This window comes from Coffea arabica, chromosome 8c (genome assembly GCF_036785885.1).
Source record: "Coffea arabica cultivar ET-39 chromosome 8c, Coffea Arabica ET-39 HiFi, whole genome shotgun sequence".
Lineage (NCBI taxonomy): Eukaryota > Viridiplantae > Streptophyta > Magnoliopsida > Gentianales > Rubiaceae > Coffea > Coffea arabica.
The window spans coordinates 9454698-9518907 of record NC_092325.1 but is presented as its reverse complement, the minus strand read 5'-3'; the positions used below and the strand labels follow the sequence as shown (position 1 = coordinate 9518907).

The 64210-nt window shown below is 34.7% G+C and overlaps 3 protein-coding genes across 5 annotated transcripts; 1 reads left to right on the top strand and 2 right to left on the bottom strand.

Annotated features, from left to right (window-relative positions):
- Positions 1–13687: 13687 nt before the first annotated feature.
- LOC113705769 (protein CNGC15b) lies at positions 13688–18368 on the top strand. Its single transcript, XM_072063705.1, has 8 exons — positions 13688–13784; positions 14005–14072; positions 14183–14723; positions 14896–15108; positions 15220–15512; positions 15638–15749; positions 16010–16246; positions 17433–18368. The coding sequence occupies exons 2-8, from the start codon at positions 14044–14046 to the stop codon at positions 18150–18152; spliced, it is 2145 nt and encodes a 714-aa protein (XP_071919806.1). The 5' UTR covers positions 13688–13784; positions 14005–14043; the 3' UTR covers positions 18153–18368.
- A 2670-nt stretch (positions 18369–21038) lies between these two features.
- Positions 21039–29752, bottom strand: LOC113705332 (uncharacterized). Of its 3 annotated transcripts, none has more exons than XM_027227142.2 (4): positions 29602–29752; positions 27339–27486; positions 23485–23664; positions 21039–21891 (listed from the first exon to the last, which is right to left on the bottom strand). In XM_027227142.2, exons 1-4 carry the CDS (start codon positions 29673–29675, stop codon positions 21235–21237), a joined length of 1059 nt encoding a protein of 352 aa, XP_027082943.1. In that variant the 5' UTR covers positions 29676–29752; the 3' UTR covers positions 21039–21234. The 3 variants fall into 3 exon arrangements, with proteins under 3 accessions (XP_027082943.1, XP_027082941.1, XP_027082942.1); XM_027227140.2 differs by having other exon boundaries at positions 27339–27637; positions 29602–29742; XM_027227141.2 differs by having other exon boundaries at positions 23485–23646; positions 27339–27637; positions 29602–29742.
- A 5875-nt stretch (positions 29753–35627) lies between these two features.
- LOC113707425 (NDR1/HIN1-like protein 12) lies at positions 35628–36755 on the bottom strand. Its single transcript, XM_027229755.2, has one exon. The coding sequence runs from the start codon at positions 36587–36589 to the stop codon at positions 35996–35998; it is 594 nt and encodes a 197-aa protein (XP_027085556.1). The 5' UTR covers positions 36590–36755; the 3' UTR covers positions 35628–35995.
- Positions 36756–64210: the final 27455 nt, after the last annotated feature.

Below are 64210 nucleotides of genomic sequence, written 5' to 3'. Positions count from 1 at the left end.
ACTTGCCATATGTTAGTTAACTAGCCTTCTTATATTACATGAACATTTTGTTAATTCTATCTTTATTCTTTTTTCATTTCTCTAAAATAAATTTATTTGGAATGTTTTAATAAAACTTATGACCCCCCAAAATTCTATAAGTTATACAATGGATTTAACAAATAACACATTACATAATTTATTTTTAAAAAAATTATTTTTAATAATTTTTTGCACTTAAAATTCGTAAATAATCTACATAATTACACTAAACATAGATAAAATTTTACACTTGAAGTTTGGTGGATTACTAATTAAATTTATGTTTTGCTGATTCTTATATGAATCGATTATTCTATAACGAGTTAAATTAAATGATCATTTGCTATGACATTGTTTATTACAGTTTATATCATATATCCTATATAAAAAATTATGATACATAATATTTAAATATATTTAGTATGACTCACTGGTTCAACCACTAACTCACTGGTTGAACTAGTGACCCATTGACTCACATCTTTCAGCGGGTTCCTTTTTGAGTTAGGTTTAATAACTATGAAGGATACCACCTGAACAATAAAGAATTTTAAAACTAAAAACAACAAGATTAATGTTGTTGTTTAGAGATCAACCGCCTCAATTCGCATTTCAAAAAAAAAATCCTGCAACTTAAATCTATTTCTATATGTATTAAAGGGCAGGTTTTTGATGAGAAACTTCCACAAGTATTAGAAATCTAAATCCCCTTCTACTACAATTTTATATTTATTTTATTTCAGTACATTCTTATCATTTCTCCTTATCTCTTCACACTTTTCAATTTACGTGATCCGCTAACCTATAAAAACAAATTTTCAAAATTTTAACTAACGAATAATAACCGCTCCTACAAAATCACAGCTACAAATCCCAAATTTACTACTGGCACTTACCAACGACTGATAGTAATAACTGACTAATAATTTAAGAAATTCACAACTACGAAAATCACATAGCCAAAATTTAGGAGCCCGTTTGAATTACAATTCCCACAATTTTATGTATCTTATTGTCATAACGTATTTTACTCTCATAATCATTCACAAAATTGACGATCACTAATCCATTTTCATTTGTCATCCACACAAATCAAATACAGTGAGGGAAAAAAAAAAAGACCATGTATCATACTTACCACGGACGAATGTTACCCACAAGCATTTCAATTAGTGACGGACTCAGAATTTTTTTCCTGAGGTGCACCAAATTTTTCCTAATAAAATTATCTTAACATGTTATGTTCAAAAATAATTTCTGAAAATTTAAATATATAACAACTAAAAACATAAAATATTAACTTTAATTATACAGGTATAAAAAAATAAATAACTTTTTTTGAAGAAAAAATTAATTAAGGGTGGTTAATTCATATATATATATATGTATATATATAAACTCTCATATAAACTAAAATTGTAAAAAATTAGGGTGGCCAACTTTGTTTTATACATATATTTACACATTATGAATTAAAATTTTCAAAACTTAGGGGAGGCCATGGCCCCCATCAGCCCCTCTTGACTTCGTCATTGATTTCAATGGCGTTTCAATTCCAAACTTGCAAGATTACAAAGAAGAAAACAGCTGATCACAAAATGAAACTTATACCACAGTGATCTCATTGAAATACTTCAAAACGTTTAGCAAGTTCACATCCAAGAAAGATAAGTCTCACTGAAAATTCTTTTGTAGTACGAACTCCACAAAATTCAATAGTGTTAATTAAACCACCACTATTGGTTTTCGTACTTAAGGTTGATTGGTGTAAAAATTGTTCACACATTTGTACAAGATTATCAAATCGAATGCATAATGTTTAAGTATGTTATTTTGAAATCAAATAAAATATGCAATTAATTTATTTTTATCCATATATCATTCATTTTCTAATATAAAATTCTATTATTATTTCAAGATCCATCTTCCGTGAAAACGTAGTTCTTGAATGATGTACATTTTATTATACTTTAAACTATTGCTGACAAATCTTAGTTTTTAATTACGTTAGTACAATTTTTTTACATTTTTTAATTTACTCTCTCTTTTAATTTCTTTTAATAATATCAATACCGTACGTAGGACGGGTTTTCACACTAGTTCTAATGTATCAGTCATATTCTTATCCATTATAGGCGTCCAAAACCGCGGGCTTCTTTGCCGTGGGCTTCTTTGCTGTGGGCTAAAGGGCAATCCTGGGATCGCTTACGTTGCAAACTGTCCCACGGTGATGGTAACTTTGATGAATATGCATAGAGATATTTTGAAAGCCATAATCTAGAATTTTTAGCATAGGCAGAAGCACATGTATCTAAGTGGGGTCAATTGCTCTCACTTAAATTTGAAAAAAAAAAAAATCAATTTTTAGGTTTAGAAAATTTAAAAATTCTAGAAATTACTTTTTATTTGCCTCCACTAAAATCTTATGCATTCCTTTTTCTATCTATATTGACCCCTAGAGAATTAACAATTCATCATTATTATCATTACAAGAATTTTGAATCTCCTTAAAATTAATTATGGAAGTTATTTTAAGAATAAATTCTTTCAAAGCTTTTAAATTCAAATGGAGAGAATGATTTTCGCTTCTAAACTTAAAAACAATATGAATTTCAATGCCTATTAAACTTAAAAAAGAGATTATACGTTTAACAAAAATATCCATCGATTTTAACTATACTGTAACTTCATTTCATGTAATATAAAAAAATTGACGCCTTTCACCTTAGGATCTTGACTTCGCCGTTGAGCTTTAGTATTTTACTTTGATGAATATGCATAGAGATATTGACGTAGTTGTGGCTAGAGATCATGGGGGCAGTTTAGGCACGAGACGCAGAAGAAATGGGATCTAGGTAACACCCGATGATGATTGTCCATTTGGTAAATGAATTGGTTTATCACCCCACAGGAAACCAGATAAGAGTTAAAAGTCTCCAAACTTCGCTTTCCATCTGACTTTAGCCACATTAAGTTGGGAAAAAATGCACCTATCATGCCACTTGTTTGGGGTCCAATTGGACCAATTTGTTCCCCATTGTTGTTTTAGTAGAAACTTATCTCGTCCCTTAATTTTTGATTTTTATCCAATTAAGGGCAATTGACATTTAATCACTTAATTTGAATGGACTGAAATGCGTGAAGGGCACGCATCATTACAAAAAAGACCCAACGGAAACAAAATTTGTTAGACTTTGAAAATTCATCAGACAAAAGTCATCAAAATTTGAGATTAGTGTTGATAAATGTAATCAATAATTGTGTTTAAAGAATCATAGAAAAAGCTGAAATAGGTCATGCCTTATGCATTTTTACTCCCCCAGGTCATTAAAGAATGATATTTGTCCCTCAATCATTTTTATTCTATCCAAATTAAGTGATTAAACCTCAATTTTAGTCCAAATTGAGTGATTATATGTCAGCTGTCCCTAATTGGTGGAAATTTGAAATGTAAGGAATGAAATGTGTTGCTGTTGAAATGCTAGGGACTAAATTAGTCCCACCCCCAAACAATAGGGATAGAAATAGCAATTTTCTCTAAGAAGTTGGTTTGTGCAATTTAATTGGTAACGTATCAAATCTTCCTAATCGGCTACTTTGACTACATGGTACTATCAATTGGGCCTTCTGGTTGGCACTGTTGAGGTTAAACCTCAGTTAAAACAAAACCACGCCTATGGCTCAGGCCTGATCAATTTAGGCTTAATATCATGGCCCATACTCGAGATTTTCATTCTTTGCCAATTTTAAAAGATTCCAATGCTATTTTCACACTCGATTTGTATGTATAATATTTATGATAAATAAATTTTTTATTATTAATGCAAACATTAATCTCTTAAATTTGTTTCATGAAATAATTGTTATAGTGATAGTTATAATGCTTAGGTTTAATTATGTTGAAAAATAAATAGTTAAAGCAAAACATCTTTTCCAGATAATTAACCATAAAATGACAAATAATATTTATCTAAATTCCATTCCTTGCCCTTTATATATTGTATAAATACATTACAGAAAGAATATAAGATTGTAATAAAGCAGTTAAGGTTTTTGATAACCCTAATTGTTTTTTAATGTGGGAAGTATTAAATTCGGAACCTTCTATTTATAATTCCTTCCACCTTACTACTCAACCTAACCCTTCCCCAATAACACTAATAAGTGTCGAAAACTCCATAAGTTACACTATTAATTATCTTTGTTAAATAATTTAAATTAGATAAAAAAAACCATCAAAACTTTATTTTTTTCTTAGTGAGCCCTAATTTGGCTTAGCTTATATTGACCTATTGAAAATTGGCTTAATATTCAACCCCATGCCAACCTTGTGATGTTGAGTTTTCTATTTGGCAATTTGAATGGTTCGAATTTAGGTTAACCCTATTACCTGTCCTAAATGAATGCAATTCCTATGAATTATTTGTAGTGTTTTGGCAATCATACTGGATTGGATCTGCCGCTTCGGCTGGTCAAATCTTGAACTTGCCATGGTACAAGTATGATTCACTAGTAAACTATCATGAATTAATGTTGAAATTGTAAAGAAATGAAAATGAAGTAACATAGATGGATTGAAAGAGAGAAAGAAAAGGAAATGTGAAGAAGACTAGATTCAGGAGACGAATTGGGAGAGAGAGTTGTTATTACCACTCAAGAGAAAGAGAGAGATCAATGAATTCCATTGCAACTTTTTTTATCCTTCCTTCCACTAACATGGTATTTAAGGACCAATACAACTATTACAAGTGGCAAATCTATAACTAACCATTCCATAGCTGCCATTAAGTAAAATGCACTCTCTTATCCTCAAAACGACATCATTACATCTTTAGTTCTTGACAATTTCCCTCCCCTTAAAGCTGAACCTTGTCCTCAAGGTTTGAACGCAAGAAATTGACTGGTAATAAATGACAAATCTTCTTAAGAAGCTTCCTCATAGCTCGATCGCTTCCATTTGATCAAAAGTTGGTTCACAAGTTGGGAATTTTGCAAAATATCTCTTAAGTACCAATTCAAGCTCCAGAACACAATGATCATTCACATCAAATTCTGGTACAGTAGACTGCACTTGTATGGCCCTTCCTACCCTTTTCTTTAACAATGAGACATGGGATACTAGGTGCAACCTAACTCCAGGTAGAAGTTTTAGCTTATAAGCTACTTATCCTATCTTTTCAATCGCCTTAAAAAGTCCATAAAACTTGGTAGCCAATTTCAAGGATTTTCTAATGACAACTGACTGCTGCTTGTAAGGCTCTAATTTCAAATAGACCGTATCCCCCTACCTAAAATTCTCTTTCTATATGATGAAGGTTAGCAAATAACTTCATCCTATTTTGAGCTTTTGTCAAATTATCTCTAATAGTTTGGATGATTGAAATCCTGTCTTAAACCCAATAGTTGGTTGGAAGGATCACTAAGTCATGAAAAGGACCTAATTGTTAGTGTAGAGGCTCATATTCATACAAGGCTTGGAAAGGGGTCATTTTCAAATTGCTCTGATAGTTTGTGTCATATCACCATTCAGCTAATGCAATCCATCTGCTCCAATTATGTGGTCTTTCTCTTGGCATGTATCTTAAGTACATCTCGAGGCACTAATTGAGCCTTTCACTCTAATCATCACACTGTGGGTAGAAGGCTGTACTGTAGTGCAATTGAGTGCCAAGTAGTTTAAAGAGTGTAGACAATGAAATTTTAATTTATTCTTAAAATTATCATTGGTCTATAAATTATTTCTATGATTTATTTTTAACCAGTTGAATATTGCCACATGTCATGCACACTTGGAATTTGTGCTATTCGGCAGCCATTCATGTTTCTCCACATGTCAAGATGAGGAGTCATGGCTAATTAAAATTGCCAGGATATATTATGCCATGTCACATGTCTATATGATTTGGCAAAAGTATAGATAAATATCTAAATGATTATTTCTTTACAAAAGAAATAATATTTAGAGTTATTTAATCCATGTAGATGTCTTGTATACTACAATAGCTTGTCCAATCAAATGGCACCATGTCATATGTCCTTATAAGTCTGGCCAATCACGTGAAAATTCCTTAGTATTATCTCTTTATTAATAAATACAAAATGAAAAGATAATATTTAAGTTGGCATAGTCCTAATATGACTGCATGTCTTGCAAGATAAGTAGAGTAGCATACATGTCTTCAACCTCTACCTCATACTGTAGCTATAATAGGGGTCTCTCTACCAAATTAAGGGGACATCAAGAAGCATCTCATACGCTCAAGTATTGAAGCTCCAAGCTACAAAAGGTCTGGATCTTCAAGCTCTCCAACTCTCCCATATATCAAGACTTGAGTCTTCAAATATTTTCTAAGTTCTCCAAATCTTCTATATCAAGATTGGAAGGAATTATTGGTTGATCCAAGAACAAGCTACCAAGTCCTTGGATTAGTGCTTGAAGAGAAGAATCGAAGGAAACTCTCTACAAACTCGAGAAAATCCCGCAGACTGTACTCATATATTTTCTTAAATTTACATATTGCATATTTGTCGTGTATTTTTTTGTCATTTTGCAGACTTGAAATTTTATCGCGTACAAAGAGTTTCTTCCAGAATATGTTGGTGAAGATTACGGGTGTACACAATCCAAGTAGCTTTTGAGCTACTTAATGATTGGCTTGACTTGAGCTCGAGCAACTTGAATGGTACAATGAGTCGAGTTTGAACTTGATAATGTTAAGCTCGTGAGCTCGACAAGCTTATTTAGGTATTTAATATTCTATTTAATTTACATATTATATATTATGAATTTACTATTTTAGGTTTATAAGTTATACAAATTACAACATCAATCTATTTCTTACAACATTATTCTAGGGTGATTTAAATATTTGATAATTTTAAAAAAAAATTCTAACATATGTTAAAACCTAAAATGAATTTCAGAAACATTCTTTACAATTCACAAATCACATTGAGGTTTCCACCCCTATTCCATTTTGATCTTTAGACCAGCTTTCGAAAATCGAAAGTTTTCATCATCTTCTTCAGACCAAATAGACTTCAATATCACTTGCCACTGCCGTTGCTAACCTGAGCTTGATTTATAGTTATAGTTATGACCAAATAGACTGCTAACTTGTGTTGCGACACCATTGCTAACTTGAGCTCAACTTGTAGCTTATCCAAGAGTGGATCAAAAGCTGGAATTTGATCAAACATTGAGATTTAGGTACTTACACCACTTGGGTTCAATAAATAATGATATGAATTGACTCAACATAGCTTATTTGACTTGATTGTGATTGTCTGGTGTTATTGGCTATAGAGGCCAAAACTCATTGTGAACTCCTCCTGTTTCTTCATTATTATGAGATAACCAACTTAAGAGTCCATTTTTTCAACATTACAGTGTTAGTATTCTGCAATATGGTCAAATTTGGATCTTAATAATCTTTTGGAGTTCAAAGTTATTTTATCTTTCATCTAAATTGGTTTTAATTGTTAGTGTGTTCTGGAGATGGAGATAGAAAGCTATAGAAAATTAAATAGGTTGTCATTTATGGAGCCAGAAAACTTGAGTTTGAACTTCTAAGCTCAAGCTTGATATCAAGTACTCGAACTCATTAGGCTCAGACAGGACTTCAAGTTGAGCTTGAACTTAGCCACCTTTCTCTTGAGTCAAGCTCGAGCTTCATCTTGAATGCTTGTTCGGGCTCAAGTATTCCAAGAAAACATTGAGTTCGAGTTTTAGTATACCAATACTCAAGTTCGACTCGACACGAATGCACCCCTAGCAAAGATCTTATCCCTGTCTATTACTATGGATTCTAGTAGTCTATGCAGTTTGTAGGCTTGTTCTAAGAAATTTTGTGCTACATGTTTAGCAAAAAAAGAACGTGTCAGAGGAATAGAGTGACCAAATTTAGTTAGTCAATTAATGACAATTAGAATAGTGTCAAATCCACTAGACAAGGGAAGTTTCTTAATGAAATCCATGGCAATATATGACCATGCCTTTGTAGGAGCAGGCAATGGTTGCAGCTACCCTAGATAAGGAACATTTTTAGTTTTGTTGCATTGGCACATATCACATTGCCTAACAAAAGCCACCACATCCTGTTTTAATCCTGGCCAGTAAATTAAGGATTTAACTTTCTTTAAGCACCCCGACTGACCATATTGTCCTCCTAATAATGAGGCATGCAGCTACTGAATTGATTAGCAGAGTTGCCCACAAAAATTTTGCCATGAAATTTGAGGATGCCATCTTTGTAAGAATAATGTGTCAGAGTGGTAAGAGCAACCACAACTAAGCTATCAATTCCTTAGCTCGTTTATACTCTAAATAGCTATCCATAATCTCTCTCATCCAATTTGGCTGAACAGATGATATAACCATGAGTCTTTTATTCTGATCCTCATTTCCTTGCCGGTCAACCACTTTTCTAGGCAATGCATCTGCTACCTTATTTTGAACCTCTTTCTTAAATTAGATTTCATAATCCAACCCCAACAATTTAGTTAGACACTTGTGTTATAATATAGAGCTCAACTTCTGCTCAAGAAGGTATTTAAGTTATTGATGATCAGTTTTAATCACAAAATGATACCCTACTAAGTAGTGCTTCCACTTAGTCACTGCCAACAATAAAACCATCAGTTCCTTCTCATATATCGATAGCATTAGATTCCTTGTACTCAGTGATTTGCTTTAGAAGGCAATTGGTTGTCCTTCTTGCATAAGCACTGCTCCTAGGCCGACCCTACTAGCATCTATCTAAATAACAAAGGTTTTAGAGAAATCTGGAAGTCTTAAAATAGAAGTTGAAGTCATTACTTTTTTGAGCTATGTAAAGTTGATTTAGCTTTCTTTGTCCACTGAAATCCTTCCTTCTTTAATAATTTAGTAAGAGGCTTGCAAATGAACCCATAGTTTTTGATAAATCTTCTATAATAACCTATGAGACCTAAGAATCCTCTTAAAGCTTTTGCATTTATTCGTATAAGCCAACTCAAAATACATTCAATCTTTTTGTTATCCATCTTTACCCCCTTTATTGTAATAATATGTCCTAAGTATTCAACTATTTTCTAGGCAATAAGCACTTAGACCTCATGAAATATAACTGATTCTCTTGGAGATCTTTCAGAATCATGCTTAAATTTTGCACATGAAGCTCCAAGATGGGGCTATGGAAGAGCATATCATAAAAAAAGCACAAACTTCCTTAGAGTTGGTTTGAATATTTGGTTTATCAGTGACTGGAATGTAGCTAGGGCATTTGTGAGTCCAAAAGGCATCACAAGGAACTCATAATTGCCCTTATGTGTTTGAAAAGCAGTCTTGGGAACATCTTATGGCTTAGCTCTAATATGATGATACCCTGAAGTAAGGCCCAGTTTACTCTGACATTTTGCTCTATACAATTCATTCAACAACTCATCAATGTTAGGTATAGAATAGATATCCTTGATTGTCAATTTGTCGAGAAATCTATAGTCTAGATAGAATCTCCAAGTATAATCCTTCTTCCTAACTAGCAAAACAGGAAATGCATAGGAGCTATTATTGTGTTTGATAATCTTGTTTTGTAGCATCTTGGTAACTTGAGACTATCTCAAATTTCTGGGAATGTGGATATCTATATGGTTTCAACTTAAAGGATTCTACTCCAAGTTTCAAGTTTATCTAGTGATCAATAGTCCTTTTTGGTGGTAATCCTTTTGGTTCATCAAACATAGAGTTGTATTGATCTAATACTTGTTAAGTCACTGGTGGTATATCCTAATTGGTTATACTCTTTCCCTTTTCTTCAAAAAATAGCACAACACCCCTGCCTGAATCTAATATAGTCTCTTAGATCTTTCCTTTTTATCAACCCTACAAAAGAGTTATTAGTACAATCATACAAAGTAATCAACTCCCCTTCTTGCAACATGTGAATATTCAAGTGATGGAAATCAAAAGTAATGGGACTATGTAAGAACATCCAATCAACTCTCAAAATTACATCTCAACCCCCTAAATCCATTATTTTCAAGTCATAATAGAAGCTATATTCTTGACTATTCCATCTGACATTCGGACAAATAGCACTACCAATGATACTACTGCTATCAGTCACAGTGACAATAGAAGGATCTATGAAGATATAATCCAATTGTAATGCTTGAACCAGCTTGAAATTTACATAGCTATTAGTATTACTAGTGTCAATCAAAATATGTATCCTAGTTTCTTTCAACATGCTTTCAATGGTAATTGTTTTCCTCTTAAGTGAAATTGATAAAGCATGCAATGAAACATCAATTGCCTCTCTAGAATTTCCAGTTTTCTCGTCTTGCTCAGTAATGGCATCCAAAAATTCTAGCTCTTCTTCTTCATCTACCACTATGAAATTTAGATGCTTCATTTTGTATTGATGACCAAATCTATACTTTTCTCTATATTTGAAGCACCCATTATTCCTTCTATGCTGTATTTTCTTAGCAGATAGTTTCTACACCTCATTTGGATAGTAGGCAGCTTTTCTTGGGGTCAGGAATGGTAGGAATCCTATATTGGTTAGAGGATCTAATACCACCAACGCCATTTCTGACCAAACCAAATTACCATTCCTCATGGTTCTTTACTAGAATTTTTTGTCTCTTCTGCCCTACTTCTAGAAGTTGCTCTTGCAGGCAAGCTACTTCAATTGTCTTCCTCAAGGTTTATCTCTTTATCATTTTAACCATGGCTTGATCTCCTTTATTAAACCACTTACAAAACTAGAGATGAAATATTGTTTAGATAATCTTGGATCCCTTTTCAACATTAATGTTTTCAGTTCTTCAAATCTCTCCTAAGCTCCTCTACTATTCCTTGTTGTTGTAATTCATTGAATTCGTCCACTTCATCATGGAGGCCCTTATCCCCAAACCTTCTAATCAGTAAGTCACAAAAATCTTGCCCACCTAACCTTTAATCTTGAAGACCCTTGAAACTAGACTTCTACCTTGCCTTCAAGGAACGCTTTCATGGAATCTTTTCTCATCAACTTAGGAATTTGATAAATTGTAATTATTTATTGTTTTTCTCAACCATTCCTTTAGATTATTTCCAGAAAAATACCTCAGTTCAACCCTGGGTTGATAGGGAATATTGATTCTTCCAAACTTCTCTTTATTAATTCCCCCTATCACTAACTCCTTCTTGCATGTTATCTGGTAATGAAAGTTAGGAGTTGGTAACAAGGGCACTTTGTTTATTATCATCTAATCTTCTTGAGCCTCATTCTTAGTCAACATCTTTAGTAGAGTTTTCATACCAGTCATAAGAGAGTCTATATTGGAATCAAATTTATATTCCAGTTCTTCCAATTTCCCTACCATTGACTCCAGTCTGGAATCCATCTTCTTGTTTTGCTCCAGCAATTTAGCTTCCATTTGAAGTTGAAATTGACTCTATTACTGCTATAGATTTTCCAAGGATTCTTGAAATTTTCTATCCCATTTCTTGATTTGTTCCTCTAACTGTTTAAACCTTATTCCATCTGCCATTGTAGAGTTTTTATCAAGAATTTCTAGATCCTAGAATTAGCTTGACCTGATTACCAAAATGTCCTGAATTAATGTTAAAATTGTAAAGAAATGAAAATGGAGGAAAATAGAAGGATTGAGAGAGCAAAAGAACATGAAATGTGAAGAAGACAAGATTCTGAAGATGAATTGGGAGAGAGAGCTTTTATTGCCATTTAGGAGAAAGAGAGAGATTAATGAATTCTGTTACAACTTTCCTGACCCTTTCCTTCACTAACATGGTATCTAAGGACTAATACAACTATTACAAGTGGCAAATTTGTAACTAAGTGTTCCATAATTGCCATTAACTAATCCTCAAATCATTACATCTTTAGTTCATGACATAAACCTCAACAATCAATTGAATGAGTCAAATCAATCAAGAACCAGTCGAACCGGTCAAAATCGATAAAAAACCAAAATTTTGAATCGATTCATACTAAATTTTCTTTTTCTATTTTTTAAACTTTTAAAGTCATCCAAGTTACATAATAAATTAAAGAATAAAAAAGAAAAACATTTGAACTAGATTCAACTAGTTGAACTGCTTTGAATAGTGAATTGAAAATTTATCAGGTTCACTTAATGATTAGAATTTAATTAAAAGCACAATTTTTTTTTGTAATAATATCACTATATGGTCATCAACAATACTCCTTGCTGTTATTATTTGTATAATCATCATAGTCTACATATTTTCTTATATAACATGCATTCCAATTTTAATATGTTAAAAAGTTTACAGGTTTGTGTATACAAAAGCAAGATTGGTGGTAAATTGAGCATTGAGAGCACAGGAAGCGATGAAGCTAGGATTTTCGGTTAGGGGTTGGACATATACATATACGAAATTTCTCTTTTATGAGTGTAATTATAGTGCAGTAGATTACATATTTTTTCCCCTAACATTTGATTATCTAATCCTGATGTCTAATCGCAATTCACGATAAAAAATCTTTAATCAAACTTCTACATCAACAAGTTCTCTTTTAATGACCATTTTTTTCAACAAAACAACAATTAAAGTTATATAATAAGAAAGCTGTATCTCAGTAATAAATCAAACTATGCAACTAACATATTCTTTTATAATAAAAGCCACCAGTTATGTTGTTGGGTTGTGTCGCACCCTGCCTTTTAAATAATAAAATAAAGTAGTTTGAAAAAGGTTTTAAATTTATCGAAAGAAAATAAAAGACCTAAAATGGGACGCATTAAAGTTTGAACACGAGGCATGTAGTTTGGATGTAATTGTGTAATATTTATTACGTAACTTGGTGTATGCTAATATAATTTTGTTACATATAAGAACTTGGCGATATATGCCAGATTTACATCCGAGTCTAATACCATAAAAATACGCAAATTTGTAAAAAAAAAAAAAAAAGGTACAACAGCCACGTACTATTGTGACAAAGTATGAAGGCATCTGCTCCAAATCTTTTAATTGTTACAGCATACCGTTCAATTAGAGGTCGTGCACAAGGACTGATATTAGTCAAACATATGAAAATTGCCAAAACGTCAATCTCAAAGGGAATTGCTCCTATTTTGTTATTACCTTCCACTGAAATTCAATTCTGTGTCTTGCACGTCTTTCCAATCCACGAAGTGGAAAAAACTACAAGCAACATTTTCCTATAGAAAGAGATACAACTTAGAGTAATAGTAAGGTTGGAGGAAATACACAAGCCCCAGCACAGTAAGTTTGTGAAATTTTGAACATTGGCAAGCGTTTTTTTAAATGCTGATTTTGAAAATTTGGGACAATTTGACAAAAAAAACAAGTCAATTTGGACTAGAAAAATCAGTTGATGGCACATAGGAAGCAAGTACTTGTACCAATGATTCAGAACATTCCAAATCTTCTTGTCTTTATTACTTTACGTGGTTTTACGTTTAATTAAGCTAAAACGTTAATCATTTTTGGAAGATTCCCAGAGGATGGGAACATTTCAGTCTTCAGAAACCATGATAGAGATCAAGATGAGAAAACTTAGAAGACGTGTATTTTATCAGCAAGTAAGATTCAGGGTTTTGTTCTCTAATGACAAATTTATGCCCAAATATCATATTACTTGCATATATACGTATGAAAAAGACCCCATAAAGTGAGAAGATTAGAAGAAAATATTAGCTACCTAATCTGGGATTCTCCAACTTCGTGATATGAAGCAGATATTAAGGGTTTGATCAACATTGGTTTACATCTGCAATAAAGTGTGAGTTCTCATTTCCCCAACTTTATCATAACAATTAAATCCTGTGCATGCCTACAATAATTTTTCATTTTTTCTGTTTTCTGTTTGCTGAAATTTTGCTTGTGTTGCATGTTTTAAAGAAATGTTTTGCTCTGAAGTTCTGTCAGAATAATGATTAAATTTCATAAACCACTATCCAAAGTCTTGACTTCTGTTGTCGGCATGTTATTCTTGAGAACAGAGTGATCTACCTTGTAATCAGAACATCTCTTTGGGAACAATGGAATATGCTGGAGAAAAATCTGTAAGGTACGCTTGGACCATATATTAATATATGAAAGTATCAGTAATGTCTATTCTGTTCTGATCAAAATTGAAACTTTAACTGCCTAATTCAGTTTGAATTCTAAATTTTTCAGATTTCAGGATGATCTTGAAACTGTAGAGCTTGCACCACCTAAGACTTGCAATACTGTAAAATTTACCTTTGAAACAGAAACAAAGATGCCATGTATTCAAAAGTTTGCGACAAGAGCAACAGCTAGGAAGCCACTTCAGAAGAAAAAGCTCTTAAGAGTATTCTCTGAGGACTATGAGGCAGTGCAGAGGAAGATATTAGATCCTCGAGGATCATTCGTAACCCTGTGGAACAAAATATTCTTGATTGCAAGTCTTATTTCCCTTTTCATTGACCCGTTGTTTTTCTATATGCCAATTGTTAAGGAGGAGATGTGCATGGTTTCAAGTCGTTCATTTGAGATAGTTCTTACAGTCATCAGATCTGTTGTGGATGTATTCTACGTTGTTCAGATACTCGTTCGATTTAGAACAGCTTATGTTGCGCCATCTTCTCGAGTATTCGGGAGAGGAGAGCTAGTTATTGATTCATCAAAGGTTGCATCAAGGTATTTGCGCAAAGAATTCTGGCCTGACTTATTGGCTGCCCTGCCCCTTCCACAGGTATACGTATTTGCACTTTGCTAGCTGTAAATAAAGTTCTGTAATTCTCTAGTTGTCTCATTCCATGTGTCATGGTCAATATTACACATTAACAAACTTTTAAGTATGGCCATATAAAATTTAACCTTTAGAGAATCTGAAGGCAATGTTTTGATCAAATTTGATTTTCCAGGTCTTGATTTGGGCATTGATCCCAGGTCTTAGGGGTTCAAACAAGACGAGTACTAAAAATTTGCTACGGTCAACTATCGTTATGCAGTTCCTCCTGAGGTTGTTTTTAATATTTCCGCTCTCATCCCAAATAATTAAGACTGCTGGAGTTGTAGTTGGCGCTGCATGGGCTGGTGCAGCCTATAATCTCCTGCTCTATATGCTGGCAAGTCACGTGAGTATATACTTTTATTGTCAGCAGAAATTTTCAATTCGTAAAGTCAAGAACTAGTGTTTTACTAATTGATTGTCAAAATAAAGATGATTTTCTTTTTTTGGGGTAAAGGTTCTTGGTTCCTGCTGGTATCTTTTAGCGGTTGAGCGACAAGAGCAGTGCTGGAAAAAAGTCTGTGATCTTCAACAACCACAATGCGAGTACCGTTTCTTCGACTGTCATAGAATGAATGATTCAGACAGGATGGATTGGTTCAAATCAAGCAATATCTCTCAACTATGTTCTCCTGATGGAGACTTTTTCCAGTTTGGGATTTATGCTGATGCATTGACCTTAAAAGTTGCATCATCCGAGTTTCTGAACAAGTTCTCCTACGGTCTCTGGTGGGGTTTAAGGGGCCTGAGGTAACTAGCATCTGAAAAGAAAATCTACTCCATTTCAACCTTTTCTTCCTCATTAATAGTATCTGCTTCGATTTTTTTTCCATCGCTAATGTTTTCTTCCCTCCCTTATGCTTTCTTTTCTGCAGCTCCGTTGGCCAGAATCTCTTTACAAGTACATATCTTGGAGAAATTGATTTTGCAATTGTCATTGCTATAGTAGGATTGGTGCTTTTTGCTTTGCTAATAGGAAATATGCAAGTAAGTTTACGTTACGTGCATGTTGTAGCTAACGCAAACTAGTTTATACAGACTACATCTCAGCAAAAAAGTTTCAAGTGTACCTCACTTGTATGGACAATAATTCGTGCTAGATAGTTCATGTAGACCATGGTCCTTAACAAAAAGTCCCTTATTGAATATTGTGGCAGACCTCGAGCATTGATCCTTTTCGAAGTGTCATGTTTCAATAAGCTTTGGAAGATCCTAATATTTGTCTTATTTTTCTGATCAAACTATAGACATATCTGCAATCTAATACCCTACGGCTAGAAGAGTGGAGGGTTAGGAGGACAGATACAGAACAATGGATGCACCATCGACAGTTACCCCATGAATTGAAGGAGAAAGTCCGCAAGTATGATTTGTACAATTGGGTTACAACTAGGGGAGTCAATGAAGAAGCTATCCTCAGAGGCCTCCCTTTGGATCTTAGACGAGACATTAAACGCCATTTATGTCTTGATCTTGTTCGCCGGGTGAGTTTGTGTTCCCTTTCTCCTCATTCCATTTTTCGAGATACAGCTTTGATATTTATTAAGAACTTTTGTATGTCCGCTAGTTAAATTACACTCTTTTACTATAATTTAAGGATTGACTTTTTATACATTGACAGTATAGTAATTTTTTTACATTGACAGTTATGGATGTATATTACATGCATATGATTTGAATTCATATCATATGACATGATCTAAATAGGTTAGTATAAAGAAAATTATATAATGACAGTGTATAAAAAAATTATCCATAATTTAATCTCTACTACTCTTTTACTCTTTCAAGTGTAGATACTTCAACTCTTTAACTCTTTCAAGTGTAGATACACATTTTTTTAAAAAATTTAATTTCACTCTTTGACCATTTCAAAAAACTACCATCCCCGCTTAACTGGCACTCCTCACACAAATATTTGATCTTTTGTTTTAAAAAAATTAATTTTTCCTGCACGGAACCAAAGTTTATAGTTTTTCTTAAAAGAGGTATTAAATTGGAAAATCCAACTGTTAGTTTTTTCAATTGGACACAAATATGAGTATGTGCATTGGGGGCACAGGCTTAAAAAAATCCAGTAAAAAAAGAAAAAAAAAAAAAAGAAATCGTCCCAATCTTTAATTGCAACACCTTATACAGATTCTGCCAAATATTGGAACCTCGAACCTATATCTGTGATTTAGAATGAAGTTTAAGTTGCAATTGATCATTCAATGTTTGAAAACTGAAGTCAAACTTACTGAAGATACTCAAATGAAATTGTTTTCTTCTAGCCATACGCATCTTATATGAATCTCTTTATGTACAAAAATCCGTAAAATATGTCACTAATCTTATGTTTAACGACTAGTCAACCAAATATTTTGTCGAGAAAGTCATAGTTTTGTGGCTAAAATTGAGGTACCAGAACTTAGAAGTCTAAGATTCAAATCCCCTCGACATTTTTCCCCTTCTTAAGTCCCACTACTTCATTGCTTAAAAAAGAAAAAAATTCCGTGTGATGTGCCTAAAAAGTGCAGTAAATGTAAAATCTGCATCTTAGAATAATGCAATTCTCGATTGGTGCAAGTCCTGATAAGATAAGGTGGATAATTCTCTTTTCTTGAACATCATTCTTTCTTAATTTCTACAATCAACATTCAAGCTCTGCGGGCTATTACCCTGAAACAGGTCCCAATCTTCGATCAAATGGATGAATGCACTCTAGATGCAATCTGCGAAAGGCTAAAACCAGTTCTATGCACTCCTGGAACATGCCTAGTGCGCGAGGGTGACCCTGTAAACGAAATGCTTTTCATCATCAGAGGCCACTTAGATTCCTACACCACGGGTGGAGGCCGCACTGGATTCTTCAACTCCTGCCGCCTGACACCCAGCGATTTCTGCGGTGAAGAGCTCCTCACTTGGGCTCTAGATCCGCGTCCCAGTATCATTCTCCCATCGTCCACGCGAACTGTGACAGCCATCACAGAAGTTGAAGCATTTGCACTTGTATCTGAAGATGTGAAGTTTGTAGCATCCCAGTTTCGTAAACTTCATAGTAAGCAACTCAGGCATACTTTCAGGTACCATTCCCATCAGTGGAGGACTTGGGCTGCTTGCTTTATTCAGGCAGCTTGGTTTCGATATAAAAGGCGAAAAGAAGCTGCTGTACTTAAGGCTAGGGAAAAGCTTGATGATCACGAGAATGGTGATGACACACTTTCTCCCCTGGAAACTTCTAATGCTCATAGGTGCCGTTCGTATCCTCCGAGGGCTTCGAGGTTTGTCAGGTATGCAACAACGTTGGCACCAAGAAGAAATGGAAGCAGGAGAAATGGTACCGAATTGAACTTTGTTAGCACATTACACAAGCCTGTGGAACCTGATTTTTCTGTGGAAGATCGATGAAAAAGAAAATAATGACGCATTTTAATTTGGAACAGGAAATAATATTGTATATATGTACATATTTGGTACATATGTCTTTCAAGCTATGTGTTTTCGGATAATTCATTTAACAGTGGGGAATGCCAAAAAATTAACAACAAGGATAAACTGATAAATTCATTATATGTTACTCGGATAAGGTGATAATAATTTTAAGAGCTAAACATATTTTTTTTATTTGATTATTTTATAGTTGACAGTTAATGTTGGAAGTAAAGTAACTAAAAAAATAATGTTAAAAGAGAAATAGGTAGTAGCATTAGCATGAAATATTTGCAGGAGAGGAGGGCGAGGCAGAGGGGTAAAGTGCTAAGAATCCTTCGTAAGAGGGATGAGGGGTAAAGTGCTGCAAAGGAAGCGGTTTTGAAACAAGGAAGCCCGTCCCGTCTTGTGCTGTCAAAATTCCTCCATCGCGCCTCCTTCCTCACTAGGGGTGTCAATGAGTTGGGTTTGGATTCACACCTGGCTCGGATCCGATAATTTTTTTAAAGTTTGGATTGAAAAATAATTCCGATAGTCGGGCCGAATCATAATCGTTTACTTTAACAAAAAACGAGTCGGATGTAGAATGTAGGATTCCGACCCGCATCTGATCCGTACCCAAATAATATATTAATAATTATAAAATATAAATATTTTTAAATATACATTTTTACCAAATTAACAATTTAGTAATGACTTTGTAAATTGATTTGGGGTTAGTTTTGGATTAATTATTGCAAATTATTGTGATTTAGTTTTGTAATTTGATTTGGAGATTGGATTTGTGATTGGTTTTGGATTTAATTTTGGAATGTTTAAATTCGGACCTTTTCTCCGGGTAGATTCAGATCTGACCGGGACCCGTCAGACCCGGTTCCGAAACTCTAAACTCAAGACCCGTCGGGTATTGGATTTGAAATTTTTAATTCCGGTCTGAAACCTAACCCATTGACACCTCTATTCCTCACTCTCCCTAATCCACAGTCCATATAGTGGCAATAACAACAATATTGTTGATCATTCTTTTGAATTTTTAAGTGAATATTCAATGTAAAATCAAGTTTAAAAATTACTTAAGATAATTTGAATCATTTTTCCATCGTCTCTTGGATCCTTCTTTTTCTGCATCATTTTCTCATGCCATTCACCTTTCACATACAAAAGTGGATACTCGTATCTCTTCATTATAAGTCTGAAACAAGATACAAAACCTACCCTAAAAGAAAAATCAAGTAGACTAAAACAAAGTTGACAAAGAAATCTCTTGATGTAATAATATGAGTAGACCATAAAAACAATGATAGGGAAAAAACAAAAACGAACCATGATACACTTGAGTATCAAGTAAAAACATCGACTTTATGTTCTTAGATTGGTAAATGTCAATGCCAATGCCAAATCCCCTCCGTCACAGGGTGATGTTTTTTAACGAAAGGAACTAAAATTTATCATTCATCAATGGCATGAGAAACAAGTTAACATTCCTATAGCTCCACGCAAAACGATGAACTTGGGCAGTTAATGACTCATTTACAAATATGAAGTACTTATTCTACTATAGTATAGTAATCACTTACAGAAATGTTGGGCTTTGATCCAATAGTTAGGGAGAGTTTCTTAGAGTTCGCCTAGAGCTCTCCGTATACGAGATTAGAAGATGTGCTTTAAGAAAAAGAATAATTAGAGTGTTTGGACAGCAAATTATTTTAAATAATATTTCGCTTGCATTATAAATGTATTTTTCAATTTATCTTTTTATATTTTCAATTATCTTTTTATCTCACATACATTACATCACAAAAAATATTACAGTAATTATTCCAAATAATATTTTAAATAATACTTTTTCCAAACAAACACTTCTTTTCATTAAAAAAATCTAGAAAATATAATAATTTACTTGTCCAATCTGGGGGATTACTTCTTGTTGAATTTACTAACTATTTATTACTTGTGTTTGAAACAATTTTGTGTTAGAAAACCCCACTCACCATTAGTCCCTTACTGATGGGGAAACACCTTCGGAAATGCTTCTAGAGAGTACAATAATACACTTTTATGATTTGGAGGATCACTTGTTATTGAATTTACTAACTATTTATTACTTATGTTTGAAACGATTTTGGACCAGAAAACTCCACTCGTTATTGGTTTCTTATTGATGAGAAACACCTTCGGAAATGATTGTAGCGTGTGGAAATTAAGTACAAATAGGCTAATTGCTATGCATAACTTACACCTGGAAGTTTTTTTTTATCTCTGTATTTTCATTTTTAATGCAAGTGAAAAGATTCAAACTCGAAAACTCTCACTTACACTTCCTCCTCCAACCCACTCAACCCATCCTTCCCCCTTGTATGTCCTTTGTTGATTAGAAAACTGCAGAGCCAATTTCTCTCTCACTTACACTTCCTCCTCCAATCCACTCAACCCATCCTTCCCCCTTTATGTCCTTTGTTGATTAGAAAACTTCAATTTTCAGTGTGGCCAGCTTGGGAAGCTACCTCCACCTAGCACTTTATAAATTATAAAGCGTCCCGACAACAAAATCCCGGAAATTGCCTCCCCCTAGCACTTTATAATTATAAAGCATCCCGGCAATAATCCCTCAGAAGACTGATTTTCAACAAAGGTTCAAATTAATCTCTCCCCTAAAAAACTTGTTAAAGTCCTGAAGACAAGTATAGAAGAAGATTTTTACCTCAGAATAGAAAATAAAAAAAATTACTTCAAATCATGATATGTTCTTGAATGAAAATGATTATAAAAAAATGCCCAAATGGAAAATCTATCAGCATTTTGCTAGTTAATTCTTTCCTCTAAACCAAAGTGATAGCAAACTGAAATGTTAAAATCAGCATAGTCTAACCGAACTTTACTTTCATGTAACAATTTCATTCAGGCAGAAGCTCTAGGAACCCTTGCAAGTAACCTGTCAAGAGACACTATGTACATAGACAAAAGACTGCTCCAAGAACAATTAAGCCCAGAACAGTCGACCTAGGTGCAAAATGACTATCCAGATTCCATATGCATACACAGCACATCAGACCCACAAAGCCTAAGTCAGAAAAGCAAGAAACCAGGTTACCATCTTTTGTGAGGCATGAAAGACAAAAGGAGCTAAAGCATCAGCAAATACCGGTAGCGTCGGGCATGTCACCATGCCCAGCATAAAACAATTGAGGCTCAAGAGAGCTACTGCAACAACTGCATGTTTGTTCTTAATTGTGGAGAAGAACCGGAGCACACACATAAGAGACATGATGACGACAACAAAAAGAGCAAGCACAAGAGGCATGCACGGTTCTCTGGCTTCCCACACAATCATTCCAACCAAAAGTGACCATACTGCACTGAAAAAGCTGTGAGAAAGAGCTTCCTGCCTCCTCTGTTCTAGAACATTGTCCATACGGAAATTCGGAGTCATCGTGTCTTGAAAAGATGGATGGATAAGCCCACAAGCTTCTGACAGAACTTTGCTTGCACCAGACATTTCAGATTTACTTCCTTTTCCATCCTTCCACTTATCCCTGCATCTCATATTGTCACCTTTGACACCATTTCCCTTGTAATGGGATCTCAACAACGGAATCCAAAACTTACGTGCATTCTTGACAGTTTGGCTAATCTGACCTTCATCTTTACTTCCGCTGCACCAAAATGCTTTACCCTGGACTTCCTTTAACTGATTATTTTCAGCCTCCAAATTCTTCAGCTGCTTGTAATAACAAGAGCAATCCATCATCCAGTGCAATTTGTAAATGTCATTCAGCAAAGTGTTACGTATTTTTATCAAAACTATTTTATGAAGCAACTGATCAGGGTCTGAGGCCTGTCTTGGTTTGGTTGGCCTAGATCTGGGCTTACAGCTTAGCACTATATCAAAAACTTGCACAATGTGGTACACTTGGAAAGATTTTGTGACAATTTTCCCAATTTGGAAAAAGAAGCAAATAAATATGGATCCAAAATGGAATTACTTTCACAATTTGGATCACAATTTGAAAAAGAAGCAAATAAATATGGATCCCAATTTGGAAAAATATGGAATTACTTTCACAAGCATCATTGGACATGTTTACTAAATTTTAACAGGAGAAACTTAGTCAAACTCTCATACGGTCATACCATAAATTAATATTAATCTATGGACACTCATTTAAACTCTGGGGAATAGCACATAATTCTTAAGTTGTTGGTGAAAACCTACTCACGCTCATCTAGTCAACTTTGAAATGCCAAAAAGTTAATACTCTTCTAGCTTCTACAATTGATTGGCCAGTAACACAATATTCTTCAAAAAGAGATATGAATGAGACACATTTATGCATCTAGTACAAACGTCTAGGCCTAGTCTGATGATATGTATCATACTAACCTATTGTTCAACCCTAGTTTACCGTGTCTGATTGTGGTCCTACTTTAATAGGTTGAACAAAGGAGGGAGGCAGTAAGTCTGATCTTGTCTGGTTAACAGGGCATTTTTGGACATATTTTTAGATTACCCTTTCCTCCTAAGTATGATACAGCAGCTTATTGGGTTAGCAGCAGGGAAGCAAAGGTTCAAGAATCTAATTGCAATTATTTTCTGGTACAACAAGACCTTCCTTTCACGGTTTTACAAACATGGAATTAATGATCATAATTCAGTTAAATTTCCAAAGTCCACTATCAAAGTTTTTATCTTTGTTGGGAAAATTAACATTTCTTGCGTACTTCTGCCTTTTTCGGTTGTTAAGAGGAAACTAATATGCACATATAAAAAAAATGCGCATATTAATTCCTTTTCATAGGCTTATTGTACTTATGCTCATGAGTCTGTCGGCCATGCAATAAACTCTATTGCCCTCGTTAGGATCATTTTGTAAACTGTGTTGCAAGTGGATACTTTCAAAACTCTCTTAGCAATGCCTGCACTTGATTATCAAATATAACAAATGAAATGTCATCATAAGAACCCAAGATGTACAGAATTTATAGTTTTTATTTAAATACTCATCTATCAAAAAGCTGGCTAGAAAGTGAATACGCACAAGTCTGTAAGATAGACAAAGGCAAGTGTCAATAAATTTGTAATGCATTTCTATGGTGATTGTGATCAAAGGTCATTTTCAGCTCAAGGATCTCTTACATACATCAGCCAACCACCTAAAAAAATATCACAAGAAAGATTTTTCTAAGTCATAGTTCAGTATGTAAATATTCTCAAAAGGATGCAAGATCCTATATGATTTTTCCAAATATGCTAATTTGCAGCAAACTGCACATGGCATCAAATTTCAAACTCACACAAAGATCAACAATTTACCTCACCGTCTAGTAGCTCCATTTTGGAGATTGCCTCAGCATGTTCATCTTCAACTTCTGCTAAGAGGGCCTCCATCAGCCGATGTTCTTTAATGGCCAACTGCAATTGTTCCTCAAGTTTCTTTGTATGCCAAATCATGTTCTCCAACTCAATTTGCAAATCCTGTATGCGTATCTCCAGCTACATTATGCTGTTCTCACATCAGTAACAGAGAATACTACGATAACAACACATGCAATTGGAACTGGTTATACCTCTTATCAAGATAGGCAATACTAATGAACAAAAAGTATTGGCAGGTGTAAAACATCAGCAGATGGTCATTCTAGCTGCTATCCAGCTTTCCGTTTTTCCTCATACGCATTAATCAACTAAGAATGTGAGTTTGAATGAGAGAGACAGACAAAGTGTTGGAAATAGAAGTACGGAGAGTGCAAGAAAGGTCTTTGAGGAGAAATTGGAGGAGACGTTGGAAGCAAAGCACCAACAGAAAGCTGGTACTCTACAATATGAAGCAGCTGGCTCTCTTTAAATTCCTCTAGTTTATGCTTTATATGTAACGTGGAGTTTGACAAATTGAGAAGTTACACCTAAAGAGCTTTCGTCAAGCATGACAATTGGAAAGCAGCCGTAGTTTTGTTCAGAAATCTGCAAATTGTCTGCCAGGGCTTAAATACTTGTGGATGAACATATGAGAGAGGGGAGAAATAGACAGACAGACAGATAGACACATAACAGAGATAGGTAGGTAAATGCAATGCAGAGAGAGATAGAGAGAGAGAGAGAGAGAGAGAGAGAGAGAGAGAGAGAGAGAGATGGGGAAAAAAAAACCTATTTGTGACTGACCAGAGGCAATGGCACCTACAAATGAAGTTGGTGGAATCCTCATGCAGGTCCTAACTTGACAGTGTCTTAAAATTGACTGTTAGTTTTTTCCTGCTGGAATTATGACTATCTATCCAACTTTGGCTCAACAAGACTCTCTAGAACAGTGTCTAGGTGTCGATGATGTTTAACAATGTTTTTTTGACTAACTAGGTGTTTGAAAAACTGATGGCTTTTATGACCTAGATATCAAAACTAAGCTGATCCAGAGATCATGAATTCTTCAAGGACAAGTCTTCAAGGACAAGTGGATGAAAGGTAGATGAAGAGAAGGCATCATCCAAATGGATTGCAATTTCGACAATTCTTAACTTCCAAAAGCTTTCCAGTTTTTAAGCAAGATTATTATAGAACAACATATAGCATTTATGCAAGTTCTTGTTGCTATTCTGGTGTAAAAAATGGGAAAAGAGGGACTAAACACTAATGCAAAACAAATCTTCATGATTGATTTCTATTCTACTTAATCTCTACACTAGTTTATATACTCAAATTATCCAATACTTCTAAATCAGAAGTTTTAGGTTTCCATTTCATTGTACTTTTTAAACTGCAGTATTGTGGAGCTCTAGTTTCACTAGTTGGTTTCCTCTTTCATTCCCAGTCCCCAGCATAGAAGTCTGCCACTTGACATAAAAGAGCCTCCACATAACTCCACAGACAAAATATATAATGATCTTAGAATGTAGAATCGGACAACTGATGCATTCTCATACATGTTAGGTTAACAATTGCACTTGCTGCAGGGATGGATGTAACTAGTGCCTGTGGGAATAAGAGTAAACTCCTGCTATTGAAAAATAAGAAACAGAAGATAGTACTTGAAAATGGCAAGGAAAGCTATAATGAGAGAAAGAAAGGAGTCAAGAGATGTCTCATAACCATAACAAACAGCCTTTGCTTAACTCTTGGCTTCCACAATATAAAAAATCAGTAAAAGTGCTTACTGCTTCGCTACCACCAGCTACTCATCTGACAAGGCACAACTCTAGCTGCCCAAAAAAATCTAAGAGTCGCACATGCCATCCATCCATCCATGAAAGCAACAAAATAATAATAATAATAAAAACTGATGTTTTAATGCTTAGGTATCAGTTAAACAAGGATGTATTAATTAGATTAAAGCTGTCCTAAAAAACCAATAAGCACAACCACTGGAAAGAAAACTCAGTGAGAAAGGGAAGTAGAACTGTCATTCTGAAAGTTGATATTCCCATTTAAGAAATGTGCTTTTAAGGACACCAGGTCCATCTGATCAACCTTATAAGTATTCACCAGAATACACAGACTGCATAACAGCTTATTAGACAAATCCAACTAGATCTTGCTCCTCAACTATTGGTCTGACTATAGCTTGATGTTTCTCTTTCTTTTCCACTTCTCCCTCTACTAAATAACAAGTGAATACTTCAACACCAGTTATCCAAAAGTATGAGTTAATGATATGAAATCATTAAAAGATCAGTGGCAGAATGAATCAGATGTGGGGTGTTAGAGAACAGGACTAGACAATTGCCAAACAACAATTGGGGCATACTGCTTCCAAGCTACTTATATTTTTCTGTCACACACTAGAACTGGTTTTACCTCACATGGTTGCATCTAATACTTTGGCAAACACGCTGTAAACCAGTGACCGAGTTAAAAGAAGACAACGCATATAGTCCTATCCATGCCATCCTAACAACTCACACAAGAGCAGATGCAAATCCTGACACCGAATGTGTAAAATTTGACTGTTGCGACTGATTGATACTCTTTTGCAGAAGTTGCCTTACTCAAATTTGTCCTCCATCAGCTTCTCATGTCTTTTAGTTCTTTGATAAGTGTAACAAGGCAGAATCTCATGCATGAGTTTCTTCATGCTCAGACAACCACATTAACTTCATACTGTCCAAATGCACATTGACAAACTGCTTTGATATAGCTTCATGCTAAAGACTAAGAAGATTACTGGTATAATCAATGTCAAGTGGCAGAAGTTCTAAGGGAAATATCTGGTTCCATTGAAATGACTTCACACTACGTGTGAAGATTACAGATTTTCTAATCCATGAATAAGATTTTGAGATGATTCATTCTTTACAGTATTGGACAAAAACTATCAATTGGATAGCAAATCTAGAATTGCATTTCTCAAGTGAAAGGTAAAATGAAGCATATTCAAACAAGCAAGTGAAGGGAGAAACTTTGATTCTCCTTCAAATGATTTTACTCAGAAATAAAAGCGAATTGTGAATACAAACTGAAAGCATGCTGTAAAAATTTTTGAAGATTTGGTACTACGGAAATGATTCATACATGAAAGTTTACTGTCCATAAATAATTTCATCTTTTGACTACCTTTTTAACTCTTTCCATAATCCACTGCATTCAGGTATATAACACAAGTAGACTGAGCGAGCTGTAGATATTTTAAGTCATTGACTGAAAGATTTTCCATTAAGTTGACATTCCTTGACACCTTTACCAGCAGATGTCAGGAATTCTTCAATATAAAGAAGACCCTATGAGGTTAAAGAGTCAGAGATGATTAGTAATGTAGCAGTAGACCAGCATCCAAAAGAGGAAATTTTAGGGGAGTGGCAAGGAAGGAGGAAGGTAAAGACCAAGTAAATGAAGATATGTCAAAACTATGTTCCTTCCTGGAATTAGGATATATTGCTGAATTTATTTAACTTAACACCGACCTTAGACCAATTTTCTGTCTTCAGTTTTGTTTCCTTTTTCTGTTATAAGGCCACTAGACGTCCTGGGGGCTTAGCATGGATTTTATGTTCTGCTCAAAATTTTAGGATAATGTAAAACTAGAGAATACTAAACATTGGATGACCAAACAAGAAGCCTATCAAATCTTCTAACCTTTACTAAATACTTAAAGATAGGAAGAACCCTTTAGCTGACAGTTGAACCAAGTCTTACATATTATAGATGCTTGAAACAAATAAAATTGAAAATATTAAACTCACCAGTTTTTCCTTTTGCAGTGCAGTCAAAGCTCGCACTGGAATTGACAAAATAGCAATTGCCCAAATTGTGACACTCCAAAGGATTTTCAATTGGAAATTGATACCAGCTCTCAACAGCTCAATCCAAGTCTGGATTACTATGCAAATGCTTCTCAAACAAAATAGACAAAATAGTTTAGCCAGTGACAAAGGCTTTGTCACCAAAACAAATGTTGTACGTGTGAGGTCAAGTAACAATGCCATTAGATCTAACGCTATGCTCCAAATCTAATGCACTTGCTGTAGTAGTTGTACATCATCTGCATTAAAACAAAGTTAACCATAACATATTCAGAGCATAGGTAGCTATTTTATCTTTCGAGCAGTATTGTATACGACAAATTGGGTGCCAGCAAGTAAAGATTGAGCATTCAATTACCAAAGTAAAAGCTCAAAAACCACAAGGTACACAATCAGAGATAACAAAGCAACAATTTCATTAAAAAATGCAGAAACCAAGAAATGACTTGCAACCATGAAAGGGGAACGGAGAAACATAAATGGGATCATGATATACTCAAGCAATTAGAAGTAAAAGTTAAGCTATAACAGCAATCTCTACAGGATAAATGCACAAACTGCCAGTTTATGTCTGTCTTAATTGTAACTTAATACCATATCAGCACAAATTCACATGATGCAACCAATTTTCAAAGATTGCTTTTTTTATTTTTTGGTCCTATTAATGGGTGAAAGCATCACAATCGCACAAGCAATGATATCTTCACAGCTTCTAACCTCCTTGGTTCCCAATAGTTAATGCCATTGCACCTTTGACTTTCCTTTCTCATCTTTCTTTTTAAAAATTTATCTTTGGCTTGGCTAACGGTTCATTTAAGAGGTTTGCTAATCTATACAAGTACAAAATGATCAATTTAAAATTAAAAAAAAATTTCTTCAATCACCATCCATTTCCAAGATTATGTATGTTATATTAAGGTCTATGTGAGATTAAAAAATCATCTTTCCGACGCAGGTTTTTAATCCTCTTTGAGTTTACATAGAAGTGTAAACATTCTACTTTACCACGTTCATTCAAAGGAGCTATCATGCTACTCAAAATTTTCTGGCTAAATTTGCTTACTTCCTCCATATATTGAAGTATCCATCAAAAGTACCTTACAATTTTATAATCCTATCACTTATAATTTCTTCAAATGCTCCCTTTCAGTGAAGTGCTACAGGTTTGCAGCCTCCAACAATATTTTTTCTCCCAAAATGTTTTTATAATTGAGTAAGCATTGTCCTTGGGCGAAGGATATTGATTTTTCATAACCACAAAAATCATCACTCGGCCGAAAATAGATCTGTCAAGTGTAGAAGGATGCATTGAGAAAATAATACTTTGACCTCAGTACCCTGTCTCTTACACAAAAGAATCAAATTGAATTTCTGTATTGAAAAATCAGAATAATTCATTTATAACACCTAACGGTTTGAAATTTTCACAATTTTCTCTCTTATGCCTTAAAATAAATATGTAAATACTAACATGAAAATCTTAAGTTGCTTATTCATTTTTCATTTCTTTGGACTCCTATGTATCCCTTGAACAGCAACAATAATCCCAGATGTTCAGGCAGTTTTGTCAGGTTCTGTCTTGTCAAACAGCATTGAAAAATTACAAAGTGAAAATTTTGCCACTAATACATGTTTATCCTCTTGACAGGCAAGAGCAAAAATAAATAAAAAAATAAATGAATAATTTAAATTTTCAACACCAACAGGCGGTGGTGATGGGATTTAAACCCCCCCCCCTTCCCCCCAAAAAAAACCGAATAAAGATGCAGAAGAAGAAGATGATGACGAAGAAGAAGAAGGTTAAAAAAAAAATTTCTAAAATTCCTCGTTTTACCCTCTCTGACTTCAAATAAATTTCAATGTCAAGTCCCTAAAATTCTGCACAAGCTTCTTACCTTTTAGGTGTAAAAACTTATCTACGTTAGACCTTTGGATAATCTCAGACATGTTAATCTAACAAGAAGCTAGGAAAAACACCATATAATCCTAGAGAAAGTTTAATAAAATCCCACAACCACAACTTCATCAAGGACCCTTTACAACCAAATATATACAAACACAAATCATAGCAGAAATGAGCTATTAAACATGCATGTTGTTGGCTCATCAACAAAACACAAAATAAAAAAAAAAAAGGCAAAAAAGAATGTATATATACGTCAGCAGTTGTAGAGAGTCAAGTGGGGAGAGAATTGTTGCTTACTGTAGTGCTGAAGAAGAAGCTTCCAACTGAATTGGATTGAACTGAACTGAAAAGAGAGATTTGGGAAGTGACATTGACTAACTGGAGAGTGAAAAAAAGGGGAAAGACTAAAGAGGATAAAAGAAGATCAGAAGGGAAGTGGCGAAACGTGGGATTAACATGAGAATGACACGTCGAAGCTGACTCACTCTCCGAACGTTGAAAAATTGGTGCAGGTAGACGTGGGATTGATAAGGGAATCTAGTCGATATCTTTAAGGGTAAATCGGCCAAAACGTTTCCATATTTTGTAAAATGACTTTTTTCATCTTTCATTTTTAAAAATATAATTTTATATTCCTTACATATTTACATTGATCATATTTAGTCCCTAACTAAGTTTCCGATTATTTTTTGACCGGAATCCATCACGGCACGTGATCATTTTTTAAGGATAAATTTATCAAATTATATTTTACATAATCTGATCTATAGTCCTCCATATTTTATAAAACAAATTTTTTCGTTTCTCACATTTTATAAAATAATTTTTTCACCCCTCACATTTCACAAAATGAATTTCTCCATCCCTCACGTTTCAAAAAATGAATATTTCCATCCCTCACTAATTATGTATGTGAGGGAAATCCTAAAAAAAAAATGTGTGTGAGTACCATAAATTATACGTGATCATTTGATTTCATCTCGTATTAGCTAGTAAATAATTTTGCATTCATTGTCAAGTTGGCCAATAAAGCTATTTTCGGTCAAAATACAATAAGAATATGCAAATTAAGGTTCTATTGATAAATATTAGTCATAATTATACAAAAAGAGAAGATAGCCCACAAGTTGGGCCCAATTACATATATGTGTTTATGCTATTATTATTAAGTAAAATCAAATAGACATATACATGTGTTTAAAAAATGTATTCACACACATAATTAGTGAGAAATGAAAAATTCATTTTTTGAAATGTGAGGGATGCAGAAATTCATTTTGTGAAATGCGAGGGATGAAAAAAATCATTTTATAAAATGTGAGGGACGAAATAATTTATTTTATAAAATGTGGAGAACTATAGATCAGATTATGTAAAATATAATTTGACAAATTTACCCTTAAAAAATGATCACGTGCCTTGCACATAATGGATTCCGGACAAAAATTGATCGAAAACCTAGTTAGGGACTAAATTTGTCCGATGTGAATTTATAAGGGATATAAAATTATACTTTTAAAAGTGAGGGACGAAAAAAATTATTTTACAAAATATGAGGGACGTTTTGGACGATTTTCCCTATCTTTAATCTACTACTACTACTTTTTTTTTTTTTTGGGTTGGACGGCAACATTTTAGTATTTTACGACTACTCTTGATGGGAATCGTTTGAATTGCGATATTAATTATTTAAGTATTTTTAAATATATTATATAAATACATAGTTTAAATAATATGTTATATAAACTTTTTAAAATATATTTATCTCTTTATTTAACTCGCAATATAGAATAAAATGATTAAATTTAATATTTTATTTTTAAATAACACAAGTCATTATGAAAACATCAAGTTTGAACTTTTGCTAAAACACTTTTAATATAAAAAATTTCATTTCTAATTTTATGGGATGATATTCAGTAAATTTCTTAAATGTACTTTTAGCACTCAAAAATATATTTTTTTCTTTTATTTACCAAAAACGCAACAACCCTAAGTGGAGTCTTAATCTCTTATACTATGAGAGAATGGAATGGATCCAATTGAGCGTTAAAATCCCAGATAGGTGCACCATGGAACTCTTTCTAGATTTAAAAAGCCAAGAGTTTCTCGTGTTTGATGCACATTGCACGTAAGGAAATTTGATCCTTCAACGGGCGCCCTGAGATGGAGTTAGTGGCCATTGGACCAATGATCTACTTGTTTGTTAATCTCCTGCTCTGTAGTGACCCGTTTTAGGCTAAGAAATTTGGGATTAATTTTTTTTATTGTCTGTATAAAGATTTTGTTATACAAGTAAATTTAAATGAATGTCACATTATTACTATTAAAATTTTAAATTCACTTTTTATTCATATGCCATGTATCTATGTTTGTTAGTGTAAAAAATCTTTACCCTAACAATGTATATAACATCAACTCAAAACATTTTAGTCGAAAATGACAAAATGAGAAGCTGGGTTCTTTTAGTTCTAAATTTTAGTCTTATTTTTTGTGCCCTTTTTTTTTTTGGATACAGTCATAAGTTTTTATTTTTTTTTATATTTGTTAAAGATTATACATAACTCATAATTCTGCGATTAACACAATAGCTTATGTTCATTAAGTACAAATAACTCACACTTTGTTGGATAATTACGTAAAAATTGAACTATACTAGCAATTATCGATTCAAGGCTTCAAACTCGAGGGGTTTTAAGTTTGACAATTAGACCAAAATCTTATGTGTCCGTTAGTTGATCATAAGTTAATCATAAGCTATTTTTTGGGGATATTTTATTAGTTGGTTCAGTTTCATAACGGAATTAGATAAAAGTGATAGTTGTTTTACATTGTGTTTGTGCCCTTTTTTGACCTGTGTATATCTATATGGTAAATTAAAATGTGTTTATCTGCGCCACTAGTTATAAAGTGGGGTTTTTAAGTGCTAGGTTTTGGAAATTTTAAATAAAATTCAATGAGCTTTTCCTAAATGTTAAGGGGAAAAAATGTATTTGTTCTAAACTATTGATGTGAAAACTCTAAATAAAATTAAATTTTGAACAACGACCGCGTTGGGGCTAGAGGTAGTTAGAGCTCGTTTGGATTGTAAATTTTTTGTGATTTTGTAGAAAAATATGTATGTGAGTCAAAAAGTGATTAAAAATATGTAAAAAAAAATTATTATTATTATTTTTTGTGAAAACTCACAATCCAAACAAGGCTCTAGAAAATAAGCTAGCACTTAGGCAATATTTTTTTTAAGGCAATCGTTGCTCTAGAAGATATCTAATTATGGAAAAGTTTTCAATAAGCAGTAACTCGTTTTTCCCTTTTCAATTGATAAAACATAAATCAATAATGCCATATCTGATGTCAGTCACATCTTATTTATTAGTTTCCTATATCTACATTTATTAGTTTTTGCCTTTGTACATTTTTTTCTTATTTTTCGTTTACATTTAATTTGTAATTACCTCCTCAAATAAAACCCTTATGTACATTTCTAAATTCATGGTTCGTGAGTGAAATTCATCAGTCGGTATATAACTACAATCAAACCAAATTTTCCAAATCGCTTCAACTAATGATTTATTAGCATCAATCGCAATGAGGGGCCAAAGATAAATAGTATTGCGAATTTAGAAAAATATCGAATAGATTAAATAGTTAATGGTGTCGAGACACATAAAACAAGGAAGACGACAATGAGGCAATGGAGGCAGACCCATTTCAATCACTTACATTTAGATCAACGCAGCAGCGATGCAACTACACATCATCCAAATCTATGTGTATTAAAGCACAAACAAGTCATTGGTGTAATTAAACTTTATAATTTCATAAAAGGAGTGTCTATCGAGTACGTATTTAGGCACTCGTTAAAATCTATTTTAAGTGTCCGTTTTCTTGAAAAAGTGTAATTGATTAGGAAATGTATGTAAATGCACAAGAGAATAATAATTATTAGTGTGTATATATATAGTAGGTTAAATGTAATTTAATTAACGAATATTTATTGAGTATCCGTTATGAAAACCCTTCATAAAATACTCTTAATAGACATTGTACAAAGTTAAGGGTTCTAATTAGAGATAACATTAGAAACCTCCTTTGAGATTTCTCCTAATATCATTTGACATTCTGAGATTTTAAGAATATCATTTTCCTCCCTTAATAATTGTAAAAAAGCTATATTAACCTCACTTGATACATAATTTACATATCAAATAAATGGAACTCAAAATATTTTAAAAAAGAAAAAAACAAAAGTCATTTTCTTCTCTTTCTCATTTTTTCAACATTCTCTCTTACTTAATTTTTTGGATGACTATGCGATCTTTTATTTATAAATTATAGTAAATTGAAATTTATTTTTTTTACTCTTTTTTTATTGTGATAGAGTGGGATATGATTTGTACAATCCAGAAAATTTCACCAAAATAATATAGGAGATAAATTTCATAAAACCATATAAATGGGGAGGCTATTTACACACATAAGAATATGTGTGGGAGAAGAGGAATAAATCAACTAATCACACATAAGAACAAGCTCTCTTATTTTCACTCTTGTCAAGTGACAATAATAATAAGACTCCCTTTATAGATTAGATGACCTGGTAAATAAGTTTTACAATTATAAAAAATTTTCTAATAAATTTTCAATTCCTAAATAATAAAACTACTATAAGTTGACTCCAATAAAACTACTAAAAACATAACTTGGCTAAAACACTGCTAAATAATAATTTAAAAACTTCTATTTTTAGACTTGATTTAGTATGCCAACATGATTTCTTTATTTATTTTGAGTTGATTTTCATAATGATCAGTACGATTTAAGGGCTTGGACATGAATTGAGAAGAAGTTGGGAAAAAAAAAATATAAGGTTCATACGAAACTGGTTTTGAGCAAATAAAGTTAAATTGGTGTTAGTGTATTTCTTTGCAAATATCCCTTTTTACTTGTCAAATTTATATGTTTTTTGGACTATAGCATTGCAAATTTAATAGGGTAGTACTATTGGAGATTGTTTTTTAGATAATAGTTTTCTTGGAGTAAATAGAGTGGTTTAGGAGTATTTTTATTTAGTGAGCAAAAGGGTTGTTTAGGTTTTCAAAATTTTGTTACACATATAAAAAAATAAGGGAGGTAAGGGATATTTTTAAAACTTTAGAGGTGCTTGGTGATATTAAGAGAAACATGAGGGGAAGTTTCTAATATTATCCCTTCTATTTAATTGATCTGAACATATTTTAAAGAACACGCCATTCAAAAGGAGAATTGGCTTCAAGTTCTTTACATAGTACATATTCTATTTGCTACTTGATTTGCGTAATAAAATAGACGGTTATTCAATAGTCTTCTAAGATAAGCAAACTAAACCACATAATTCCTTTTTTAGTTGTCGGGTTGTACTTTAGAACATGCTAAAATGGAATCTAGCATGCATTTGAAATAGTTATCCTTTTATGAAGCTTAGACTAAAATAAAATTCAGAAACACTTGAAAACCAATCAAAATGTTCAAGGATTTTATTGGAGTATCTTATAGTTTAGGGAATAAAAAGAAAATAACTAAAGTTTAAGGGCTTAAGGAGGAATTGACCGAGACGATAAGAAAATAAATTGTTGCTCGCTGATATCTTCTTTCTGCAGTTGTATGAAAGACTCAAAGCATTGGGTTGGGGATCTAATGCTTTAAACATAGAAAGCTTCAAGAAAAAGCATGCTTCTGCCTTTCTGGCCCTCTTTCTAGTACTTTTGTTTTCCTCCTCTTTCATGAGATGTGTTTGGTAGTTTTTATGAGTTATATTATTAAAACAAAGTTGTGAAGAATGACGAAGCACAAAAACAGATTATTAAACAAACCTATTTCCTTACTTTGGCTCATAGTAGATGAAAACAAAAAGGTATCCGGCAGATTTAATAAAAAAGTATCAGATTAATATATTTGCTCATAATAAAAATTAGGTCACGCTGGCCATACTTGGTTTCCAAGTTCAGGTGTAAATTATTATTTCAAACCGTTTTCACTTTTCCTTCTTGTTGTCCAAAAATGACAAACTTGTTCTCTTGAAATTTCTTTTTTCACTTCACTAAATTCTAATAGCCAAACAAAGCCGAAGAAATAATGCCCAAAAAAGATTGCCAAAACTTGCCTTTTGAGTTAACTCTTTGTCAATATCGTCTATTCAATGAAAATTTCATATTTGTTCAGAGAAACACTGCATCTATAACATCAGCTTTTGCAAGTAAGATATATAAAAACAAAAATACAAAAAGGTAGTCAAATTACGTGGTTAATAGAATGAAGAGCTCCTATAACTAGTCTACTTGAGCTATATTGAACTGCTCATAGCTTTGATTAATTATTCGACTAAATGGAACAAAGCACCTCAAAGATTGCCTTCATTACACTCTTTGATCATAGGAAGAAAAGCATCAAAAGCTAACCAAATTTTATTTTCCCTACACCCTTGAAGAACAAGAAACCCCTAAATCTGAAAATGAAATGACCTCAAGAAAAACACAAAATCCCATCTCAAAACTTACCTAGATGCACATAGCACAGCAATTTTTTGTTCTTGTTACCCTCAAAATGGCACTTTTGTAATCTTTTCCGAACCAAGGACAAGGACCTAAGTTACAGAGTAATTAATGCAGAACACCTTGGATTTAGCAAATAGCAAATGAGGAGTCAAAATCATTCATCTTGATTTGGTGCTACACTTTGGATATATAACATCTCCAATTTTGGGGAACTGAAGGTGGCAATCAAGATGCAACCAGAATTTGACGGAACCAAGCAACCCTACCCTCCATCGAGTCCTTGTGGTACCTTTCAAGTCGAAAACAATCAGGTTTTGGCTCAAAGACAAGAACACACTATTCTGTTCTTCCGGATCTAATGGGATTGGAGTTGATTCCACTTCAAACATCAAATCCACCGAGCTATTTTTGCCTACTTCGACAGGAAAATCAGCGCGCAACTGTGCTACCCTTACACCATGGAAACCTAGCAAAAACTTCGTCGCGTAAAAGGTTGCATGGGCTTTTGGATTATCATTCTCTGCCTTGATGAAGATGGTGGTCTTGACAGTGAGAATCCCAGCTTGATCGAAGTCGAGTCGGTCAAGTTGAGCGCTTGTTACGATCATTTGAGGCACCTTAGGCCGGATTACTATGTAACCGACGATTATAACGATGCCAGTGACTATGACGGCCACGCTTAAGAGGGCACAAAATATGGCAGCACACCAGATTAAAGGATTGGTGGGTCGTCGTAAACTGGGCCTTGGCATTGGAAGATGGTGGTGTTTCTGGAGAATGACAACATTCGGAGGAATGTGATGAAGAAGATGTTTATGGGTATTTTATGACGGTAAACTTGGAGCTGTGGAGATTGGGGAAATACTGAGACAGACACAACACATAGGGTTCTTGGCCTAATTTTGTGGTGATGGTTTTGGTATCTTCCTTTCCTAGAGATAAAGTTATCTTGATAACTCTTATGTTATATACTTCTACATGTAGGAAATGCAGCTACTTTTGCAATGAAAAGGTGAAATACCAAACTTGCAGTCCCTATGATCTTGTTTACAAAGTTAATTGGAACTCAGAATTTGGCTTTTTCACTTTTTGTTAACAGTTCACAAATAAAGATCATGGGATCATGTACTAGAAACTTCAAAGTATCCCGGGATCCGGAACAGGAAATTTTTTTTTTGGGGGGCGGGGTGGGGCGCTACCTTACGTAATTAAAAGGAAATGTAGGCTAGGGTCGTCGTTTTTAACTTACACATTGGACAATCTGATACAAAATTAAGGAATTTGGCTGGAGAAACTCGATGTGCAACAAATTCAGGAATTAGTGTGGTGATTTTCAACCTGACATTGTAAAATATTTATACAATTTACTGCCCCTTTTAAATGGGAAAAGAAATTAGTTTTGTATGTACAAGGTCACGAGACTTACATATTTATGATGTGAAACTTTTATAAAGCACAGAATTACTCTTTAACAAATACAAAGAAGATAAAATAGGTTTCTAAATCAAATTTGTTATATATTAGACTCCAAATAAAATGCGAATAATGATTTGCATGTGCAATATTCATGCTCATTAACCCCATTGGTTAATTCCATGAAATAAAAAGTAAATGAACTAAATGATCTGCACGTATGCTACTGCTAAGACTTTTCTAAATTCTTCAATCTGTATGTTATTCTATAATTGCACTAAGTATATATAACATCACAAATTAATTAAATATTCTAATTTAAAAATAAATTTGAAATTTGACGATTCAAACAACTTTCCCAAAATTGTTCAATAAAAGTAATAGATAGCTTCTCTCTTTGCATACGGGAATTTATCATTGCCAAAGAGGTTCATCTATTATATTTTTTCATTTTAAATTAGAACAATAGTAGAGAATATGAATAAAAATTTACACGTGCACTAATCGTGTGCTCTGAGACCTAAAATAGTCTCTTTATGTAAAAGAACGTCGAAAAAAATTCTCTAAGTTTTAGCTTCTACAAGTTTCAAGTTCCTTATATTGATTAATATGTGCTATATTCAATTAAAAAATAGTTATATACCTAAACTATATGACCGAATTGAATTCTATTGTGTATGACTGTTATAGTAAATATCGTGCATTCTTTTTTGATAGGAAGAAAAGCATCAACAGCTAACCAAATTTTGCTTTCCCGATACCCTTGAAGTAGAGGATATGGGAAATGAGAATAGGCCTTAATTCTAAAACTCAATAAAATTACCTCAAAAAATTCAAAATCCCATCCCTAAACTTTGCCATTCAAGTCCAAATTAATGCACAACAAAATCAGGGAATTAATCTTGTGATATTAACTTGGCATTGTGAAACATTGATCCAACCAATTACCCCTATGTGGAAAAAAATGAAAAAAATTAGTAGGTATAAATGTTAAGATATATATATAGATATGGTGACCTCTCTCTCCGAACTGACAACTTATGAAGTACTATAGTAGAGTGTATTGACTCTCTCAAGAGTTTTCTAGAAATTGTTTTCATAGTCATGTAACAACAAGCAGTAGCAGCAACCTAAAGCCATTGTAGCTTTAGATTCAATATCGTTTCCCAATTTTATGACACAAGTTGTAAGGGAATAAATACTCCTTATTTAATATTCATTGTTTACTTCTAGAGACAAGGTTTGGGCCCTCTCTAGAATCTTGTTTTTTTTCGTTCTTCCTCTTAATAAAAATTTTTTTAGCCAAAAAAAAAAAAAAAACAGTAGCAGCAACCGACATAGCATAGAAAAATAATCTATTGCATTATCGAAAAACTACAACCTACTTGGTACAAGTAGAAGACCACTGTTTTCGTGGCAGTGAGGTGAAGTCTCCAAGTGATGCAAGTCTCCAAAGTTTAGTAACTTTGTGCAAAAAAAAAAAAAAAAAAAAAAAGCAGTAGCAGCAACCGACATAGCATAGAAAAATAATCTATTGCATTATCGAAAAAACTACAACCCACTTGGTACAAGTAGAAGACCACTGTTTTCGTGGCAGTGAGGTGAAGTCTCCAAGTGATGCAAGTCTCCAAAGTTTAGTAACTTTGTGCACTAGTGTTGTGTGCCGATTTTGTCCAATGGTTTTATTACTTGGTGTAATAGCTTATCTGGAGTAACGTGTTTTGTGTTTAATTATCGAGTGTTATTTGTGAAGTTTAGTTTGGGTCTACCACTTAACAAATCGATCAACAAATAGCTCAAGAAACTGATTGATTAGAGCAATGGTATGGTAAAAGATCAAAACTTTTTTCCTTCTAAACACACACTTGGGTATAAGACTAATAACAAATCTGACCTTTGAACCAAATTTGACATCAAATTTAGTTCATTCAAGATCCTCCAATTCTTCGCCACTAAAATATTGATTAGATCCATACTTTAGATTATTGTCCAACCTAGTGTGTAACACATGAATTAACATCATTTTCAAAATTAACAAAAAGACCTTTCTCTTTTCTGAGAATATTTGAAATAGTATAATAGATAGAATCCATTTTCCATAATGAATTCTCAGTTTATACCATATTGAAAAAGTGTCAATTTGTTTTAAAGTATATATAATTTCACAAATTCAAATAACTTATAAATTTCAAAATTATGACTTTTATTACACTATGAACATAGAGTTGGGTAGAATAGGTGAAATATGAATACATACTCGAGAAATTATAACGATGATTCTTATTATCTAAATTGTTGAGCGTTATTTGTGCAACTTAGTTTGGGTTACTACTTAACAAAAATCAACAAATAGCTCAAGCAACAGATTGATCAGAGCAATGATGTGGCAAAAGATCAAAACCTTTTTCCTTCTAAGCATACACTTGGGTATAAGACTAATAAAAATTTGACCTTTGAACCAAATTTGACATCAAATTTAGTCCTTTCAAGATTCTCCAATTCTTCTACACTGAAATATTGATTATATCAAGCAATTGTTCTTGTCAACCAAGGATTGTGAAGACCCGAAAGTTATTTTATATTTTCTTTTATTTTCATAAGTTAATTTATATTTTTTCCTTTTCTTTTTCTCTTAATTTACTTGTCTTAATTTCTTGCTTGCCTTAATGGTTGAGTCATGATTTTATCTTTTTTCGATATATAATTTGGTGCATGTTAAATTTCATAGTGCATTATGCTAATGTGACCAATTAGTGAGGTATGTACTATAAATTTGGTGGATTAGAGGGAGTTTTGGATAAAAGGAAAATTATTGGAATAGAGGTGTTAAAAGGTAATAGGATGAAGAGAGATATTTGAGAAAATAGTTAGACATTAGTTGTTTGGATGCCATTTGTCAATCATCCCTTAAACTTTGACCAAGACCAAGACAACTTTCTTTCCCCATTAAACTTCCATTTCACGAAATTTCTCTTCATTTTCTTAATTGCTTTGCTTGGCCAAACAGAGAGAGAAAAAAAGAGAGAAAAAAGCCTCAAGTTCTAACCTTAATTTCTTGCTTGATTTGTGAGAAAATAAAAAAAACCCTAATCTACTCCATAGAACTTGGAGGCAAATGTGGAAAGGAGTTCTTGGTGAAATCTTGGAGGAAGAAAGTTCTTGATTTGCATTCCATCTTAGGTTTTGAAGTAAAAGAGCTAGGAACCATCTCTTTCTTCTCTTATCTTGAGGTTTATTTAATATATGCAGTAATAGAAGCTAAAGGAAGCATGATTATGAAAGATTTCATGGTTTTATTAAGTTTTATTGTAATTTCCAGCTTTGATGCAAGTTATATGTAGCTTGGTTAAGAGCTTTATATATGTGAAATTTTGCTAGATTTTCTTGCCTAGAACATGTACCGTACACCCTAAGATATGTTATCTTGATTGTTAGTGGTTTTACCATGAAACTAGGGTTGGAATTAGAAGGTTAACTTGAGGAATTTGGGGGAGATGCTGCTGAAATTTTTCCTTGTTGGTCAAGTGAGAGAGAGTGAGAGTTGAGAGGTAATTTTAGGGTGCTTTGGACCTACTTTGCTAGAAGTTACTTGGGAACACCTTGATTTTCACATATAGATTGGATTTTAGCCAAAGCCAAGTGATTTAAGAGGAGGAAATGGTTGTTTGCCCTAAAAATGTTTTATAGTTGGGAGTGTCTAGCTTTAAACTTGAGATTTTGTCACTTTTCTTCAAAGTCGTGTTTACACTTAACATATTTTTGCTCCATGCTATGCCTATGGTAGTGAGTTGCATTTACGTAATTTTCCATTTGGTTTTGACAAGTACAAGGGGTGATTTTTAAGCCACTATGTTGGAAGTTGATGGCTTCTTATGATATGTTATCTGATCACAAATTTCGAGAGTGGTCAGGAGGTAGAGCCTGAGTTTGACCTTACTGAACCTTAATTGGTTGGTGAGTGTTCTAACTGCATATTAGAACTTGTAGCTTGATTCTCGCATGATTTTGATGAGATTGTGAATCTTGAAATGCTATTTTGCAATGATTGATTAGTTGACTACTCTTGACTTGTTAAACTCGCTTGACTCGATATTGCTTGAGCGAGTATGTAATTTATCGCACTTGCTCTAATTTGATATTGTTACAAGTGAAATGACTCTTGTGCTTGACTTGAAAGTTGGATGGGTATGTTATCCAAGGCTAATCGGTCGAATCAAGCTAGCAAGGGTTTGATCGAGTAGACTGATGAACCATGGGTAGTGTTTATCCTTTATCACACTTGATATGGTATACTCGAGTATTACTATGCAATGCACTTGGGAAGTTCGAGTCCTATAAGGGGTTGATCAGTGGACGGAGACTGGAGCTAAGTAGTGATCTACGGATATTGCTATTATCGCATATTCAAAGTTGACGGAGTGTCAACGGATTTAAGACAAACTGCTAGTGAATTGGTGCACGTGAGTAAAAATTGTATCCTTTTACTTGAAAGTGTTGTTATTTTCTCATCTTGTTAATGAAGTGCCTTGTTGGTGTTTTCTTTCTTCGTGATGTGGACCTCTTGCCAATTTGCTTGCATGTTTTCTTGGAACCTCATTGGGCATTAGCTCACCCTATTAGTTTGTTTTCCTTACAGGGGGCGAGAATGTGGGTGAGTGAGTGGGAGAAAGTTGGAGTGTCTATCTAAGTTTTTTTTTTTTGTTAATGTACATATGTATAAGTTTGAATGTTATTGCTACTCTTGTTTTAGTGGTTATGAATCTTGGTTCTAGGGTTTGTAAGTGAGTCTTGACGAGAAATAGGCAGATGATCTGCCTAACCCTGGGGTACGCCCTATGGTAAGATGGGGTTGTCACAGGTGATATCAGAGTCTAAGTTTGAATTAGCCTAGGTGGATTGAGTGTCTTGTAGTCATGAAAATTTAAGTGCAAATGTCTAAGTGTGAGAACCTAGAGTGTTAGGTGATTAACTTTGCTTCATTTGTCTAAGTTTCTTGTTCTCTTGATGCTGCTTGTAATGTAGGAAATGGAAGGAGACAGTGGGAATGGGAGTCCCACGTGGCCTCGTTGAGTGTTTAGTTATTAGGAACATCCAGGAGGGCCTATTCACCTTCTGATGCATAGAGTGAGACACTGTGATTGTTGAAGGACTTACTCATACCCTGATCGGGTGGTCCTAGCTATAGCGGACGAGAGGCGAAGGTTAACCGATGCCAACAATAGGGCCCAGACTGAGATCCATACCTGAGAGCAATACTAAGGATGCAAGGGGATAGAATTTGAGAAAATTAAGGCTTCTATTTTTGAGGAACAGAAGCAGACTAACGCTTTTCGAGAGCAAGTACAGGAGATCAATGGTCGTCTTGTTTGGATGGTGAGAGAAGTGAGAGATCGAACAGAAAACATCTTAACTGAGTGTGAGGTGCTCGTTGACAAGGTGGTATAAGTAAATTTAGCTAAGGAAGGTCAAGGAAATGTGGCCGCTAATGAATCTAACCTTAAACCTAAGCAAGGTCAAGCTGAACTTGAAGGGGAGGTGGAATCGGCTGGTTCGGTGATGAACTAAATGAGAGATTTAGGTTTTGTGATTTTATGCAAGGCAGTTAGGATGTACTATAGGGTAGCTGGGACGATGCATCACTTTTCTTGTTTTGCTTTTGTTATTGATGCGTTAAGGTTGACATGTATAGTATTTGCCTTTATTATGTGTACTTAACTTTGTTACGGTTGATATTTATAGTATTTTTGTGACCTGGTTTCAATGGTTAGGATATAAACTTGTTGTGTTATTTGTATTAAGTGTGTTACGTTGTCTTTGGTTTTATGGTTGAAAATTTATTTCATTCTATAGCTCTATTTCTTTTTGCTTATATAGATATGTATATCGCCCTACTTTTTTCTTGCTTATGTCTATCTAGACTATTTTATGAAGGTATGGATGGTGGACGAAGTCGTGGCCGTAAGCCTAGGCAACAACAGGAACTAAGGGATGAGAGAGAAGCAGCGACCGAGCAAAATCGTGAACCAAGGGCAGAAGTAGGGGACCAAGTAGCAACGGCCATACAACGAATGACCAATATTTTAGCATGTTTAGTAGAGCAATAGGGTCAATCTCCCGTTAACCAGCTTAGAGACCTTGAGATAGGAGAAGATAGAGTCCTAGAGCGCTTCCAAAAGTTTTTTCCACCTAAGTTTTTTGAAGGACCTGATCCGAAGGTAGCTGAGAGTTGGTTGGAGAAGATGATGAATATTTTTACGGCTCTGAACTATATGGAGGAGAAATAGGTGTCATTTGCTGTCTTCCATTTTAAAGGACTGGCCCGAGTACGGTGGAACGTTATTAGGACTAAGTGGGAAAGAGAACTGACGCCTATGAATTTGGATAAATTTTGCTAGGGAATTCAATGAGAAATATCTTCCACCTTTGGTCCAAGAAAAGAGAGAGGACGATTTTATCAGGCTACATCAGGAAACCTTAAGTGTTTCCAGATATTAAATTCAATTCATGAAATTGTCCAAATTTGCTCATGAACTGATTGTTATGGAGCAAAAGAGAGAGACGGTTTGTATAAGAGTTGAATGTGAAGATCTAGGAAGCTTTGCGGCAACTTAAATCAATACTTTCATGGAAGCTCTTGAGAAAGCCCAAAGAATTGAGAATGCAAGGGCGCAGGTAAAGACTTTCCATGCAAGGAAAAAAGGTGCGCTTAGTAGTAGTCTCGGACAAGGGTAAGGTGATCGAAGTATACCACCTTCCAAAATAGGAAGAGGGCTGGTGGCGTGAGACTTCCGGGGATAGCAAAGAGAGTTTCTCCAAGAGGAACACAAAGTGGAAGAGGACAACAAAGAGGTGCCTCGCAAGGAAGCCAAGCATGAATTTCTCATTCATCTTACGAATACTGCGGAAAACCAAATCATTTTGAGGACGATTGTTAAGTGGCTAATTGTGCATATAATTGGCGAATATTTTCCCCTTTATTTTGTCAAAATATGGCGTTAATCGATATATTTCACTCATATTTGAATTTTGGTGTTATTTTTAGGAATTGTTGGTGAGAATGAAGTAAAAGACATATTAAAAGTCGACTTCCAGAAGACGTCTGTTAAGCATGCCCACGCTTTGTCAAACGCGAAGTGGTGCTTCTAAAAATTTATGTCCAGTAAACTCCAGTCTGTTAAGTGTGTCCACGCCTTATTTGACAAGGCATTTTTAGAGTTCGCAGGACATGAGATCCATCTGTCAATTGATCAAGAAGCCGGTTGTATCCCATGGTTTTACACATCTGTCACGGGATTGGAGATCTTGAGGAGCTATGACTTAATGAAATTTATTTTGGAAACCAATTGATAGGTCTTGGTTGGTTAGTTTAGTTTAAGTAGGAGTCCTAGTAGAAAAAGGGGATCCCATCCTTATTAATAGGGGAGAAAACGGACGTGGGCTCTATCTCTCGCATTATTTTTCCTTTGGCTCTATTTTCGAAAAACAAGAACCCTAAATTAGTCTTGGCCGCGAATCTACCATGAGGAGCGGCTAGTTTGTTTTCTAGTTGAAGGAATAATTGAAGCTTTGGTTCTGCAATACTGTGAGATCTAATTTGATTTATTTGCTTCATTTATTTATGAGTATTTATATATTCTCTGTTCATTCATGATTATGATTATTTTCTACAGTTAAATACCTGATCAATATTTAATTGTCGAAATAGTCTATTGCCATCTGAAATATCAAATCCATAATTGTTTGATGGTTTTAGTATTTGTGGCGAATGATATAATTTGATTGTAAAAGAGACTTTTGAATTTATGTCACGGGAATATATAATCTAACTTAAATGAACCGAGCGTGTGTGTTTGTTGGTTAGAATTGGTAGCTTTTCTAATTATTGATGTTGTCAATAGGTTAAATCCTAAGAGCTTGTTTAAGGTTGCTTAATTGGCAAGAGAAATAGCCACAGAGCGTGTTGTGGTTATCGAAACAGTAAGGAGAAGCAGGTTGTCAGAGCGTGTTGACAACTATAACCAGTTTATTTATGAATAAGTGATTTCACTTTGGCATCGATGATCAGTTAAATGAATCAAAGTGAAAATTAGACCTTCGACTAGAGTGTTACCTATTCTTGGTTTAGTTTTATTTAATTTTGTGACATTGTCTTTATTTTTATTCAAGTGAGCTATTTAGCTAATTTCACCTAATCCCCCATTTTTCACAAAGAAATAAATCACTCAATCCCTGTGGATACGACCCTACTCACCGCTACACTCAAATCCATATTATTAGAGTAGGAACTTTTATTTTTGCTGGTTCGACAAGCCAACAACGATTGTTGGTTGAAGGCATGAAAGTGCTTGAGATGCGGGAGTGCCGAGCAGCAGATTGCTCATTGCCCACATATAGTTCGAGAGGGGAGTGTGACCCAGCGGTCAGACAGGTCAATCCCTATGCAAACAAATGTAAGAGAGAACTGGTTGAGAATGCTAGCCAAGGTATATGCGTTAGATCAACAACAGGTGCTTGACTCGTCTATGGTGGTAGAAGGTACGATCCTTATTTTTTATCATTTAGTCAAAATTTGGATAGACCCTAGTGTAACACATTCCTTTGTAAACCTTATTTTTATGTGTGGAATTGATGTGAAAAGCGAGAGGCTACTATACAATTTAGAAGTGAGAACGCTTCAGGTGACCAATGTTTACTTGCTAATACAGTCTATAGAAACTATGAATTTTGGATTGATGAGCGAAAATTGGTGGTAAATCTTATAAATCTAGCTATTAAGGGGTACGACGTCATTATAGGAATGGATTTGTTAGTCCAATATCATACTCGGTTAGATTGCAGAACGAAAGTGGTTGAATTTTGCATACTAGGTGAAGCGACCTTAAGACTAGACGTGAGGGATATCTCAGCCTCATACGCCATTATTTCAGAAATTTGGGTAAGGAAATTATTGAGTAAGGAAGCACAGGGGCATCCAGTCTTTTTAGTTAGCACTCCGGGAGATAAGGTAAAACTGAAGGATGTGCCGGTGATAAACGAGTATCCAAATATTTTTTCTAATTAACTAATGTGGTTGCCTCCTGGGAGAGAGATAGAATTAAAGATTAATTTGACACTTGAAACCACCCCCATTTCTAAGACTCCTTATCGAATGACACTTGTCGAACTTAAAAAATTGACGTTGCAATTGTAAGATTTATTAGAGCGAGAGTTTATATAGGAAAGTGAATCTCCTTGGGGAGCTCCAATGCTCAATGTCAAAAAGAAGGATAGGAGTTTAAGGTTGTGCATCGATTATCGGGGTTTAAATATGGTGACCGATAAGAATAAATATCTTTTGCCTCACATTGACGAATTTTTTGATCAATTGCAAGGAGTTGTGGTGTTCTCTAAATTGAATTTTAGGCAAGGATACTATCAATTAAGAATTAAGAAGGAGGACATGCCAAAGATTATGAGGTTGTAGCGATGTCTTTTGGATTAACTAATGCCCCAACAGCATCATGGATTTAATCCATAGGATTTTCAAACCCTATTTGGACCATTTTGTAATGGTATTCATTGACGATATTTTGGTTTACTCAAAGGTTAGGGAGTAATATGAGCAACATTTGAGAATAGTATTGCAAACCCTAAAAGAACATCAATTGTTTGCTAAATTTAGTAAATGCGAGTTCTGGTTAGAGAAAGTATAATTTTTAGGTCATATAATTTCAAAAGATGGACTCACTATGGATCCGGCTAAAGTAGAAGTGGTTGCAAGTGGAAGCAGCCGAAGAATCCTACTGAGATTCATAGTTTCTTGGATCTAACAGGGTATTATCGGGATTCATAATGAATTTTTCAAAAATTACAGAGCCTCTAATCGATTTGACGAAGAAGCATGATAAATTTGTTTGGGACACTAGATGTGAAACTAGTTTTCAAGAGTTGAAAAAACGACTGACCATGGTGCCAATATTAGCTCTGCCAAATGGAAAGGATAGTTTCATCGTATATACAAATGCTTTGAGGGAAGGTTTAGGGTGTGTATTAATGCGAAATAGGAACATAATTGCTTATGCATCTCGAAAGTTAAAATCTCATGAGAAAAATTATCTGACCCATGATTTAGAACTCGTAGTTGTTGTATTTGTTTTGAAAAAGTGGCGACATTACTTGTATAAGGTGATTTTTGAGGTGTACATTAATCATAAGAGTCTTAAGTATTGGTTTTCTTAAAAGGAATTGAACTTGAGGCAGCGTAGGTGGATGAAATTTTTGGAGGACTATGAATATACCATCAATTACCATCTTAAAAAGGTCAATGTAGCGGTGGACGCTCTAAGTCGATAGGCTCAACTAATAGGATTAATAATGAGGGAGTGGAACTTGTCAGAGGGCATTAGTGAATGAAATTCATGCCTTGAGTAATAGAAAGTCATCTTTGAGAATATTATGGTGAAGTTGACATTATTGGATGGTATTAAAGAGGCTTAAAAGAAAGAACCAACTGTGCAAAGGTGGTTAGAGAAGGTGCAAAAAGGAGAATTATCCTATTTCAATTTAGGTCCTGATGGAAATTTATGGTTTCGAAATCGAATCGTGCTGCCTAAAAATGAATGGTTGAAAAAGGAAATTTTGGAAGAGACTCACCGTTTTAGGTTTACGGTACATCTTGATAGTGGCAAGATGTACAAAGATCTAAAAGGATTATACTAGCGGGGCAATATGAAAGTGGAGATTGCCCAATTTGTTCAAACATGCCTTATATACCAGCAAGTTAATGCTGAACATAAAAAACCTTCAGAATTGTTGCAGCCTCTAGAAATACCCGAGTGGAAGTGGGAGCACATTACGATGAATTTTGTATCAAAATTGCCACGAGCTCAAAAGGTCATGGCATGGTTTAGGTGATAGTAGATCGACTGACTAGGTCGACACATTTCTTACCAGTTAATATGAAGTATTCTTTGGAGAAACTTGCTAAACTCTATGCAGATGAGATTGTGAGATTGCATGGGATATCGATGAGTATAGGGTCTGATAGAGATCCTTTGTGAGAACCCGAAAATTTCTTTATTTCTAGTCATTATTTTAGTTTCTTGCATACAATTTCTATACCTTTCTTTATTACATTAATTTTTGAGAGATTTTTATAAGGCAATTAAGTTGTTAATTCATTTTTCCGGTACAAGTTAGTCTATGTGACGTTAGTAGTGTATATTGGACGTGGGACCCGCTAGTGCGATAAAATTTTGACGACTAGGTGACGTTGTATTAGGGAATATTATTTTTATAAAGTACTCAGAGATAATTAGAGGTTAGCTAGGTAAATTAACTATTGATAGCTAAAAGGATGAGAATAAACCCTAGTGCGCCATTTGTCGTGAAACCATGGATGGTGAATTTTGACCAAGACTTTCTTACTTCTACTAAATACAAAAATTTGACTAAAATTCCCTTTTCTTTTGACTCAATTACCTTATGATAGTCATTTACTCCTTCAATAGTTGTAATAAATAAAAGATTTAAGAGTTTTACCATTAGTTTTATAGTTCGGGTAAATTAGGCTTTTCGCGTATTTTGGTAATGTGATTATTTGTGAAGGTGTGTATACTAAATTTGGTGGTTTAAAGTGAGTTTTAGATAAGAAAATTTATGTGATTAGAAGTAATAATAATAAGTGAAAACCCTAGTACGCGCGAGATAAGGAAAAATGGTGTGAACCGACGTATATCGTTTGTTACCGAGTATATACCACCTAAACACTACTTTATTACCTTAATATCCTTGCTTTTATTTCAGCTAATTAACCTTAAAATATCTCTTAAACCAGCCACAATGTTTGACCAAAGAAAAAAAAAGAAAAAAATTGAGCTTTGATCCTACGGCGACACTTGTCGGAAATCTACCCAACTTTGACCCAAGTTTCTTACCTTTACTAAAACTCAAAATTTGACCAAAATTTCCTTCACTTTCTTGTCTTCTTGGCTAAAAATACGGAGAGAAAAAAAGAGAGAAAACTTAATCTTGCATCTTCAATTTCTTCCCCAAATCTTGAGTTCCAACCATTAAAATTACAAACTACTCCATAAAAGTTACTCACTAAGAAAGTTTAGAGCTTTTGGTGGAGTGATTTTGGAAGAAAAAACCCTAAGCTACTATCTTTCTTAAAGTTCCAAGGTAACTTGTCTAGAAATCCGTCTTTGCTCTTAATAATTGTAAATTGGTGAATTAGAGTTGTTAAATATGTAGTTTTGTGAGAAATTTCATGGGTTGAAATAGTGTTATGATAAATTTCAGTTTTTATTGTGAATTTTCTGCTCTCATGTGATGATTAATGATTGGCCATGGTTTGATAGTTTTGTTATGTGATAAATTAGTGTATTATCTGCTAGATGGACTTGCCTAAAGAAAATTTCCAACTTTAAGGTTGAAACTGCCCTGTTCTGACCTGTTTAATTCATCCATGTTAGAGGCCGAATCAGACTTAAGTCGAAACATAAAAGTTGTAGAAAATGGTGTTAAATATCTGTCTGTAAAATTTCAACTCAATCGGAGCACGGTAGCATGTGAAATGACCAAAATACCCTTGACTGCCAAATGCACTGTTTTGTGGACAGTGTTCTGTTTTCTCTGAAATTACATATTTTGACCTTGAAAATGAATGAATTGGGTGTTGATGTCTTCTTAGGAAATGTATTTCTATGTCTTATCTTTGAAATAGTGTAAAGTTTATCTCAATCCGATAAGCGTAGCTTTGGTTGTGACCGAAACGCCAAGAGATGTCAAACCTGCTATTTTGTTATTTGTCTTGAACATTAGTTCCGGTCGCATTGCTAGCATTATTTTGTAATTGAATGACATTGAGCCTAGTGAAAGGCTATTGTGGCAAGATTATTTGTGTGTGATTTTGGGGCTGAATTGAGAAAAATAATGAAGCCATAAATGGCTGAAAAATAGGTAAATACAAAGGACGTGCTGATCAAATTTTCACTCGAGAGTTAGTTGGATGTACTCGCGACTTGAGCGAAAGGTTTTAGCGTTGTTCGTGTTTTTAAGACCAACTGCTACCTTTTTACTCCAACGCTACATTGTTATCTCTTTTCCCTAACAGTTAACTTGACTAAGTACACGACTTGTAGTCGAGACTCATTTGTGCATTCCGTTTCCTGGGTTTGTGGATGAGATAAACTATAATTGTTTTACCTTGGCTGTTGTTAGGACGTGACGGTGATCAAAACCATCCTTTGGGAGAAAACTTTTGAAATTATCTTTGCTTGAACTGGTGAGTGTACCACTCCCCTGATTTGTTGCTTAACTGGTTTATTTGTACTTGAAATCTGTGACTTGAATGACTATGAACTCTGTTTATTCTGAATGAGACGAGAGTGTACTTTATCACACTCGTTCTCTTGCCTGTGTGATCGTTTACTGTGTGAATTTGAATCTATTATCTGTGTCTGTTCTGAGTCATTTGGACGCTTGTATCCGACAACCCTTCTGTGACCTCTGAATCCAAATCCTGTGGCTAGTTACTCGAGTCGTGCCGGCAAGGGCCTGATCGATTAGATAACGAGCCACGGTTGTCAGTTTCTGGAAAATCTTTGGATATTAGAGACTCTGAATTTTCGATATACTCGAGTATTACCATCTCTGTTCTATGTGTGGTGTTCGAGTCAGGCAAGGGGTATGTTTTGTGGACGAAATTTGATGTCAAGTAAGGCCTACGGTCATGTTTGTTTCTCGAACGTTTACGGAGTGTCAACGAGTTAGGATCTGTAAGGATCGAAGACAACCTAAGAGGGGGATGAATTAGGTGGTTTAAAAATTGGCCAAGATATGTGTCACTTTTTGAGAACTTGCCCTCTTTTTTCTAAAAAACCACACAATGGAGCAATTGATGAGGAAGCACAAGTGCTTAGGAGTAGAAGAGATAGACTGTTTATATTGCAAGATAGTAAATAAAAGGATAGAATAGCAAACCAAGTTTCAAACTCCACTTGAGTTTGTATTCCACTTTATATAACAAACTTTTTCAAGTTGATCAACTTACAACCAATCTCTTGTGTACAAAGGAAGGATCACTTCCTCTTCGACCCAAGCCGCACTTGGTCAAGTAAGGAAGTTTTACAATCACTCGGATAACTCTCACAAAACTACACTATTGAGGAAATAGAAACACACTTGAAAAACTTATTGAAAGTTCCACAACTAAGAGTACAAATCTTTTTTCTAGAGTATTCTTACACTTGAATCACTCAAGATCTAATGTAGTCTCAATGTACAAAGTTACTTTGAAGTGGTTGACTTTGCTCTATTTATAAGAGGCCAAAAAGTACTTCAATTAATGTTGTCAACGGATAGAAGGTAGATGAAGAGTCAACTAGCCGTTGGTGGTGTCGGACGTCCGATAGGCTGGTTTTCCGTGTCTGATCGTAGGCAGTGAACTCAAGAAGTTTTCTTGAAATGTTTAGGATGTTCGGTGCTTCAATGCTTTGCGTCCAAAGTGTTGCAACGTTTGTCGGATGTCTGGTACTCAGGTATTGTACGTCTGAACGAAATCAGTGAGTTTAGAGAACTCGGCTTATTATTTTCAGACGTGTGAGAGTGAATTCCTTATGCGTCTAAAGTTACTCGAAGGTTGTCGGACGGCCATTGTAGACTTTTTGTGTGTCCGACTCATGCTTCAGCATATGTTAGCCTGTTTTGCTCCAAATCAGAAAACATCTATTTAGGGAATATTAGTAACATCCATTTGTTTTGTAATCATCAAAAGATACGGACTAAGATGAATAATCTCCCTCTTTTTGATGATGACAAAACAATGGATGGAGCAAAAAATTTAAGTACAGCTCCCCCTTACTTAATGCATCTCCCCTCTTTACTTAAGTACAAAATTTAATTACAACTTCCCTCCAGAATAATGTTCATCCTTGTTTACTTAGAAAAAGATGACTCCCTCTCACATAGAGACCTCATATAGAGAATTCATAACCAATCCATTTCTCCTCTTTTTTGTCATCATTAAATCAACCATGGTCATATTACCAACAATATCGTCCAACAACAAATAATATCAGACATTAAGTGCCAAACATTCATCCAAAACTATAGGAATAACAAACAACGAGTTCAAAATACACAAAATATTCAAATATTCTTATAGACCAGCAGTGAAAGGGAAAGTAGAAGTTTTAATACAAAACACATAAAGTTTAAAACGCAAGGGATGCCAAGAGCCTATTATGAACTATCATGAGGTGCATGTGCCTAGGGCTGCCTAAAATGTGATCTTGGAGGATCCAGACCTTCTTCTAGTCAGACGAAACTGAGCAGAGTCTTCTTCCTCAGTGTCCTCATTCTCATCATCGTCATCCTCTTCAGTCTCTTCTTCAGTTGCCGAAGTTTTTCCCTTGTCCTGTGGTTGAGAACTGGAGGCACGGTACTCTGGGTAGCCTCAGTGGTTGGTTCAGTTCTAGGCTCCTTTCGGTGTGCATTTTCGTTTTCTGGAGGAATGGGAGGTACTAGTAGATTCCTTTTGGCAACGAAGGTGACTTGTTGATCAGAAGTTATGGTCATCATCAAGCCATCTTCAAGGAGTAGGATATGTTGTTTGAGATCATCAAGCAGAGAGATGACCTCAAGATTGAATGAAGAATGCATAGAGGCTGACCTTCTAGGATAAATGATGAAGGGTGTCACATACATAGACTGATCTCGAGGAGTTCTAAGGTTACAGGAGTTTCATGAAGATTTTTCCTCTTAGACTCAGAGACAGTTTCTTTGTAGCACCAATGGCCCTAAAAAAATTTCAGATTTTTCTTTCAAAGTAAGCCTTTGAAAACACAGTTGATACACTCTCTTTTGGAGATTCGCCAATGAAAGGAATTTCAAAATGATTAAAAATAAGAGTAAAAAATTTTTCATAGGACAGTTTCCTATGGCTGTCAGTGCTGATCTTGAGCAGAAACTTACACATGATAAAACCAAAATCAATTCGGATTATTTTCAGAAAATAGTAGAACAAATAAAGTTTCATTTTATTTGCATCAGTTTAGTGGCCATCAGTGGGCACCAACAAGTTTGAAATTATGGTGAAAATGATCAGGTTCTGAGGGTTAAGATCCTCCAATCTAGCCTCAGTAGGAGTATTAAAGTGAGATTGAAAGTAAGTCATTAATTTTGCAACATGAAAGTGGTGGTATGCAGAGGAAAATTCTTCGTATGAAAAGAAGTTTGCAATTTTGCCTTTAAAATCATTTTCAATTTTGGTTTCTAAAACAGAGTTAACAATGTCAGGGTTCAGTTCAATATTAACAGAGTTGACACGAGAAATGAGATTAGTATGTGATTTGCCTTTCCTAAGATTAGCAAAAAATTGATGGAGCATGTCAGAATAGTATGTGTTTGGAATGGTTAAAAAATAGGTTCATTTTTGGAATTCAAACAGATTGAGAATAGGTTCAAAATCAAGCTTATGAAATTCGTAGGAGATAATGGTCTTTTGGGTGATGAAGCCCTCCTACGAGATCCATTCAAACCTTTCTCTGACTTCATCGTCGATAAACTTGGATAGAGGAATGGGTTTAGTAGCAGTGTGGATTTCAGGTTGCTTAGGACGCTTTCTTTTTCCACTGCGCTGAGCAGTTTGCGCAGCACTCTGAACACCAGACCTTATCCTTGGTGATCTCCTGGTAGATGGTTCCTCAGTTTGCTGTTCCTCAGCAGTTTTCTCTGCATTCTGCTGATCCCTGGAAGGATCAACAGTTTGCTTTTCCTTGGGTTGAGCAATGTTTTTCCTTTTGGCAGTCCTTTTTCCTTTCCTGGGTGATTTGGTTACTGTTACATCTGTATTGGTGGGCTGCATTGGTTCCTCTTCATTGTCACTCACTGGATGCCCTTCAAATTGCTGTTCCTCCATCTGCTCATCAGATGGTTCAGTAAATGGCTCTCTAATTTGTACATTCTGCTTTTTTCTTGCAGATTGTTTTGTTTTTCCACCTCGGTTTCCAGTTTTCTTCTTAGGTGATTTGATGGAGGGTTCAACAACTTGAACATTTTCATCCTTTTCGTCACGCAGCCTGAAATTGCGTCCGGCACTAACGGATCCCCCTCTAATCCTTACCATGATTGAAGTGCAGTGTGGTTTGTGTTGTGTGATATGATGCAAATGAGTATCAAACGGTGAAAAATTCTGTATGAACTACAATGGATGCACAAACAGTCCACCGAGAGTGAGTTTTTGTGATTAGAGTTTCGGGTAGTAATTGGGATTTATAGTATAGTTAGCGGTTGGGAGAAATTACGAAATGCAATAAACTCGCAATAGGTGCGAGAAGGTGTCGGTCAGAGTGATTTCTTGGTACTGGTTCCAAGGAGAGACTGATTTGAATTTTGAACTTTGAGAAAATGTGAAGAGTTGCATCCGAGATAAAAGGGTAAGAATGACATGAATGAAGCAGATAATTTCTTTATAAGACGCAATTTTTGAGTGTTGGACGGCCGAACGAAGTGAAGCATCCAACACAACCGTCCGAACCAAAACTTTTCTGGAAAAGGGAAGAAGAATACTGTCGGACGTCCGTTCTAACCCATTGGACGTCCGATAAAGAATGACCAGAAAAAAATCTTAGAATATTTTTTCTGAAATGCCCTATTTTATTCTCAGATACACAAATTGATCCAGTGGAAGAGCTTTTGTGAGGATATCAGCAGTTTGATCTTTAGAACAAATATATTGAACACAAATTTTACCCTTGTGGACAAGATGACAAATGAAATGATGCTTTATGTCTATGTGCTTTATTCTAGAATGTTGAATGAGATTTTTTGTCAAATTGATGGCACTAGTGTTATCACAATACATAGGCACACAATCATACACTAAACTAAAATCATTCAATGTGTTTTTCATCCACAACAATTGAGCACAACAAGCACCAGCAGCAACATATTCAGCTTCAGTTGTAGATAATGAAATAGCACTTTGTTTTTTACTAAATCAAGACACTAAGCAATTTCCAAGAAAGTTACATATACCTGTTGTACTTTTTCTATCTACGCTACAACCACCAAAATTAGCATCATAGAATCCATACAGAGGAAGTTCATGACACTTAGGATACCAAAGACCAAAACTCAAGATTCCTTTTAGATATCTAAGGTTTTTTTTTTACCGCATTCAAATGTGATTTCTTTAGACAAGACTGAAAATGAGCACATAGGCACACAGCAAACATAATATCAGGTCTATTAGCAGTTAAGTAAAGTAAACTACCAATTACACTTCTATACTTCTTTTCATCAACTTTTGTACGTTTTTCATCCTTGTCAAGCTTGGTAGATGTGCACATAGGTATTCCAACTTGCTTTGAATATTTCATTTCAAATCTTTTTAGTAGCTCTTTGGTATATTTGGTTTGATTGATGAATATTCCATCTCGGGTTTGAACCACTTGGAGTCCAAGGAAGAAATTTAATTCTCCGATATGCTCATTTCAAACTCTTTTTACATGATATTGAAAAAATCCTTGCACAAGCTTTCATTAGTAGCACCAAATATAATATCATCCACATATATTTGCACAATTAAAAGATCATGTGAATTTTATTTAGTGAAAAGTGTAGTATCCACAATATCTCTTTTAAAACCATTTTCAATCAAAAAACCATTCAAACGTTCATACCATGCTCTTGAAACTTGTTTTAATCCATACAAGGCTTTTTGAGAGTTTAAAAACATGATTTGGATAAATTTTATTTTCAAAATTAGGAGGTTGATCAACATAAATTTCTTGATCTATAAATCCATTTAAGAAAGCACTTTTAACATCCATTTGAAATAATTTAAAGTTCTTGAAACATCCGAAGGCCAAAAACATTCTACTTGATTCTAGGCTAGTTACGGGTATAAATGATTCATCAAAATCTATTCCTTCTTCTTGAATGTATCCCTTAACTACCAGTCTGGTCTTGTTTCTTACTATCTCACTTTTGTCATTCATTTTGTTGCTAAAAACCCCCTTGGTGCCAATGATAGGATGATCTTGTGGTCTAACAACTAATGTCCAAACCCTTGTTTCTTTCAAATTGATTTAACTCCTCTTCTATAGCTAAAATCCAGTTCTCATCTTTCAATGCATCAACAATATTTTTGGATTCAAAGTGTGAGACCAATGCAAAATTATCTATTAATTGTCTAGAGGAGGAACGTGTTCTGACCTTTTCGGATGGATCACCAATGATGAGTTCCTTAAGATGGTTTTGGATAAATTTTCAGGCTCTTGGAAGATCATTAGGAGTGGTAGTGTTTCTATCGTTGTTTTTCCAAGCTAGATTGTCTTGAGTTTCATTTTCTGGTGAAGCAGTGCCTTGGTCACTGATTGTTAGCTTCTTTAGTTTTTTTTAAACACCTGCATCATCATTTTCACTGTGATACCCCAATTTTGAGGATCATCTTTTGTTTAGTCTCAAAGAGGAAACTACGGTTTCTTTAATTTAATTTTATTTTAAAACATTATTTTGTTTCAAAGAAGATACTAAAGTTATTTCTTTGAATTTGATTTAAAACCTTGTTTTGTTTTAAAAAGACTAGAAACCCTACTTGTACTTTAAAACCAGAGTTTACTTGTGATTAGCAGGTTATGTTTAAATCCCTCATATTTGACTCAAAACCCTAATTTTATTCTATGAAATTTTACAATTCGTCACATTTTTCTTAAAATTTCTTTTATTTGAAAATTATTCATTTAATATGACCCTACGACTTAGGTACCCACAATAAGTGCAAATGAACTTAGAAAATAGGGTTTCACTTTTCGATTTCAAGTTAGAGCGAATTAGGGTTTTCACGTTTTTTTTCGTAGCGTGACTATTCGGTACCAAGTGAGGATCAAATTTGGTAGCTAAGAATGACTTTTGGATGAGAAATAATATGTGTAGACACCAAATTTTTAATAATTTGTATGTTGCGTTCTTATCTATTGATTTTTTTGTTAATTTCATGATTTTTGTTTTAGGTTGTTTGCATTTTAGTTCATTATTGTTTGTTTTGCCCTTTTAGTTGTTATTTTATTTTATTTTAGTTTTATTCGTTTTGCCCTTTTAGTTGTCTATTTCATTTGCTATTTATTTTTAGTTTTTATTTGTCATATTAGTTTTATTCACTTTTTAGTTTTTAGTTTTAAGTTTTTAAGTTTTAGCGTAGAGTTTCTAGAAAAAGAGAAAAAGAAGGAAAAACATTCAAAAAATATATGCTTTAATTGTTTTATTTAATTTTGTTAAGTTATTTTAAAAAAAAAAAGGGTTTGCGGCATGTAAGCTGCGTTTTGTCGCAGCTTGCAAGGAAGGGCTCAAGGCAGCCCTTAGCTGCAAATATAGAAGAAAGGACTGAAGGGTTTAGGATGGATTCCCGTATAAAAGGAAAGAGACGCAAGCGGGGAAAGAGAGGTAAGGATTGACGGCTGCAAAACGAAAGCAAAAGAAAAGAAAAACAGCGGAGGGAAGAACGGATGAAAAGAGAGAAAACCAGAGAGCTAGAGGGGGCGGCTGAGTGAAAGAAAGGCTGAGGGGAAAGTGAAAGTGAAGGAGCTAAGAGGGGAGGTGGCCATAGGTTGAGAGGAAAAGCAGAAAGCTACGGGATTTCATCAGGGAGAGCTGGGAGAAAAGAAAAATCTGGAGACTGAGAAAGAGGAGATAGTGGCTAAGAAAGGAGAGCCGCAAATAGGGAGAGGAAAATCTGAACCAAAGTCCAACGGAAAAGTTGACGGCTGCAAAATTTGCTCAAAGAGAACAAAAGAAAACAGAAACCAGAGAGGATAGTTGACGGCAGGGAGCTTGAGAGAAGAACAGAGAGAGAGAGAGTAAGGGTTTTGGGGAGATTAAGGGGATACTAACTGATAAAGGCTGGGACGGCTAGGATATTAGGAGGTGAAGTCGACGAAAAACGAAAAACCAGCAAAGGGAACTAAGGAGACAGTTGGCGAAGGAAGCTACCGGAGCAGGAGGAAAGACCGAAGCTTTCACTTTCTCTCCATCGATCAAAAATTTCAGGTATCTTCCTAAAACTGGTTTCCTTAGCCTCCCCAATTTTAGCCTCTCCAATTTCCTTCGTGACTGAGTTGGACTCTTGCTTTTAGTTTTCTGTTTTGTTGTTTGTTGCCGTTGTCTCTACCTGCTTCAATCTGGCCTGTGGAGTGTGTATCTCCAAATTTTTGTTAGGCGGTGAGTTTGAACTCTAGAGTTTTGTGGGTTTGTTGATTCATTGGGTTTATTACATCAGATAAAAGCTGCTGAAAATACCAAAAAATTGGAGTCTTTTGTTTTCGGATTTTCTGGGGGGAGAAAGGCAGCGATAAAAAATTATGATTCGCTGTTTGATTTAAAGTAAGTCGGGTTGAAGTTTGGGAGCTTTGAGTGGGGTATTTACAAGTTTCATGGGGTCACATAAATGTTGTAAACATGCTGGATTTGCAAAGAGGAAGCTGTGTGAAGTCTGTTGTGTTCTTTTAGCTTTTTTTCCTTGCGTATCTTGCTGCACTTTTACATTTCCCTGCGTTCGGAAGATACACGTGCTTGTAGTGTATCTTGATGCATTATCTTAGGCTGTTTCGTGTGTGTTAGTGTTTTAATCTATCCAATGAAAGGCTTTAACAATGCATTGTTGTTAAGATGATGGTTGGGATCTTTGTTTGAATGATGAAAAGTTGTATTTCGTTCTCATGTTTTGCTGTTTTGCTTTCTCCATGAAACACTCCCATAAAACTGGTTTTCATGTCTTGATAAGTTGCTAAGGGAATTTGCAATAGGAAACCTTGAATGAATGCAACCTAGAATGAACTTTGAATGGGTTATTAGTTTGCATATTTAATCCATTGTGTTAGGGTGATTCTCGGGAATCCATCGTAAGTTTTCCAATCCGCTAGTGAACTTTAAGGTGGCCGAAAATTCTTGCTGTACTTTGTTTCTTTCTTTTTACTGTTATTTCTTTTTGTTTTTGGTATTCACCAACCCAGTTTTTCTGTCTTAAACCTGCAAACAAAATTTCATGTTTTGATTTGGGTCAATAATTTCTGGTTTGATGAACTTGTTTGTATGATGAAATGGATGTAGTTGTTGCTGGATATTGCCGAAGCTTTGGAAATAAAAGGGAGCAGCCTTTGTTTTTAGTTGCAGAATCTTAAGCTTCTACGTATGCATGCATGAAAAACCAAAAGAAGAATTTACATTTTTACCTCTCAAATCTTCCATAATACTGATTTGGCCCAAGTATATTGAAAAACCCATCAAAGTGATCCCTCAATCTTTCTTTTCTTTTTCAATTTAATCCTAATTTTATGAATCACTAGTTGTGTAATTGCTTAAATGTTCTCAATGGGTCAAATTCATGTAATTAATGGTCAATTAGAGATGCCTTGACCCCTCATATTCCTTCTCCTTTCCAATTAGGTCCTAAGATATTTGCATTTGAATCATTACTTGATCTTTTTTTGGCTCTTGGGACCTTTGAAGTTCTTGAATGTTTTGATTGAATTTGAATGGTTGATTAATGTTGACAATTGGGTCCTTGGTTTGCAATTAGGTCCTAAGGTGGGTGCAAGTTGAGTTGTTATTTGACATTTTATTATTTTGGGACCTTTGAAGCTCTTGAATGATTCATTTGGCCTTGATTGTGATTGATTAGTGGTTGCTTTCGGGTTTTAAAGATGCGAGTTGAACCACTCTTTGACCCTTGTTTACTCTTGGACCCTTGAAATTCCATAATGTTTGATTGAACATGAGGGACTATTTATGTTTGCAAATGAGTCATGTAGGGGTGTTTACTTTAGGACTTGGTTGATTATCTCTTTTTCTTGGTAACCGTGCATTACTTGATTGCATTTTGAGATGATTTTGATGATCGATTGGTCTAATTTGTTTTATTTGATCATTTCTAAGTTGCAAAGTGAGGAAGGATTCAATGTTTGATAGATTTCGAATGTCCTATTTACATTCTATCATTAAATTGGTGCATTAATCCTTTGCTTTGAATGGTTTTAACCCAAGTTATCCCGTTAATTGGTGACTTTAGCCCAATTTAAGTCTTGTCCACTTTATTAGCACCACAAAAGGGGGAGGTATAATTTCTTTTATCTTTTTGTCTCTCCTATGTGATCCAACGTGCTAAGTGAGAATTGCATGTCTAATTTGCTTTTCTTACCTTTCTTTAGTTCCTTTATTTCATTTACTCTTGCTTTTATTAAGTTATTCTTTTATGGGGTATGTGTACACCTCTTGGCTTGTAATAGATAGGGTTTGGAGAGCATTTGATGAAGACCTACTGAAGACGCGTGCCTAGCTAGCAAATGTAATAGGTTCATTAGTTTGGTTGCATGCCTATATGTTATGTGTTACTTGCTTTATTAGGTTCTTGCATCTAGTCGAGCATGCTAAGTGTTATGTGCTATGTGTTTATGAGTGTTTGGCATGTCTACTTGCTTTCTATAGTCGTAGATGAATGTGATTGATGAATGTACGTCACCACACTAGTCCAATGCTAGTTGTAGCTCATTATTCCGTTAGGAATTCATAGAAAGGGCTAGTCCAACGCTAGACCCTTAGGGATTTCCTTTTCGTTAGTGCATACCTGCATGATCACTACATTTCATACATTTTTCTTAGTTTTTTATCATTTGACATGCTCCTCCAATCCTTTTCCCCACATTTTAGGTTTTTGCATCCTCATGCTAGTTATAGGGTACATTTGCTTGAGAGTCCCCTTTCGATAAGGGAAACGAGCGAGTTTGGCTACAAAATAGCCTTAGCACGCTAGTTTTTCCTTCTAATCTAAGGGAAAATCAAAGTCGTAAAGTTAGGAGTCCTTCCCGTGCCCGACTTGATGCATTCCCTTAGAGTCATACACTTGCATTCTTTTTATATCACCTCTTCACTCTTTTAGTCACATTTTCTCACTACTTAGACTTTTCTCAATCTACACTTTCTCACCACTTTCTTCCTATCACTTATTTATTTTTCTATCTCACAAATGGCACCCAATTGTACTTATATGTATCTACTATCCTATTTTCATTCATTTGTACACACAAACACCTTTATTTTCTCACACTTGCACACATTCGCACACTTGCACTTACCTTTTTATTTACATTTTGCATCCTTCATACATTTTAACACTTGCACATATTTGAGTCCTCATTTGCATTAATCACGACTTCTATGAGAGCTTTCCTTATTGGCCACCACAATTCATGTGGTTGGGACCAAAAAGCCTCATAAGAAACATTTTAGATTTATGATTGCATTTTTCTTTTCTTTTCGCATCCATTAGTCATATCCAACATGCGATACATACCTTGGGTAGAAAAATTAGGAAAAGTGGGGCTAAGTCACGCAACTGGCTTTGGCTAGGGTAAGGGAGTGCCTTAGGTTTTGTCTTTGCCTTCTCCCTTATCAAATGTGACCCCCGATCCCTTTCTTTGGTTACGTAGATCTAAAAGTTCTTTAAAAGGGGTTTGTTTACTTTTTTCGTTCAACAACAAGAATCATTTTTGGGTGACATGGTACACCCTAACTCTATACCAAGTGGCGACTCCATTTTTCATCAAAAAACCCTTTTTGAACTTTACTTGGCCAAACCGTCGCATTTCACAATCCCACGGCCTTTATTTTCACTTTCACACGTTCACATACATATCTCACACACACCACACACACTACTTCCACATTCACCATTTCAAAAAGTGGGGCGCGACAATATGTGATTAGAAGTAATGAAAAAAAGTTGATGAATAGGAAGTAAAAACCCTAGTATGTGTGATTTAAGGAAAACGGTGTGAACCGACGGGTACCGTGCACTACCGATTGAACACACCACTTGACCACCACTTTCTTACCATATGAGCTCATTACTAGTTGAGAAAAATATCCCCTCATTTCCAGCTGGCTTTGACCGAAATTGGTGGCCAAAAATGCAAGGGAAAGTGAGAGAAATTTGCATGGCTTTGGTGGTGCCAAGTGTCACCACCCTATGGCTCTTTGATTAATTTGTTTTTCTTGCCTTTTATCCTTCATTTCAGCTTAATTTCCTTCATTTCTTTTCTGGTTTTGGCCGAGCTTAAGAGGGAGAGAGAGAGAGCAAGAGAAACAACTTCAATCCATCTTGAGTTTGAACCATTTGAGTGTAACCAAGAAAAACTAAACCGATTGATTGTTAGTTTGGAAGCTTGGGAAGCTAAGGGAACCAAAAATTTCAAGAAATAGTGGAGGATCACTCTTGTAAGGCTTTGTCTTAAGGTATATGGGCTGATCACCCTTTTCTTCTCCCTTAATCATAATCAAGTTGGTTGTTAAGCTTGGAATTGAGTTAGTGATACCTATTCTCAAGTGGTTTTGATGATTAGAGAATTGTATTTTGAGCTAGCGTTTTGATTTAGTTGTTTATAATTCTTGTGGGTTAGGTGTTATATGATGTATATATATAGTATATGATCTTGTAAAGGTGATAGTAGTGGTAGATTCAAGATAAAAATGTGAAGTTTGGCTTGAAATATCAAAATTTCAGATTTCTGGAAAAATTTAGTTGTAGTTCTGTTGGTTCCATTTCTCTATGATAGAAGCCGAATCAGGCTTGGTACAAAACATGAAAGTTGTATAGAATAATATTTTATAGTTTCCTACAAAATTTCAGCTCAATCGGAGCAACATAGCCTGTGAAAAGACAGAAATACCCCTGCTGCCCTGTTGATATCTGAACCTGCCAATCCGCTTCTATAATTGGTTCGTTTGACCAGGAATACTACTGAATTGGTTGATGATGTCTTCTTAAGAATTATAGCCTTATATCTTAGCTTTCAAATGGCTTTGGAATTACCTGAATTGGAGTTGTGTGTGCTGAGATATGAATGAATGAATCAGGACTGCTAGTGAATTTCATAGTGAGCCTTGAACTGGAAAATCTGGAGTTGTTTTGGTACATTTGACCTAGTTAGGGTGAGAACTGGACTAAGTGGTCTTCATCAAAGTTATAACTCTTTGTTTTAGTCGAAACGGTATAAATTTCACCCCAATCTAATAAATGTAGCTTCAGTTGTGCTCATTGCGCTAAGAGACATCAAAGCTACCATTTGCCAATTTGTCTTTGAACTTGATTTCCACCTACCATGTTAGTACTTGCATTATAATTGGAGTATTTTGAGCATAGTTGAAAGGCTATTGCGTTACCATTGCATATGTGTGGCTTTGGGACTGATTTGAGGAAATAATGAAGTCATAAATGACTGGAAAATAGGTAAATACAAAAGGCATGCTGCCCAAATTTATGCCGAGGACTAGAAAGAAATACTAATGACTTGAGCAAGGGTTAAGAGCGATTACCCCTTGAACTATTTAGGATTTTGTGTCTTCTTTTATCGAGGTAAATCAGTGAGGATTTGGCCGAACTTGTACCCTTGAGAAATACAATCATGACTACTAGGAATACGTTTTCCTTGTACTTTTGACTCAAATGGCATTTCTAAGTATAAATGTTACAAAGTTATATAGTTTGAAAAGCGAGCATGAATTTTTTGGGATTTGATAAATATCTTGAATACTACCTAACGAGTTGCATTTACTTGATTTTCTTGAAACGAAACTCCTATGTTTCGAACTCTAGAAAGTTTTACATTCACAAATGATATTTTATCGCAGATCTGGACTCCAACTAAGGAGTTGGACCTGAACGTGATTTTTGAGAAACACTAGACCTTTGGTGAGTAATTGGGTTGTTATTTATGTGAAATTGTTCAGGTGTTTTGCACATGTTAAAAAGGGGACTTAGGCGAGGGTGTACTTTATCACACTCGACCTAAAACCCTAGTTTGTATCTATGTTTCGTTATGAGATGTGCATACATGAATTATTTTGGATTTGAACCCCTTGAGCTTGTGGCTCGGGGTGATGTTCGTGAGTTGGGGTGATCTTCCGACCTAGATGGATTATTC

Excerpts from the sequence above, each read along its gene's own strand:
- LOC113705769 (XM_072063705.1), top strand. The coding sequence starts at position 14,044 with ATGGAATATGCTGGAGAAAAATCTGTAAG. Across the intron at positions 15,750-16,009 it reads TGCTAATAGGAAATATGCAA|ACATATCTGCAATCTAATAC; the intron begins GTAAGTTTACGT and ends ATCAAACTATAG. Across the intron at positions 16,247-17,432 it reads GTCTTGATCTTGTTCGCCGG|GTCCCAATCTTCGATCAAAT; the intron begins GTGAGTTTGTGT and ends ACCCTGAAACAG.
- LOC113705332 (XM_027227140.2), bottom strand. The coding sequence starts at position 27,581 with ATGGCATTGTTACTTGACCTCACACGTACAACATTTGTTTTGGTGACA. Across the intron at positions 23,665-27,338 it reads CACTGCAAAAGGAAAAACTG|CTGGAGATACGCATACAGGA; the intron begins GTGAGTTTAATA and ends AGCATAATGTAG. Across the intron at positions 21,892-23,484 it reads TGGAGCTACTAGACGGTGAG|CTGAAGAATTTGGAGGCTGA; the intron begins GTAAATTGTTGA and ends TATTACAAGCAG.
- LOC113707425 (XM_027229755.2), bottom strand. The coding sequence starts at position 36,589 with ATGCCAAGGCCCAGTTTACGACGACCCACCAATCCTTTAATCTGGTGT.